The 72,089-nt window shown below is 38.3% G+C and overlaps 4 protein-coding genes, 1 long non-coding RNA gene and 1 pseudogene across 6 annotated transcripts in view; 4 read left to right on the plus strand and 2 right to left on the minus strand.

Annotated features, from left to right (window-relative positions):
• Window positions 1–1,033: 1,033 nt before the first annotated feature.
• nccrp1 (P1, F-box associated domain containing) lies at window positions 1,034–7,125 on the minus strand. Its single transcript, XM_007260975.4, has 6 exons — window positions 6,885–7,125; window positions 5,170–5,256; window positions 4,862–4,958; window positions 3,544–3,639; window positions 1,845–1,983; window positions 1,034–1,402 (listed from the first exon to the last, which is right to left on the minus strand). Exons 1-6 carry the CDS (start codon window positions 7,027–7,029, stop codon window positions 1,259–1,261), a joined length of 708 nt encoding a protein of 235 aa, XP_007261037.3. The 5' UTR covers window positions 7,030–7,125; the 3' UTR covers window positions 1,034–1,258.
• Window positions 7,126–10,625: 3,500 nt separating this feature from the next.
• LOC103046227 (tripartite motif-containing protein 16-like protein) lies at window positions 10,626–20,916 on the plus strand (annotated as a pseudogene).
• A 4,348-nt stretch (window positions 20,917–25,264) lies between these two features.
• LOC107197936 (E3 ubiquitin-protein ligase TRIM16-like) lies at window positions 25,265–33,314 on the plus strand. Of its 2 annotated transcripts, none has more exons than XM_049466599.1 (6): window positions 25,265–26,397; window positions 27,172–27,267; window positions 28,873–29,106; window positions 29,300–29,459; window positions 32,238–32,297; window positions 32,445–33,314. In XM_049466599.1, exons 1-6 carry the CDS (start codon window positions 25,813–25,815, stop codon window positions 32,963–32,965), a joined length of 1,656 nt encoding a protein of 551 aa, XP_049322556.1. In that variant the 5' UTR covers window positions 25,265–25,812; the 3' UTR covers window positions 32,966–33,314. The 2 variants fall into 2 exon arrangements, with proteins under 2 accessions (XP_049322556.1, XP_049322557.1); XM_049466600.1 differs by having other exon boundaries at window positions 28,885–29,106.
• Window positions 33,315–47,683: 14,369 nt separating this feature from the next.
• Window positions 47,684–48,764, minus strand: LOC125782490 (uncharacterized). The gene is made up of 2 exons (XR_007425170.1): window positions 48,412–48,764; window positions 47,684–47,895 (listed from the first exon to the last, which is right to left on the minus strand). It is a non-coding gene; the product is annotated as an uncharacterized LOC125782490 (long non-coding RNA).
• Window positions 48,765–64,141: 15,377 nt separating this feature from the next.
• Window positions 64,142–68,869, plus strand: LOC125782646 (uncharacterized). Its single transcript, XM_049467347.1, has 2 exons — window positions 64,142–64,178; window positions 64,343–68,869. Exon 2 carries the CDS (start codon window positions 65,270–65,272, stop codon window positions 68,867–68,869), a length of 3,600 nt encoding a protein of 1,199 aa, XP_049323304.1. The 5' UTR covers window positions 64,142–64,178; window positions 64,343–65,269.
• A 164-nt stretch (window positions 68,870–69,033) lies between these two features.
• The window catches only part of LOC125782458 (uncharacterized), a 3,414-nt gene continuing 358 nt past the window's right edge, over window positions 69,034–72,089 (plus strand). Inside the window, exons 1-2 of the mRNA XM_049466587.1 lie at window positions 69,034–71,814; window positions 71,979–72,089. The exon at window positions 71,979–72,089 is cut by the window's right edge and continues 358 nt beyond it. Of these exons, the coding sequence (XP_049322544.1) occupies window positions 69,386–71,350 (1,965 nt within the window). The 5' untranslated portion in view covers window positions 69,034–69,385 and the 3' untranslated portion in view covers window positions 71,351–71,814; window positions 71,979–72,089. The remainder of the gene's footprint in view (window positions 71,815–71,978) is intronic.

Raw genomic sequence — 72,089 nt, forward strand, 5'->3', positions numbered from 1 at the left:
TTTTCAATCAGTAGGATGACAAACAGGTGTAAGTGGGCACTCTGTTGTATTTAAAGAACAGGGATCTTTCAAAGTGTGCTCCTTACAACACGTTTATTGAAGTGTGTCATGGCACAAACGAAGGAGAGTTGATGTTCATCAGTCTAAAAAAGGTTCCAAAACCATCTCTAGAGTTGGGTTTGCTCTCAAAAAAGAACATAGCTCCCTGTCTGGAGATTTCTAAGGATAACATGGATAAGCCACAAGCCTACTGGAAAATGTTTTTGGATTAATAGATTTGGGTCACACCAGAGACTGACAGAAAAGGTTCACATACTTTTCCCCTCACTAATATATAATATTGGATTTTTTTTTCTTAATAAAGAAATAAGCAATTATAATACTTGTCTCATTTGTTTAATTGGATTTTCTTTATCTACTTACATGGACATGTTTGTAAATCTGATACAAATTTAGATCAAATGTATGCATATTTTATGCGAAATACAGAAACTTCAGAGGGTATCACAAACATTAATGCACCACTGTACATGCAATGCAAAACGCTGCAGAAAATTACTGTGATGTATTCATAGTAACATTTACTATACAGTAATTATACTGTTACACAACAGTTCTGACACAGTAATGATACTTTACAGTAATTGTGAATCCACCCTGTAGTTCATATGTTGTAGATGTCACATGCTATGCACATCTACTTTAATAAGTATATTTAATATTAATAATTATAAAGAGGTATGTTTTGTGTTTTTTTATTGCATACGTAATTATTTAAATAATGTGCACATTTGGGATCAGTTAAGACTTGTAACTGTGACTAGGTGAGGCACAGATCTTCATTCTTTATGTCTGGTGTCCTCTGCTGGCCAAAACATAACTTAACACCAGCATGCAGTGCATAACTGAAAACACAGACTAGATATATTCTTATTTTGTTTTATTTTGTTTAAGCAAATCAGTTAAAAAATAAACACTTCATTGCTTTATTTCTTTTCTTTTCAAGCGTAATCACACAAAAAACAACAAAAAAAACAAGCAAACAACTTTTATTAATTCTTTGGTTTACTAAAGTGTACAGTCCTTCTGATAATACTCAAGTATGTAAGTTTGTAAATGTTGTTCAAAAATATAAAAAATGTGTTTTTTGCTATGCAAATGTTCTTTATGGTGCAACATAACATCTCTGTAGAGTAGCTGGTAATTGTGAATGTTTATACTGCTATTGTTGGATATTTATTGTTGTGATGGATTTTTATTAGGTAGACTTTTTGGCCTTGATGGTGACAGAGCTGTCCGTGACCAAGGTGCCGAAGAATTCCACCATGAACTGGTTTTTCAGTTTATGAGTGAAGGAAATGTATCGCACACCGGGTCCATAGCCGGAGAACACATGGGAAACCTGCAGACATAAGCACATGTTATGGTTTAATATAGTTATGAAATGTTATTGGTTCCAGTGATAAATAATAAAAAATAAATTTCTTTCAGTTTAGTACTAAACTCTTTCTATACATGTTAGTAGCAGATTTAAAATATATTTATATATGAACACAGTTTTCATTTTTTTTTATAAAATGTGGAAAATACTTGAATTAATAGTCTTATCATCTGTTTTTGTGCGTGTTTGGAGTGTGTGATTTCACACACTACAAGCTAACAGACCGTTTGATGAATCCAACAGGCTTACAGTGTAAACATATGTCATTTTTCAGCATAAAACATTTACAGCACTTTGATTAGATGATTTTATTGCTTCATTGCTTGTCACCACGTTCTCTGCAGGTGTGCGGACACACACACACACACACACAACACAATTGTGCACATCTGTGTGTCTTTACCTGTTTCCAATTGTGTGAGTAGTTCTCCAGGTCCTCTGTGGGGCTGCAGGTGTGTTCTTTAATGACCGTCTGTCCATCAGCCCCCAGAAGCTTCACGCAAAGTTCATAGATAGAAGCATGAAGCTGACTCTCCTCATACCTACACACAAACATACACACACAAACAAGTACAATGCACAATTATAAGTTGCATGCAAAAATGTAAAAATAATATTCTTTAAGAATTTTATGTAAAAAAAGTAACATATGACACTGTGGACAGTCCCCTGAGGTAACAATTCATGATCAATTTACATGCTGCAATCCTATCCCATGACTTTTGCCATTATTATATATAAATCTACAAATATAAATACATAAATAAATCACTAAACTTTGTTGGTAATGATATGATGGTCACTGTGGACTTTACAGTACAGTAACACGAGTCATTGGCTAATAACTGTGTGACTTCACAGCAAACAGGAAATCTTGTTTAATCACACCAACCTTGTCTCAACTAACTTCCCCCACAATTGATTGCAAACTCTTTTTGAGCAATATTTTCACCATTTACAGCTTAAACTAACTGCAGTCAGGATCTGAAACCAGAGCTCAGGCAAGGCAATGAAAATGCCAAAGTGTCTCAACTAACTGACCAACTTACCCACGGCAGGATTACTGCATTTTTGTTTAGTCAATAACAACTGTGATAGCAGTTAAAGAGATGTTGGTAAAAATAAATGCAACCACTTCTTTAGGGAAAGATGGTAAATTCCTTTCTTGAGTTGTTTAAATAAAGGACAATGTAGCAGATGAATACAAACAGTAATATGGACACAGACAAATCACAGAAAAATATTATTAAGCTAACAACTATACCAAATCAACAGAGAGCAAAAAAAGATAGATTCACATAAAAATATGGTTGAACATTTGAACATTTTGAATAGGAAACCCAAAGTTGTAAAGTAGTTTTCTTGTTAGTTGTAAAATCTGCCATTAACATACTTTTTCTTATTTATGTCATAATTTACAAGACATAAATGTGGCATAAGTGGTATTCTTAGATTAAGTAGTTTGTGGAAGTCAGTGTTACTTTGAGACATTCTCAAAACATGTACATTAAATGTCCCAGGTGCTGAATATTACAGATGATACACATAATATCTCTTATCAGCGTCACAAAGGATATCTCTTATCAGCGTCACATAAGCCCTAATATCATTTTATGAAGAATCTGATGAGCCATGTTTTTAATAGTTTGCAAAAATTGAACCAAATGGGAGGAAAGCTCTCGTTCCTGGAGTTGATGAACTATCAATGGTTTAATACAGTAGTCTACCAAAGTATTGTATTTAAACAGTACTTTTCCCTCAATATTATCACAGGCCTTCAAAGGATGAATATTTGCTATCAGAAAAAAAACATTAAACAAGGAATAACCTCTAAGTCAATCTAAGTCTGTGTAAAAAAGATTTTATTTCAAGTCATTATGGAGAATTTCTTAAGTGAAAAACAGTGAAAGTGGTCATGTGCACATTTGCAAATAAATATTAATTATCAACTTTAAATGTATAATTATTTCTGTATTTCTACATTACACTCTGTTTAGTTTAAACCTAAACTTATAAACTAAACATTTTATGAACTAAAAGTTATGATTTAGATAATTAAACACCTGATTAAATTCTCATATCAACAAATATTTCTAACTTACCAGTCCTCAATGGCTATATCTGGTTGGTACTTGTCCAGTAGCTCATCCCACAGTCCCTCAGCCTTCAGGTCGATACGCTGCTTCATAGAAAACCATCTGTGGAAGAAGGAGAAGACCACATCAGGGTATAAAAAGACACAATAATGGAATTATCATATTGACTGGTTCTAATCTAATTTTTTTGACCAATATTTAAAACTGATATATGAGAATTTATCTAATGAACCACAGAGCAGCAGAATTTTTTAGATTTATTTTTAGATAAATCATTTTATCATTTAGATGATTCTGGCCTTTTTATTGTCTTGCATTTGTAATGCTGCAGAAATAAACGTTATAATGGACATTGACCCTAAATATTAAATAGTTATTTTCACATCAGTAATCAACAACAAAATTTTAGGACACCTGTTTTATTATACATTAAACATACTAGACAATAGTAATTTAAACAGTTGGCTAATAGAATAATACAAATAAACCAGTTAAAAATTACGTGATCCTTTTACTAATTAAACAAAGTGTTTTTATTTCAGTATTAATTATCATCTCATCTTATTTCATTGTGTGGCTGTTTAATCTATATTGTTATTGTTAGAATTTTCAGCATTTAGATTCTTGGAGCTAACTAGCAGACAGCCCTAGTTCTGCTATTCTACTAATCCAGAACATTCATCTGAAAACAAGAAAAGACAACATTCTTTTTAACCACTCCAACCACACACCCCACCAGTGTTTGGATTGTGTGTTAATGCCTTAACAGAGAAGCAGGCACATACAGGTCATGCAGCTTAAAGCATGGCAAATGGACTGGTAAGCTCACTTGAATTAACATATGTTTGTCTCAGTGATCAAATAAATATAAATAGAACATTTTTAAATGTAAAAATAAAAACAGACAAATATAAAAACACAAAAATATACTAAAACAAGGTGCTAAACACAATCTTTTCATATTACGTCTCTTTTGCTTGTGAATTTAAGCAAGCTTTTTTGTTACTATACCTTTACGACTGACATAAGCAAATCAATGGCCTGTGTTGGATATTTAGTTGTGTGTCATTCAAAAATAAGTCTAGGCTAAAGCACTCCTTATAACTTTAGCATGGATGGGCAGAGCTAAGCTAATGTAGGCTGAATGGGTAGAGATATGGATATGGTTTTGTAAAAAACACAAAAACAATCAATATGAAACAGGGTGCTTTTATCTGGTTAGTATTGTTTGGACTGGTGAGGAATAATTTAAAAAGACAACTATCATTACTGGTATTTGTTTGTTTGATTTTTAAATTGTTCCCAGCTCACTGCTGTGCATTACCTGAACTGTGGCATATGGCAGACCACCACACCTGGTGGAATACCACTGGTGTCATACGGCAAAACCTCTGAACTGGTGCTCCAACCTGTAAAATCACCTAAAACAGAAAGAGGCAATGCAGTCTTATAAAGGATATAAAAAAATATGTTAAATTAGATAAGCCTGAAGAATTAGATTGTATATACTGACAAACTAATGATGGCTTATTCATATTTTTGTAGTGCATAAATGTACATAGTATCTGTTATTGCCCTTTTTAAAAAATGTAATGCCATGTATAGAATATAGTCTTCAGTTGTTCTGTTTACCTGTGGGTTCAAACTGAGGTGGCTGGTTGGGATCTGGAGGAATTCCTGTGACCTCCCGCTCTGGTGGAGGTGTGCTGTGAGACACACCTAGAGTTAACCAAACAGATACACAAATACAGACTCAGTGAACAATTGTTGAGGTTTCGCTGACTAAGAGAAACACCCAGTTATAATAACCTTGTTGCATAATCACTACACTCTTTCTCCAGAGAACAGACAAAATGCTGATTGGTCAAGACATTTCTATAGCTTTGCCTTAATTTTGCCACAAAGCACACACATTTGCTTAATTTGGTGAACATGACTAAATGTATTAATGACATGAATTACATTGTTATAACCTTTAAATGTTAAATAAACATTTAAATAAAAACATATTTTAAGCTTATTTATTTGTAATTACTTTGATTAAAAGCTAAAATAAATTACTTAAGTAAATATTTTTTCACCTGACTAGCTACATATATTACTTTGCCCCATCAGTTGATGAATCAAAAATCAGAACACAGTGTTATAAACATGAATTACATTGTTATAAACTAAAATGCAAAATAAACTTTTAAACTAAAAAATAAGCTTATTTGTTTGTAATGACTGTGACTAAAGCTAAAATTAAAAATTAAACTTAAACACTAATATTTTAAACATGACATGATGAATATTGCTTAATATGTCAAGCGACTAACAGCTAACAAAGTAAAAAGAAAAAGGTATATTCTAATTTTAAATTAAGCTGAACTGAATTGTATTATAGATATCTAGCTAGTGTTAGCTATCATAAAATACGCAGAAGTAAACTAACTGGGCTTCTGTTTTTCATCATATTGGAACCAGAGCTGCCAGGTTTGCGGTTTTCCTGCCAAATTGAGCTTTGAAAATGTTAAAAAAAAAAGAGAAGAGAGAGGAGGGGCAAGAACAGAAAAGAGGAAAAAAAATGCATTTTTGCTTATTATGTTACTTTTAAATGTTCCTGACTGGAATATAAAACTGCTATAAAATAACTAATAAAACACTAATGTTACAATATTATTAATGACAATAATTCCCCCTAAAACCAAAATACTAAGTCGTGCACTCATAGTTGTTTTGCCATTTGCTTCAAACGTGTGACACGCATATATTTTGGGCTAGTTTAAGCTTCTGAAGGGCGGGTTTTAAACTGAGTTTAGGTTGGATATTTTTGTTGGACCTGGCAACCCTGTACGGAACTGCTCTGACAACTCAAGAGCTAACTGTTAGCTTGCTGTTTTACCTTTGCTATTGGCTGGACTGGTTATTTTAACCTAAAAAAACATCATGCTTTTCTTTAATTATTCTGAATCCGAATCTGAATATAAACTTAATTAGCTACTATAATTAGATACATTAACTACAGATAAATAGCTAGTGTGAGATTAATGCTATTAGCCTGCTTCGTTCCGTTCCATCTTAAATGGTGTATCAGTCTCTGGTTACATTGCGGGTGTTGAGACTGACTAGGCGTCGTAAGGCAACAGCTGCTCTGTTTTAAGGTGGAACGAAAAAATCTTTAGAGAAATGTAGGTAAAATGATTCAGCTGTATTAAAACTGAAGCTACGTATTCGACTCTCAGCTTAAAGACCCTACTATTTTTTATTGATTAAACTCAGAAGAGTAAAGGCAGTGTTTACTGTAGCGAGTTTAACAAACCTAAAGCCCGGTTTTTAACCTAACTAATAGTTAGACTGACACTGACCGTGCGGCGCTGGGTTCTTCAGTAAGTTCCTCTCCAGCGGTTTCTTCTCGTACACGGTTCTCCAGTCCACGCTGTCTGGCAGGGGGACCCCGTTCGCCCCCAGCTGCCAGAGCTGGTCACACTTCTGCTTCCATTCATCCGCCATCGGAGCTCCTTCCCTGCGCTCAGCTCAGCTCAGCCTGGCAGAAGCAGGAAGAGGGAAGACCGAGAGGACAGCTTTATTATTAAACCCTGCCCCACCTCTCTGGAGACACTCCGTGTTTCTCAACAGCTTCCTCACACTGAGATAAGCAGATCAAACAAACTGAACTTAAAGAATTCACCCAGTCAGAAAAAAACAGCTACACCTACTATAAAAGATAATTCAGGCCTATCTCTAAACTTTCATACTTCATACTGTCGTACTACCAAAATATTAGATTCAAGATTCAAGATTTTTATTGTTACATCATAGAGTACAGATGTACATGTGAGTGAAAAACTTGGGTGCAGATTCCCACCAATGTACAGAGAACAATATTTACAAGAAGAAAAAGAAAATATAATATAAAATAAGATATACAGATACCTTTACAGTATAAACAATATACACAGTACACTCAAAAACAATACACATAATAACTTACACTATAAACAAATAATGCACTGAGATATGTTATGTAAGTCTGAATAAGTAAATATATGATGCTATGTAGATATGCAGATATCTAGAGTGTGTGTGTGGAAGTGAGGAAATAGTCCAGTAGGTGACAGAATAACTATGAGTAAGTGCAGGTAAGGAATGAGTTGAGTGGGAAGTACAGGGGGCAGAATGCTGTATAATATGCATGGGAGAGTCTGATAGATGCGGTGTAAAGTGCACCACTGCACTGTAAACCCTGTAATAAGTTAGGTCTACTCAAATCATTTGAGGTAATTTGTTGCCTCAAATAAATTAGGTTTTCAAAACTCATTTTTTTAGTCATTTATATCACTGTGTGGAGTTGAACAAATGTTCATCTTTAAGTTCAACAGACAAACAACAAGTACTTTACACTCAAAATGTGGTGTACCTGAAACTTAACTTTTTTTAGTTAAAGTAACTATTTGCACAACCCTTACTTACCTTACTTACAACCCTTACTCTTACTTGTTTAAGAGTATAACAATGATTATATTAATTTCTTTTCACTCGACATATGCATTTTTTAGTTGTTTTTTATAGCCAAAAATTCTAAATGGGCACCACAAAAAAAATGTTGTGGCCACTACAAAAAAATTAACAGTGACATCAAAGTTAATTATTACTGTTTTCTCAAAAAGAGTGAACAATATTGAGAGCACAACCAGCACAGAGTTAGCAGTTTAGAAAATGATGCCTGTTTTTACAGCCAACAACACAGAGGCCAGGCAGTTTATCATAATAAATGATCTACAATTTTACCTAAGGTAGCCCAGGGGATGACTACACAATGGATGGTGAGAATTAGAAAATGGATGACACACCCAGGAATCAAATAGTTTGTACCAGAAGCCAATGGAAAAGAAGCTGCCAATGGCAACAGACTAAACTAAGTTATTTTAAGTTAGTTTAACTCAAAGATCTCCGTTTGAAGTTCAGCAATGTTTAGAAAAATTCCATTTTTATGTATAACAGATTTGATTCATTTGAGTTAAAACACCTTTTGGGTTTACAGTGTGAATAAACATTTAATTAAAAATAATTACGAAAACCCTACTGCAACAAAGTGAACATTACATTTTATCATTGCATACAATATGATATGGTAAACAACTAATTGAGATTTTCTGTAAGCAGAAAATCTGCTCGCTCGTAAACCCATACAACACCCATTGCCCCTCCAAACCTACTCTACCTTTACCTCATTTTTTTTTTTTTTTGGCTTTTTCAAATTTGAGCTCAGGGTGGAGTCAGCTAAAATTAGGAGGTTTATTTACCCTTTGATGGAAAATGTGATTCACTGTGAATTTTCCTTTTGCTACAAACAGCAAAGAAGTTACCTGAGTTAGGTACCTGATGACCTAAAATAATATAACAAAATTTCAGGGTATATATTGCATACAATATGTCACACCCATTATTCTGACTAAACTTACATAATTCAAACAGTCAGGAAACAAGCTCAGGGGAGGCATGAAAAAAAACAACATGGTCAGCTCAAGCTGGTCAAGATGATAATGACTTCTTTAGACTTTGACCAGCACAGCTTATGTTTGAGTTTGAGTTTGACAACTTAGCTTGTCCACAAGCAGGATCAACTTAAACAAGTAAGACTAGGCTTGACCATGTTGGTCAATTTGTTCTGGGTGGCCAGCATTACCATCAAGAACAAGCTGAGCAACAAGCATAACCATGACCAAAATCAATGCCTTGTCTTTACTATAGTAATTATTTCACTGCAGTTACAATGCTATTACTCTATTAATAATATAGACTATTGTATAAACAGTACCCCACTGAATAAGAACTACTTAAAAGGTAGATAGTTTTCAATGTGGATTGGGACCCCTGTGCCAATTCAAGCCTTCACAAAATCTTAAGTAGAGTGACAACTACATTAGGTACATGAACAGTAGACATAATCTGCCGCAGGGTTTTAGACAATAAGGCCATGTATGTATTACAAAGTACAATGAACTTCTCACTAGAAAACAGCTTCTATTTTCAAAGGAAATAAAAAAAAGGAAAAGAATCATATAGTAATAATGATGTTCATGTAGACTGAAAATTAAGGTTATTGATTAACATGTCAGTGGTTCATTAAGGTTGTGTTCTATTAATATAACCATTGTCTTTTATTTAGAAAAAGTACAGAACAAACTAAAGTGGTTTGTTTTATGTGCTTTTTGTAGCTTATGTAAATTGACTTAGACAGTAACGCCAACAGTGCCCACACCTTTACAACTATAAAGATAACCTGTGTACGAAGTTCAGTCTCTATAGGGCAGACCTATAGACTATAGAGTGTTGCCCAATCAACTGCAGTTTTACTATCACACACAATCTTGATAAGATACATACAGTAAAATAGGCAGTATACTAAGTAATTACACATCTCATATACATTTCATTTAACCATCATAAAGTGGAAAAGTCACAAATAAGTCTGGATGAGGACGCAAGTTTATTTTGCCAGCACAAACAGTGAGGAAGATGGTAAGAGAATCAAAAAAACATGTCTCTGTTAGAGAATTGTATCAAAGAGTAGGATCTTGCAATTACAAAGTCTCCAAGCAGTTTACCCACCAGTACTGGAACATCAACTTTGGTCAGATGAGACCAAAGTAGGGCTTTTTGGCATCACTCACATTAAGTGGGTTTGGTGTAACTCAAAATATATGTACAACAAAAGCAGAAAAGCCAAGAGTTCAAGAGTTGAATAAGAAAATGAACCTAAACATGTGGCCAAATCTAAACAAAACTGGTTCACAAGACACTAAATCAAACTCCACCAATGTTCATCTCAGTCCCCAAATCACTAGTTTTAAACCTGTGGGGTGAGCTGAAGAAGAGCGTGCAGAGCAGAGGAACCAAGACTCTTTTAGAAAGTCAAAGACAATTTAGAGAGATTGTGCAAAGAGCATCACAGAGACTGCAGCTCTCTAACAAGCTGGAGTTGATTTCATCCATTATTTTAAACTACCAAACTGAAATTACATTTCAGTTCCCTCTTTCTTCCTCTCTCTCCCCTCCTCCTCCTCTCTTTCTCCTCCTCCTATCTGTGACACTCTGAACAGCAGTAAAGCAGGAAGTCCCTCCTGCTCAGTTCAGAGTAAATGAAAGTGATCTCAGAGTGCTGCTCTCTCTTAGTCTAGAAGTGCAGGAAAATGGCAGAGGCCAGTATTTCAGTAGATCACGATCAGTTCAGCTGTCCAGTCTGTCTGGATCTGCTGAAGGATCCAGTGACTGTTCCCTGTGGACACAGTTTCTGTATGGTGTGTATTAATGGCTGCTGGGATCAGGAGGATCAAAGGGGGATCTACAGCTGCCCCCAGTGCAGAGAGACCTTCACTCCAAGGCCTGTTCTACGCAGAAACAACATGCTGGCTGAAGTGGTGGAGAAACTGAAGAAGAACACAGAACTCCAAGCTGCTTCTCCTGCTCCCCGTTACGCTGGAGCTGGAGATGTGGAGTGTGATTTCTGCACCGGGAGAAAACTCAGAGCCATCAAGTCCTGTCTGATGTGTCTGGCCTCCTTTTGTGAAGCTCATCTTAAACCTCACTATGAAGTTCCTGCTTGGAAGAAGCACAAGCTGGTTAAAGCGTCCACCCAGCTCCAAGAGAAGATCTGCTCTCAGCATGATGAAGTGATGAAGATCGTACTGATCAGAGATCTATCTGTTATTTATGTACAATGGATAAACACAAGGGTCATGATACAGTTCCTGCTACAACAGAAAGAACTGAGAAACAGGTGAGAAATGTACATTTTTAAATAGTTAATACTAACTGTATTTATAATTTTTAAAGAGCTATTTTTACTATTAAAACTTGCATTTCTGTCGATGAATAGAAGGAAGTGTTTTTAATAGTGTTATGGGTGAGGCAGTGCTCAGTAATCAGGTCAGACCAGTCAGTGAACATGTGACCAGACCACACCCACCTTCCAGTCTCATAGTGCTTTAATAACATGTAACAGCTCTGTAGAACAAGAGTGAATTAGACCTATTTTACTGTCTCTAATATAAAAACTGAAGATCATAATTCACAATTATAATAATATTTACTTGTTGATAGAATCAGCTGAAAGAGATGCAGAAGAAACTCCAGCAGAGAATCCAGGAGAAGCAGAAGAAGCTGCAGGAGCTGAAACAGACTGTAAACACTCTTAAGGTGAGAACTGAGCAGAGATTTGATATTTCAGAACCCAGTCAGGATCTCCTCCAGTCAGACAGTGAGGAGATCAGTGCTGAGACACTGATTCACAGTGTGGACTATCAGTCATCTAAAGTCACAGCAAGAGAGTGAATGATAGTTCGGCTTTAAATGAATTGTTCAGTAAAAATCAGATTTGCACAGATTTCTCCTTTACTTCAAATGTAGCAGATAATCCAAGATATGCTAAGCTCATGTAGCTAACAAGTACATCAAGCTGGTTTACATCCTGTCAGTTAACACTGCATTAACTGCATGACTGAGGACTCCAAACTGAGGTCAGTTGGCTCAAAGTTGGCTGAAAAATATATTGGAATTTGCCCACCAGGAATCCCCTCTCACCCAATGAGAAAACACACATATTCTATAATACATATAAACTATTACTTATGAAGTATTTAGTGTAATGTTCCAAAGCCTGCATGTTTATGCATCCCTGACATTGCTAAATTAACACACACTTCTCAAGAGTTGTTCAGTAATCTGTAATAGACGTGATTATATGGTATCTGATACTGTAATCATACACAATGTTATCATAAATATGAATTAAAGTGGTGCAGCTTAAAACAGGATACAGGTTCATAGATACAGGATCACAAACAGGATCAGAACCACATAATCCATAAGTCTAATAGAAATTAGTAAATAAATCAGTGTGGTTTGTTCACTGTGTGATGACTGGAGCTCTCAGTGTGTGTGTGTAATTGTGTGTGTAATTGTGTGTGTGTATGTGTGTGTGTAACAGCGCTCTGCACAGGCAGCAGTGGAGGACAGTGAGAGGATCTTTACTGAGCTGATCCGCTCCATTGAGAAAAAGCGCTCTGAGGTAACAGAGCTGATCAGAGATCAGGAGAAGGCTGAACTGAGTGGAGCTGAAGAACTCCTGGAGAAACTGCAGCAGGAGATGGCTGATCTAAAGAGGAGACACACTGAGCTGGAGCAGCTTTCACACACAGAGGATCACATCCATTTCCTCCAGGTAACTCTCACTGATCTCCAGAGGAAGCTGCTCCTCATCAAGCTTCTAAAACTCCTCTCAGCAAAAGTTCATGAAGCTCCAATAAATAAAGCTGTCTGGAATCCCAAGTTTCTCTTTAGTCTAATTTGCTCTGAGCTCCTTCATTTCTCTTCTCCACCTTTATCTTCCTCCACTGTGTTTCTTCTCTCTGTAGAGTTTCCAGTCTCTCTGTGTCTCTTCTGGATCTGAGGACTCTCCCAGCATCACTGTCCATCAACATCCCTCATTTGATGGAGTGAGGAAATCTCTCTCTGAGCTGAAAGAGCGACTAGAGGAATTCTGCAGAGAGGAATTCAGGAAAATCCCTCCACATGGTGAGAGCTGCTGTCCTGCTGTCAGACAGAAGAATACAAGTTATTTTATTCAGATCACTGTAGAGAAACAAACCCACTCACATTTCTTTACAGAGCTGCTGATGAGATTCAGGATTCTCTGTGACTAAGGCACACTTTTAGACATTCTGTTTACTATCTAAAAGTATGGAAATTGAACTTAATGTAATAATAAAAAAATAGCATGTTTCCAAGACTTGTGCAAACAGTCTTGTTATATTTTCTAAAACATAAAATTAAGAATATAAAAAACAATGCAGCTGTGAGAATGTTTGTGTGAGAGCACACCTTACACATCCCAGAAACATACATCCTCTTTGGGCAGATTTATTGAGAAGTGAAATGTCCAGCCCCCTGTGCTTTTCCTCCTGCAACCCACTTTAATGCCCACCCAAGAGTCCTCAATTTCACTGCTACATCAACACACAGGTGATGTTCATGCTGTTTATGAGTGGAATATACAAAATGCCTTGTGAGATCATTGACAGAACTCATGTAATAGATACATGTAAATTCTCTGATGACTGGCTCATAAATCCCACATATGAAGACTGGTTGGCTGAGAATCCCCAATAGATAAATACAATGAAATGTGTGAAATCGTCTGAGATCTTCATAAAGGGGGAGGTGGCAGATGTAGATGTAGATGTCGTATGCAGGGATAAAGCACTGTTTGTCACCGCATCCTTTGAAGATTTTGATGACATAATGACATATAAATTCAGAATAATTTAAATTGCATATTTATTGCATAATTTAATTACATAATAAACATCTAAAATGTAAAAAAAATATTATAATTTTTTTGTAGTCTGGAAATTAAGGTCTGAAAAATGTTGAGATTTCAAATGTGTATGAATTCTACATGTCTTGGTGGAATATTTTACCTCAGAACTGCATATATCACTGCATTATAAATAAATGTTGAAAAATATCTTACAGTCAGACATCAGACAGTTTGTAGATTTTCTCTTTAAATCATGATCATTTTAGTTACAGTAAACACTGACTGAGTTAAGAGCGAGAAACAAAAAAGATCAGTAGAAGAAATAATTCTATTCTTTTCTGTTGTGGGTGTGTGTGTGTGTGGGTGGGTGTGTGTGTGTGGGTGTGTGTGTGTGTCTCCACAGCTGCAGCAGTCCAGAATTTACCCTCAGAACCAAAAACCAGAGAAGACTTTCTGCAGTGTAAATATAACACACAAACACACTCACACACACACACACACACGCACACACAAATACACAGGTAAATAAAACACGTTGGTTTGTTTTTTTCTGTTGTCTTTAGATTTCTGTCGGCTGACTCTGGATCCAAACACAGCAAATCGTTCTCTCATTCTGTCTGAGGAGAACAGAATGGTGAGGAGGAGTAATAAAGTCCAGCCATACTCTGATCATCCAGGGAGATTTAATTACATTTTACAGGTATTGTGTAAGGAGAGTGTGTGTGGACGCTGTTACTGGGAGGTTGAGTGGAGTGGAGTGTGTGTGTACATCTCAGTCTCATATAAAGGGATCAGTAGGAAAGGACGGGGTGCTGATAGTTGGTTTGGATTCAACAGTCAGTCCTGGAGTCTGGAGTGTTCTCACTCTCTCACTTTTTACCACAACAACATTCAGACTGTTCTCTCAGCTCCTCCATCCTCCAGAATAGGAGTGTATGTGGATCACAGTGCAGGAACTCTGTCCTTCTACAGCGTCTCTGATACAATGACCCTCCTACACACACTCCACACCACATTCACTCAGCCCCTCTACGCTGGATTCTTTGTTGATTATGGATCATCTGTGAGGTTATGTGATAAAAACTGATCATCTATTAAACTGCAACCACCTAGCAACCACCACAGACACCATAGCAACACATTAGCAACCACCTAGCAACTGCTTAGCAACACCATAGCAACCACCATGGATACCATAGCAACACCTTAGCAACCACCTAGCAACACCTTAGCAATCAACTAGCAACTGCTTACCAACACCAGAACAACCACTATGGATACCATGGCAACACCTTAGTAACCACCTAGCAACTGCTTAGCAACACAAGAGCAACCACCATGGATACCATAGCAACACCTTAGAAAGCACATAGCAACTGCTTAGCAACACCAAAGCAACCACCATGGATGCCATAGCAACATGTTAGTAACCACCTAGCAGCACCGTAGCAACCATATAGCAACTGCTTAGTAACATCGTAGCAACCACCACGGATGCCATAGCAACACCTTAGCAACCACCTAGCAACTGCTTAGTGACATCATAGCAACCATCACAGACACCATAGCAACACATTAGCAACCACCAAGCAACTCTTTACCAACCACCTAGCAATTGCTTGGCAACACCATAGCAACCTCCACGGATACCATACCAACACCTTAGCAACCACTTTGCAACACTTTAGTAACCACCTAGCAACTGCTTAGCAACACCTTAGCAACCACCTAGCAACTGCTTAGCAGCACCATAACAACATGGATACCATAGCAACCACCTAGCAACATCTTAGCAACCACCTAGCAACACCATAGCAACCACCATGGATACCATAACAACATCTTAGCAACCACCTAGCAGCACCTTAGCAACCACTTAGCAACTGCTTGGTAACATCATAGCAACCACCTCGGACACCATGGCAACACCATAGCCACCACCTAGCAACTGCTTAGCAACACCATAGCAACCACCTAGCAACTGCTTAGCAACACCATAGCAACCACCATGGATACCTTAGCAACCAGCTAGCAACATCATTGCAACCACCACAGATACCATAGCAACACCTTAGCAACAACCTAGCAACACCATAGCAACCACCACAGACACCATAGCAAGCACCTAGCAACATCATAGCAATGACCATAGTGAACGGTGGGAGCTATTTTAGCTACGCAACCATCCTGCGTTTCCTTCAGGAAATGCACTTTTCTAGTTAATGATTTTTATAAAGATCATTTCCAGACTGTTTGAAAGTGAACACTGGTGATGGTGGGAGGAGTTAAAGGTGAGAGTAGAGTTAGAGAGTAGAGAGTAGAGGGAGATCTTTTTACTACAGGCTTTGATTTTGTGACATCATCAAAATATTGTAATAAAATATTTACAGAAGCATGCAGATTAATAAAGCATTAGATGAGAATATAGTTATTCTTCTTTTGTGTATATATGTCAGGTTGAGCAGCAGCAGGGAGGACGTGAGGCGGACGTAAACGCAGGTAATAAATTTATTTACAAGTAAACAAACAAACAAAAACTAAACTTAAAACAAGATACATTAAGAGACAGGACTTCTGGAATTGACACGAATAGACTACAAAACAGAAAACAAAGAAACAGCAACCTGACGGCGTGAAACACACACAAGACCAGACAACCACATGCTCAAACCATGGATACCATAGCAACACCTTAGCAACCACCTAGCAATACCATGGCAACACCTTAGTAACCACCTAGCAACTGCTTAGCAACACAAGAGCAACCACCATGGATACCATAGCAACACCTTAGAAAGCACATAGCAACTGCTTAGCAACACCAAAGCAACCACCATGGATGCCATAGCAACATGTTAGTAACCACCTAGCAGCACCTTAGCAACCATATAGCAACTGCTTAGTAACATCGTAGCAACCACCACGGATGCCATAGCAACACCTTAGCAACCACCTAGCAACTGCTTAGTGACATCATAGCAACCATCACAGACACCATAGCAACACATTAGCAACCACCAAGCAACTCTTTACCAACCACCTAGCAATTGCTTGGCAACACCATAGCAACCTCCACGGATACCATACCAACACCTTAGCAACCACTTTGCAACACTTTAGTAACCACCTAGCAACTGCTTAGCAACACCTTAGCAACCACCTAGCAACTGCTTAGCAGCACCATAACAACATGGGTACCATAGCAACCACCTAGCAACATCTTAGCAACCACCTAGCAACACCTTTGCAACACCATAGCAACCACCATGGATACCATAACAACATCTTAGCAACCACCTAGCAGCACCTTAGCAACCACTTAGCAACTGCTTGGTAACATCATAGCAACCACCTTGGACACCATGGCAACACCATAGCCACCACCTAGCAACTGCTTAGCAACCACCATGGATACCTTAGCAACCAGCTAGCAACATCATTGCAACCACCACAGATACCATAGCAACACCTTAGCAACCACCTAGCAACACCATAGCAACCACCACAGACACCATAGCAAGCACCTAGCAACATCATAGCAATGACCATAGTGAACGATGGGAGCTATTTTAGCTACGCAACCATCCTGCGTTTCCTTCAGGAAATGCACTTTTCTAGTTAATGATTTTTATAAAGATCATTTCCAGACTGTTTGAAAGTGAACACTGGTGATGGTGGGAGGAGTTAAAGGTGAGAGTAGAGTTAGAGAGTAGAGAGTAGAGGGAGATCTTTTTACTACAGGCTTTGATTTTGTGACATCATCAAAATATTGTAATAAAATATTTACAGAAGCATGCAGATTAATAAAGCATTAGATGAGAATATAGTTATTCTTCTTTTGTGTATATATGTCAGGTTGAGCAGCAGCAGGGAGGACGTGAGGCGGACGTAAACGCAGGTAATACATTTATTTACAAGTAAACAAACAAACAAAAACTAAACTTAAAACAAGATACATTAAGAGACAGGACTTCTGGAATTGACACGAATAGACTACAAAACAGAAAACAAAGAAACAACAACCTGGCGGCGTGAAACACACACAAGACCAGACAACCACATGCTCAAACACACAGGCTTAAATACACACAAGGGGAATGGGAAACACCTGTGAACACTGATGAAGGGGCGGAGCTACAAATAGAAACAGGTGGGAGCACTAAAGACATGGGCGGAGACAAGGGGAGTGCCATGTGCTCTGAGCATGGCTTTGAATACAAACAAAATGGAAGAACATGGAGGCTGACAGGGACAGGACAAGGACATGACAATATAATAATAACAAAAATAATATAATATAACAAAAGGTAGACCACAACAAACAAACAATAATACAAAAATACCCTTAAATCTTAAAAAAAAAAAAAAGTCACAGATACAAAATAGAATGATTTAAAGAAAACAAAAACACTGTTATCATATTATATTTTTTTACTGGTTAAAAAATGTTTTTTAGCTAACTAAAATAGAATACATCAACAAATAATTAGCTAAAATTAATTACTTGTAACTGTTCTAATGTTATATTAAAGACACTTCATTCAAACGCCTTCTGATTATGGTGTCTGCTTTTGGATCCACCTGCTTTACCACCTTTAAAAATAAAAAAAAAGATTAAAAACGAATAATTATAATATTAAATTACTTTATTTTATATCACACATGAATGAATGGGTCATTTTTGACCAATGTGTTTAAATCTAACTGATATAAAGACTATTTTAGTTCAATGTTACAGTAAAAATAATGATCAATGATAATCAAAAACAAGACATTTAAAAAACACTTGGAATATTCAATCCTAAAATAAATTGATTTTAAAAGACAGAACAAAGGAAAATCCTGAGAAATGAACGCGGGTCATTTTTATCCATGTTGTGCATTATAGGGGCGTTCATATTTTGAGCTTTAAAGGGTTAAAGATCCTCTCCCAGGTCATGGTGTCACAGTCAGTCTCTATATGTTAGTCAGTCTTTAACTCAAACAGTCAATTTAAACAACTTAACTTATAGTAAACAATTATTTTCAGACCAGCACCAGCACTTCAAACCTAAAGATTGATTTACTTATCATAAAATCTCTAAATTTAGAAGCAGTTAAAGTGAATTGAACATTGAATTGAACATTCTATTACACACTGTGTTATAGAGGTAATTACTACCTCACTACCTCACTGGTCTTTTTTTTTTTTGCACACTGCATAAGTTGCACACTGTCTTGTTATTTATTATTCTTTGTCTGTATTGTGTTGTATTGTCTGTCTGCACATTTGTACTGTTGCACTTTTTGTTCTGTCTACACTGTGTTTATGTGCACCATGGTCCCTGGAGGAACGTTGTTTCGTTTCACTGTGTACTCTGTATATAGCTGAAATGACAAAAAAATACTTTCACTGAAAGGTACTTCAATATTGTACGTCAATATAAGGTACAGCCCCAGCGACAAGCTTTGTACTCTTTTTAGTATAAATCTGAACTTATTTTTCTTAGTTTGTAAATAAATTACTACGTAAACTCACTCGAAAAATTACAACCCGAGCCTATTGTTATTCTAAAAAAATATTTCAAAGGAATTCTGCTTGCAGTTCAGCACTTTAAACACCAGGGAGCGCCAATTTAGAAGGAGAAAAAGTATTATTTCCGTGGTTGAATGCCTATTATATTATATTATATTATATTATATACCATTATATCGTATCATATTATAAAGCTAAATTTGTCTGTAGCTTGTAGTCTAACTGGGCATATTTGAACTGACCAAACAAACTCAAGAATAAATCTTAAAAATCTAGATTAACGATGGTAGAGTTATTGACATTAATGCTGTATGAATGTAATTAATGAATTCCTGCAGAATAATGTTCACGGTTAAAAGCAATCTGCTGTCTTCACATCTGTGCATTCTGTATCCAGGCTGTTACTATGTCATACACACACTTACACACAATTTCCTCCAGGCCAGGAATTACAGCACAACACGATATATTTTTCCATGCTATTGATAAAATCCCTGGTACTGTAGATCCGGTGCACGGGATGCTTGTGGTGTCTTTAATCACACCTACACGTATTGTAAAAGGTACTCTGTGGTAAATGTGCTGGTATTTAATATGTAAGGTAATGAAGAGTAACCGTTTATTATACCTTGGGTGTATTGACAAATATCTTTCAATTATGATTACTTAACTTTAGCATCTATAATTACATAATCATTGTGTGAAACCTTGTATTTTATATGCATTTATATAGAAGATTAACCAATACTCACATTGTATTTTATACGCATTTATATTACTCACATTGTATTTTATACGCATTTATATAGAAGATTAACCAATACTCACAATATATATTATTTACACATATAGTTAAACATTGCTTGATCAGGCATGTAACTAACACAGACTCTATTATATGACAAACTAACCCACATGATACATAAGGCATGTAACTAACACGTAGGATCTATTGTATGGCGTACTAACCACGTGTTGTTGACATATTAGCATATAACATATGAAATCTATTGTGTGACTCGTTTAGCTCACGCTTAAGGCATTTTGGTCGCTGCATGACCCTAACTAACGGCCTTCAATCATCGACTGGTGCACTCTGTACGAACTAAATTGATACAAAGGAGACTTCGGGATGAACAGGGCGGCCTTTCTCTCTGTGCGTGTAAAGTCCTTCACCTACCAAAGCGGGAGGAGGACACGCGCACATGGGGAGGGCGGCACTGTCCAATTCCTGAAACAATGTCACACTGTCTGGCTGGACACAGTCAATTCCTGAAACAATGCCACACTGTCCGGCTGGACACAGTCAAGGCCAAACACTAGTGGTCCGGTCAGACATGTGAAACTTGAGCACTAACACGTGAAATTATGCATATTAACATGAGCTAATCATTAGCAACGCCTCATCAGCAGGTTTCACGTCATTTGGGGTATAAACACGGAGTCAGATCAGAGGGGGGTCAGAACTTTTACTATTTGATGGCTGTTAACTGTCTTGTATGTATTGGTTCTCCTGAATTCAGTATTTTGTAATAAAATGCTTGGTTTGCTTTCAACTCCACTCCACCTGTCTGCGACTCTCTCCATCAAAACGAACACGCAGGGGAGTTGTACCCCGGATGGTGGATGGGAGTAACCCATCTTCCATTTTCTTTTTACAATAGTAACCAACATGTGGCCGTTCATCTGGGCAAACTCTGGGGTGTGTCGACTTGCAAATATACATAGAATAACAGTCAAAAGTTTGGACATGTCTCAATTAATGTTTTTCTTTCTTTATTTGTTTGTTAAATTTAATTTATTTTCTACATTGTAGATTAATATTAAAAACATGAAAACTAATGATGCTTCATTGTTTATTCATTAAGTCATATGTATCTTTAGGAGTATTTTATCAAAGCCAAAGTACATCCTTTTGTAATTTAAATTTCAGAATATATATAATATTATTTATTACAGCACATTTCACTGTGTTTTTGGGCATAATAGTGAATAAATACTGCATTTAGCAGTGTTAAATAGATGTTTGTGCTTTGATTGAGAGCACTTCCAGTTTCCGGTCTCTCTGGGTCTCTTCTGGATTTGAGGACTCTTCCAGCGTCAGCAAATTCCTCCTGTGTGCTCGCGAATCGGTCCCTGCTCGAGCTCGGAGCTTTTCACTATAACAAAGCTGCCAAAAGTCTCCAGCCAATCAGACGTGGCAACAGGATTTGACCAATTAAATTCCTAATGCCGCTTGCTCTACATTCTCATTGGTTGAAAAAACTGCAACGAAATCCCCCGCCATCCTGCCCCCTGTAACTTCTACTGTAACGTTGATTTTTAAATAATTTTAAGCAAGGATATTATAATGTATTATTTCAGAGCAACATATTTCATCTATTAATGTAAAATGCTTTGTAGTTTATATTTAAGACATATATGTGCAGTCTCTCTATATGAGCAAGATCTCCTAAAAATAATAACAAACTATTATTAAAATCCTTGCTTAAAATGATTAAAAAATCAACGTTTACTTAATAAATTCCAAATTAAATAAAACAAATATTTTTGTATTGTTTGTACTATTACATTATCAGCTCAGAGCTAGATAACAGATTGGCAGTCTCAATAGAGCTGGAATGAATTTCGGAATACCATAATATATATAGCAACATATACTAATATATATAATTATATATTATTTGATTTTTTTTATAATTTTAAGCAAGGATATTAATAATAGTTTTGTATTATTATTATTATTATTATTATTATTATTATTATTATTATTATTATTATTATTTTAGGAGATCTTAGACTGCACATACATGTCTTAAATATAAACTACAAGGCATTTTACATTAATAGCTGAAATATGTTGCTCTAGAATAATACATTATAATATTCTTGCTTAAAATTATTTAAAAATCAACGTTACAGTAGAAGTTACAGGGGGCAGGATGGCGGGGGATTTCGTTGCAGTTTTTTCAACCAATGAGAATGCAGAGCAAGCAGCATTTGGAATTTAATTGGTCAAATCCTGTTGTCACGTCTGATTGGCTGGAGACTTTTGGCAGCTTTGTTGCAGTGAAAAGCTCCGAGCTCCAGCAGGGACCGATCCTCGAGCACACAGGAGGAATTTGAGCGCGAGTAACAGCCAAATAGCACACGAGGGTGATATATCCGAGAGCGCGCGCGCAGATTCGTACAAGAGGAGAGTTAATCTGAGAGAGAGCATGGTAAATCTGTGTGAGCACACCTATATTTTACACGTGAGCAAATAAAATCCGTGTGAGCACACCTATAATTTACACGCGAGCAAATAAAATCCGTGAACGCTGCATGAAATAGACTCTTGCATTCAAAAACTTTGCTCTCGACTTTTGGCATCTATGTAATGCTGCAGGCCGGAGCCCAAGTGGGCGTGGCTAAAGGGCGGAGCATGTGTCAATCATTGTCGACTGCAGCCAATCAGATACTACACTTTCGTTGTCAATCACTTTTTATTAAGCCAATCCTCAGACAGACCAAGCTGTCCATCATTTTTTACTGCAGCCAATCACCTTAACAGACCTGTTAAAAGAAGGCGGAAACTGCATTGCTACTGGTTAAACGTAGCGCGATTTAAACTTCTGAACAGCGGTGAAGCTGAATGTGTTTTACAAAATACTATATTAACAGTTTAAACACATTTATGTGCTACTGTAGTTAGTCCTGCCTATATGCCGCTCTTAAACAGAAGTAACTGAATGAAAACGTTAGAAAAGCCCTGACTTTAGATATTTTTAAATCAAAGATTAAAATACTCGTTTTTCTGGAATGGCACTTTCGTGATTTTTTTCCTTTATTGCAGTAATTCCAAAATTTCTCCTCGGGGATCAATAAAGTGTCTGTCTGTCTTGCATTAAATCGTGTATACTTATGTGTACGTATATATATATATATATATATATATATATACACACACACACACACACACATACAGTTGTGGTCAAAAGTTTACATACACTTGTAAAAAAACATAATGTTATGGCTGTCTTGAGTTTTCAATAAGTTCTACAACTCTTATTTTTCTGTGATAGAGTGATCGGAACACATACATGTTTGTCACAAAAAACAGTCATAAAATTTGGTTATTTCATAAATTTATTATGGGTCTGCTGAAAATGTCACCAAATCTGCTGGGTCAAAAATATACATACAGCAACATTAGTATTTGGTTACATGTCCCTTGGCCATTTTCACGGCAACTAGGCGCTTTTGGTAGCCATCCACAAGCTCCTGGCAAGCTTCAGGTCGAATGTTTGACCACTCTTCTTGACAGAATTGGTGCAGTTCAGCTAAATGTGATGGTTTTCTTGCATGAACCCGTTTCTTTAGCACTGTCCACATGTTCTCAATGGGGTTTAAGTCAGGACTTTGGGAAGGCCATTCTAAAACCTTAATTCTAGCCTGGTTTAGCCATTCCTTTACCACTTTTGATGTGTGTTTTGGGTCATTGTCTTGTTGGAACACCCAACTGCGCCCAAGACCCAACCTTCGGGCTGATGGTTTTAAGTTTTCCTGCAGAATTTGGAGGTAATCCTCCTTCTTCATTATCCCATTTACTTTCTGCAAAGAACCAGTTCCACTGGCAGCAAAACATCCCCAGAGCATAATACTACCACCACCATGCTTGACAGTAGGCATGGTGTTCCTGGGATTAAAGGCCTCACCTTTTCTCCTCCAAACATATTGCTGGGTGTTGTGGCCAAACAGCTCAATTTTTGTTTCGTCTGACCAGAGAACTTTCCTCCAGAAGGTTTTATCTTTGTCCATGTGATCAGCACCAAACTTCAGCCGAGTCTTAAGGTGCCTTTTCTGGAGCAAGGGCTTCTTTCTTGCACGGCAGCCTCTCAGTCCATGGCGATGTAAAACACGCTTGACTGTGGAGACTGACACCTGTGTTCCATCAGCTTCCAAATCCTTGCAGACCTGCTTCTTGGTGATTCTTGGTTGACTCTTGACCATCCTGACCAATCTCCTCTCGGCAGCATGTGATAGCTTGCGTTTTCTTCCTGATCGTGGCAGTGACACAACTGTTCCATGCACTTTATACTTGCGTATAATTGTCTGCACAGTTGCTCTTGGGACCTGTAGCTGCTTTGAAATGGCTCCAAGTGACTTCCCTGACTTGTTCAAGTCAATAATTCGCTTTTTCAGATCCACACTGAGTTCCTTTGACTTTCCCATTGTAGCTTTTGTAGCTGAGTCTAATCACTGGGTCAAATGAGCCCTATTTAAATGGGCTCATGAGAAGTCAACAGCTGTAGTCAATCAGAATCACTTACAAGAAGTGAAGAGGCCATGACATGAAGCTAATTTGATTGACACAACTCGCTACATCACCAAAATTGACTAATTTTGTTGCTGTATGTATATTTTTGACCCAGCAGATTTGGTGACATTTTCAGCAGACCCATAATAAATTTATGAAAGAACCAAATTTTATGACTGTTTTTTGTGACAAACATGTATGTGTTCCGATCACTCTATCACAGAAAAATAAGAGTTGTAGAACTTATTGAAAACTCAAGACAGCCATAACATTATGTTTTTTTACAAGTGTATGTAAACTTTTGACCATAACTGTACGTATACACGATTTAATGCAATTACTGCAATAAAGGAAAAAAAATCACGAAAGTGCCATTCCAGAAAAACAAGTATTTTAATCTTTAAAAAGTCAGGGCTTTTCTAACGTTTTCATTCAGTTACTTCTGTTTAAGAGCGGCATATAGGCAGGTCTAACTACAGTAGCACATAAATGTGTTTAAACTGTTAATGTAGTATTGTGTAAAATACTTATTCACATTCAGCTTCACCGCTGTTCAGAAGTTTAAATCGCGCTACGTTTAACCAGTAGCAATGCAGTTTCCGCCTTCTTTTACCAGATCTGTTAAGGTGATTGGCTGCAGTAAAAAATGATGGACAGCTTGGTCTGTCTGAGGATTGGCTTAATAAAAAGTGATTGACAACGAAAGTGTAGTATCTGATTGGCTGCAGTCGAAAATGATTGACACATGCTCCGCCCTTTAGCCACGCCCACTGGTGCTCCGGCCTGCAGCATTACCCTTCTCACTTTTGGCAGTAAAATGACGCCATACTGGGGGTGTTTGAAACACGTGAGTTTACGCTGGGAGCTCACACGTTGGAATACCCTTTGTTTTATGAATTAACCATAGACTTAAAAAAAAAAAAAACCTTAGCTAATAATAAAAATGTGTTTTTCAATTAGAATATACACATATGGTGTGCCTTCATTGATAACTAATAGAAAAAAATCGCATTTTTGCTCTTTGTTTAAATCGCCCGCAAAGAACATGCTGGAAAGGGCTATGTGAATAACGTGACAATCAGACCGTTTTCGGTGACGCAGCACGAAAGCAGAAAGCCCCTCCTGCTCAAGAGTGCTGCTCTCTCTCAGTCTAGAAGAATGGCAGAGTCCAGTATTTCAGTAAATCACGATCAGTTCAGCTGTCCAGTCTGTCTGGATCTGCTGAAGGATCCAGTGACTGTTCCCTGTGGACACAGTTTCTGTATGGTGTGTATTAATGGCTGCTGTGATCAGGAGGATCAGAGGGGGATCTACAGCTGCCCCCAGTGCAGAGAGACCTTCACTCCAAGGCCTGTTCTACGCAGAAACAACATGCTGGCTGAAGTGGTGGAGAAACTGAAGAAGAACACAGAACTCCAAGCTGCTTCTCCTGCTCCCCATTACGCTGGAGCTGGAGATGTGGAGTGTGATTTCTGCACCGGGAGAAAACTCAGAGCCATCAAGACCTGTCTGATGTGTCTGGCCTCCTTTTGTGAAGCTCACCTTAAACCTCACTATGAAGTTCCTGCTCTGAAGAAACACAAGCTGGTCACCCAGCTCCACGGGAAGATCTGCTCTCAGCATGACAGACTGATCGAGATCTACTGTCGTACTGATCAGAGTTATATTTGTCAATTATGTGCAATGGAGGAACACAAAGACCACAATACAATCTCAGCTAAACTAGAAAGAACCATAAAACAGGTGAGAAATATACACCTTTTATATGAATAAATTTTAACTTGATTTATAGTCTATACTGTGATGTTTTTCACACTTAAAACTCTTGTTTCAGTTGTTGATTTTAAATATTTGTATTTTTGCAGACAATTGTTTAAAAAACAGGGACAGTTAGTAATTTAAGTAGCCTCAGAGAGCGCCAATAACCATATAACAGCTCTTTAGATAAAAAACAAAGCACTAACTGTACTGCCCTGTCTTTATTATAGAAACTGAAGAGCATAATTCCAAGTTTTTACAACGTAATGGCCAGTGGATGGGGTACCTACCAATTACTTTTAACTGCAGCCTATCAGATGCAATATTTTTGTTGTCAATCAATTTTTATTCAGCTAATGTGTTACATGATATATTTAAAAAAGAAAACGTTAAATACCTTAATAGCACTCGTTTACAACAAATAATATAGGGGATTGACCACACTATGTTTGAATAATGTAGCTAACAAGTAATGTAATTCCCTACGACTACATTTGGCAATACATGATATATTTAAAGACAATCTGTTTTTAAAAAGATTCCAAGTGTAAGTATACCAGTGTTTTGACATTGCTACCGATTGAGTGCTCTCAGCACTGTCGCAAAACAGGAAAGAAATGTGAAATCCATTGAAGAAAATAAAACAATGAGCGCTGGGTTAGCGTAAAAAGTGATTGACACATCCTTGTCCCTTTGCTTATGTTAACTGGTTCTTTAGGCTGCATCACACCCACAATAATAACATTTACTTGTTATTAGAATCATCTGAAAGAGATACATGAGAAACTTCAGCATAAAATCCAGGAGAAGCAGAAGAAGCTGCAGGAGCTGAAACAGACTGTTAACACTCTTAAGGTGAGAACTGATCAGACATTTGATGTATCAGAGGTTTGTCTGGATTTTCTCCAAACAGTGAGAGCTGTGCTGAGACACAATATTTAAGTAAGTGAATAAAAAATAAAACGTTAAATAAATACCTCAGATTAATAGCTCTCCTTTATGATAAATAATATAGGGGATAAACCACAATATGTTTGAATAATGTAGCTAACAAGTAATGCAATTCCCTACAATACACCCAGAAACCCCCGTTTTCTGGAGCTGTCCCCAGAAATATCCCTGTTTTAAACTGTAAAATATGGCTTTCCTCTAGCAGAGGAACCTACTAACATTAAAACCTTACTAATAAAAGCTGCTGGTAAGGTTGAAAGGAGCTTCTTGCTATTCTTAAAAAGATAGCTAAATTAAACTTTTGTTTTTTATTGTGCTTGCACAGTTTTGACTAATCTGAACTAAAATGTTAAACAATAGTTACCATATAGTTAGTACATACATGTTGTTAGCATATGTGGTAGCTCTAAATTATACTGTTTGTTTCCCAATTAAAAAAATAGTATTTGAGCATCAAGCATGTATTTGTAGCAGGCATGAAGAGCTAATGGGGGTCAACCTGCAGATATATGTGAAAAATTAATTGAATAAAAAAATGTACAGGAAGAAGAAGTAGTATAATTGATTGAAGTGAGAAGAGTAAAGGAAATTTACAATTTTCTGTTTGTGGTTCATAGTTTACCATGGTTTCACTCACTCATCATGGTGGGCTACTGTATGATATTCTGCCACATATGATCTTTCATCAGTTGTGTCCTAGGTGTGTAATTTTTGTAGCATTGTGGATGTCACAAAACACATTGAATCTGAAATTTTCAATTTCGCTTTGGCCCACTTGAATGAGTAGCAGGATGTGGTTGAAATCTGACACATATCCAGTTCTAATTAATGTGACTCATGCTGGATAGCCAGATTGGAATTCATGCAATTATCACATTGACATTAATAGATAGGAAGTGGACAACATTTATAAATGAGGTTTTCATCGACAGGATAGTGGGATAACAGCTCCTAAATATTTTGACGGATGTCTTTGGTCCAGTCAGTTTAGAATGCTTGTGTCCGTATAGAACTGCTCAGTGTGATGCAACTGTAGCATTAATGAAACATAAAAAGCCTAAAATTTTAATTTAAAAATGGACACAAATCATAGAGGACCGAATAACATGCCCTTTTTACAGCGAGCTCTTGTGATTCCGGTAACCATGAAAGCAATACTTTACACTGTTTTGTAAATTCTTCAGACAAACCAATGCGTCACATTAAATAGAACGTGAACAGCCAAAAAAACATCAGATTCCGTCCACCCTCACCTGCCGTATGATTGTAGAGTTAGTAATTACTTTTATCAGGTGAGCTTCATCATTTGTTTTTTACAATACAGCAGTTGCCTTGGTCACTGTCCTATCTTTCTTTAATGTCAAAGATGAAACAATAATAAAATAAAATGCAATTTGGGGTGATTCGTAGAACCTTTTAAAACCATCGGCAGATCCAGGTTAATTCTCACAACTACGTAAAAAAAAATCCATGTGTGCACATGTGTGTCAAATTGTGCGTGTGTAACAGCTCTCTGCACAGGCAGCAGTGGAGGACAGTGAGAGGATCTTTACTGAGCTGATCCGCTCCATTGAGAAAAAGCGCTCTGAGGTAACAGAGCTGATCAGAGATCAGGAGAAGGCTGAACTGAGTGGAGCTGAAGAACTCCTGGAGAAACTGCAGCAGGAGATGGCTGATCTAAAGAGGAGACACACTGAGCTGGAGCAGCTCTCACACACAGAGGATCACATCCATTTCCTCCAGGTAACTCTCACTGATCTCCAGAGGAAGCTGCTCCTCATCAAGCTTCTAAAACTCCTCTCAGCAAAAGTTCATGAAGCTCCAATAAATAAAGCTGTCTGGAATCCCAAGTTTCTCTTTAGTCTAATTTGCTCTGAGCTCCTTCATTTCTCTTCTCCACCTTTATCTTCCTCCACTGTGTTTCTTCTCTCTGTAGAGTTTCCAGTCTCTCTGTGTCTCTTCTGGATCTGAGGACTCTCCCAGCATCACTGTCCATCAACATTCCTCATTTGATGGAGTGAGGAAATCTCTCTCTGAGCTGAAAGAGCGACTAGAGGAATTCTGCAGAGAGGAATTCAGGAAAATCCCTCCACATGGTGAGAGCTGCTGTCCTGCTGTCAGACAGAAGAATACAAGTCATTTTATTCAGATCACTGTAGAGAAACAAACCCACTCACATTTCTTTACAGAGCTGCTGATGAGATCCAGGGTTCTCTGTGATTACAGTATTAATATAGACATTCAGTGTGTACCTTTTTAAAATTTACCAACTGGCACGTGAACGTCTTTTCATACATACAGTTGTGGTCAAAAGTTTACATACACTTGTAAAAAAACATAATGTTATGGCTGTCTTGAGTTTTCAATAAGTTCTACAACTCTTATTTTTCTGTGATAGAGTGATCGGAACACATACATGTTTGTCACAAAAAACAGTCATAAAATTTGGTTCTTTCATAAATTTATTATGGGTCTGCTGAAAATGTCACCAAATCTGCTGGGTCAAAAATATACATACAGCAACATTAGTATTTGGTTACATGTCCCTTGGCCATTTTCACGGCAACTAGGCGCTTTTGGTAGCCATCCACAAGCTCCTGGCAAGCTTCAGGTCGAATGTTTGACCACTCTTCTTGACCGAATTGGTGCAGTTCAGCTAAATGTGATGGTTTTCTTGCATGAACCCGTTTCTTTAGCACTGTCCACATGTTCTCAATGGGGTTTAAGTCAGGACTTTGGGAAGGCCATTCTAAAACCTTAATTCTAGCCTGGTTTAGCCATTCCTTTACCACTTTTGATGTGTGTTTTGGGTCATTGTCTTGTTGGAACACCCAACTGCGCCCAAGACCCAACCTTCGGGCTGATGGTTTTAAGTTTTCCTGCAGAATTTGGAGGTAATCCTCCTTCTTCATTATCCCATTTACTTTCTGCAAAGAACCAGTTCCACTGGCAGCAAAACATCCCCAGAGCATAATACTACCACCACCATGCTTGACAGTAGGCATGGTGTTCCTGGGATTAAAGGCCTCACCTTTTCTCCTCCAAACATATTGCTGGGTGTTGTGGCCAAACAGCTCAATTTTTGTTTCGTCTGACCAGAGAACTTTCCTCCAGAAGGTTTTATCTTTGTCCATGTGATCAGCAGCAAACTTCAGCCGAGTCTTAAGGTGCCTTTTCTGGAGCAAGGGCTTCTTTCTTGCACGGCAGCCTCTCAGTCCATGGCGATGTAAAACACGCTTGACTGTGGAGACTGACACCTGTGTTCCATCAGCTTCCAAATCCTTGCAGACCTGCTTCTTGGTGATTCTTGGTTGACTCTTGACCATCCTGACCAATCTCCTCTCGGCAGCATGTGATAGCTTGCGTTTTCTTCCTGATCGTGGCAGTGACACAACTGTTCCATGCACTTTATACTTGCGTATAATTGTCTGCACAGTTGCTCTTGGGACCTGTAGCTGCTTTGAAATGGCTCCAAGTGACTTCCCTGACTTGTTCAAGTCAATAATTCGCTTTTTCAGATCCACACTGAGTTCCTTTGACTTTCCCATTGTAGCTTTTGTAGCTGAGTCTAATCACTGGGTCAAATGAGCCCTATTTAAATGGGCTCATGAGAAGTCAACAGCTGTAGTCAATCAGAATCACTTACAAGAAGTGAAGAGGCCATGACATGAAGCTAATTTGATTGACACAACTCGCTACATCACCAAAATTGACAAATTTTGTTGCTGTATGTATATTTTTGACCCAGCAGATTTGGTGACATTTTCAGCAGACCCATAATAAATTTATGAAAGAACCAAATTTTATGACTGTTTTTTGTGACAAACATGTATGTGTTCCGATCACTCTATCACAGAAAAATAAGAGTTGTAGAACTTATTGAAAACTCAAGACAGCCATAACATTATGTTTTTTTACAAGTGTATGTAAACTTTTGACCACAACTGTACTTACAACCAATGATAAAATGAAAATCGCATTAGGAGTTAAATATATTGCATAAACTATTGAATAGGGACATAGCATAACGTAGTTAACAAAATACTACAAAATAGAACACTGTTCCCGTATGAAAACAGAAAATACCTTTCTGAGTGACTTCTGGATTTAAAATTGGGATAATAGTTCACAGAAACAATAACATGTAAAATTATCTGCTGCAGGTCTGCCACTTTCTTTTTTGCTTTAGTTGTGAATACCTATGGCTGCTTGTCAGGGCATGTGTTCATCTGAGTTAGCTGTATTCTCAATATTGTCAATAACAAGTTTTTTTTTATGCTTTGCTGATCACTTATCTCATCAAACAATGACAAACTTGAATTGATTAGCCAAATACAACTTAGAAGACCGATATCTCTGGTGGAAAATAAACCACATGTCCAGTACTCCCAGGCTCACCAGGTACTGTGAAAAAGGGTTTCCCAAAGCAAAGGGTGTACTTGCACGCGCGCACACACTTACACAAACACCCTGTGTACATGCAAGGCACACATATTCCCCTAAATCATCGGCAAGCGTCCACTGAAGAACCAAATGCCAGAACAGTAATTCAGCACACATCAGTCTGTGAGACGGAGCACAAAGCGCAAAATATAAACATAATATAAGACCTTCAACTTGTAAAGTTTGTAGTGGCATTCGTGTGCACTAATCAAAATGTGATCGTTCTGATATGGGTTGTAAGCAGTGTGAGTATGAGAGTGATGTTAACAGTTTCTGATCTTCTTTAAAAGTTTATAAATGAAACAAACAAAAATATACTTTTAACATTAGTTTCATCTTTTTGTCTGCATAATGATATTAAATAAATAAATAAATATAAATACTGTCTATTGCACTCATTCTGTTGAATTGTTGTTTGTGCGTTTCTACAGATGAAGCAGTTCAGATTTTACCCGTAGGACCTAAAAGCAACCGAGAAGACTTCATGCAATGTATGTGAATCATACACACACATTCACTCACACACAAACACACACATATATACAGACACTATTTTGCATATTATATATTGCAATAATTTACACACACAAACCTTCTGTCACATCCAGGCAAATAAAATGCTGTTTTTCTGTTTTTAGATTTCTTCCGGTTGACTCTGGATCCCAACACAGCGCATCGTTCCCTCATTCTGTCTGAGAATGACAGAATGGTAGAGCGGAGTAAGGAAGACCAGCCATACTCTGATCATCCAGAGAGATTTAAAATTCACTATCAGGTGTTGAGTAAGGAGAGTGTGTGTGGACGCTGCTACTGGGAAGCTGAGTGGAGCGGTGCACGTTATGTGTACATATCAGTCTCGTATAAAGAGATCAGTAGGAAAGGGGGTGGTAATAAGTGTTGGTTTGGAGGAAACAGTGAATCCTGGAGTCTACAGTGTTACCCCTCTCTCTCTTTTTACCACAACAACATTAAGACTTATCTCTCAGCTCCTCCATCCTCCAGAATAGGAGTGTATTTGGATCACAGTGCAGGACTTCTGTCCTTCTACAGCGTCTCTGATACAATGACCCTCCTCTATGCACTTAACACCACATTTACTCAGCCCCTCTACGCTGGATTCAGGGTTGGTGGAACTGTAAGATTATGTGATAAAGTTTAAAACCAAATAATCAATTAATGAATGCATGTTCGTATAGTAAATGTATTAGTAAGTACTGTAAGTGATTCTATAAAATGCTGTCTTTTGAGAAATACAGTACAGTTTATAGTACAATTTACCTTTGCTTTTTTAATGTGTGTTTAAACAACAGTGTATATTAACATTTTTCTAAATTTTGGTACATCTGCAACTTACAGCAGTGATGTTAGATTTAAGAATTTATAAATTAGTGGATCTGCTGTTTGAAGCTGTTTTACAGTGAGAAATAAAACATTTTAACAAATTTCAAAAGGCAGTTTTTGATTTTATTTGAACTACCAGCCTTTCAATAAAAGTTAAGTTTTTTCTACCTGCTGGAAACACCATGTTATTATATGCAAGTGCTACTTTTAAAATATTAAAGAAAACTTCTGGTTTTTTGGTAAAGTGCTCAGTCTACTGTATATAAGTGTGAACCTGAGAACAGTATTTGAAAAATTAAGCATCATCATCTTTTGGACTTTTGGAAACTGGCGGCATTATAACTTTAATTCTACTCAATCCCATATAAGTACACTGTGCAGAAATGTAATTCAGTGTAAAATAATGCATTCAGTATATTAAAAACCAATTGCTTTGCTAATACTGCCATTCAAGGTTTTCTTTATAGAGTAATTTACTTAAAAACTGCCAAGACAAACACGCCTCTAGACTTCATAGATTTAACTTTTATCTTTGCCAACCTAAGAATGCATTTTATCTTATTATTTGGCAGACCAATTCCTACAAGTTTCAGATTTTTGTTGGTTAAATTAAAGTGTCAGTCAAACTTTTTAAAACCATGTGTATAAATATGGTTATGAAATAAGTAGCGAAATAAATACGTTTTAACAAAAAGCTGCAAAAGTTCAGCTTAGAGTAAAATATGTGTATCAATGAGATTATTTATTCAAATAAGGTTTCCTAAAGAATTAATCGTTTAATTGATCATTTAAAGTAGAATACATATACTACGTGTCATTAAATTATAGTAATTGCCATGGTGAACTTTTGGTATTCATAAAATATGTCTGTTATTATGTACATCAGTTTTACAACAAATTTTACTACCAATTTTAGTTTGAGTCTCACAGTATTATAAAACAGCAAGTGTTTGTATTCTCTTATCGTAGGCTATGGAGAGACTCCATGCATAGTTGAATCTAAATAGGATTAAGAATTCAATACAGAAATTTATAAATATTATAAATAATTATAAATTATATAAATAATTTGGATACCTTGTATTTTTCATGAAGCTATGATATGAAATACACTACATTTTAAGATTAGCTGTATTTGCACAAAGTATCGGTAACGGATCAGTATAGCTGATACCAGCCCGAATTTTACTCAGTATCGGATCGGAAAGGAAATTGGTGGCATCGAACATCACTATTGTGTATTGGAGTTTGTGGTGCAGAGAGCGTGGATGTATTTAAAAAAATTAAGGTTAAGAGGTTAAACACTATTTTTTAGTTAACAAATTGAAAGGTTGTGGGTGGGTGGTGTTTGGAGGGGATTGTTTAAACTGAAAATGTTACTGTATACAGAAGTTTGGTTTAATGTCAATTTAACCAAAGCATAATGAGTGTCTATATTAATATTAGTAATATTTAAGAATTCAGTACTACTAAAATGTCTGAAACTAATAGAATGACTGATGAAAACAAATTCAGTTTCTATTATGTCTACTATCTTCCTCCAGAGGACGCTCTCACCTAGTGCTTCTACCTAGTGCTGACTGTTCTGCTGTAGAAACTTTATTCAGGTTACACTTACTTCATCACTAAATCTGATCCTAAAATCTAGTAGCTTACATGGATTTTAGTTCATTAACTGATTTAATGCAGACAGTAAAAAATAAACTGTATTGTGGTGTTTACAGTTTGTCACATTTGAGCTGGGGAGCACCATCATTTACTTGTAATTACAGAGTTAAAGATCAGGCTTGAAAATGTACTAATTCTGTACTTATTTGGGTCCAGTGTTCTAAAAGCAGTTTAATTTGCTTAGATCCTTTTGACAAACCCAGCTCTGATGTTCTGTGTTCAGGCACACAGTACTGCACTACTGATCGTGAATCACTTTGTGATCGTGAACCACTTACAGTAGTGGAAAAGTACAGGAATCCAGCGTATGTGAAACGTCATATCAGCTTATATCAAAACATGGTTGACTGGCAGCTACTTGCCTGACAGGATTGCATTTTTGTGGTCTAGAAAAGAGGTGGTGGCTGATGTCACATGTATCAGAGGAGCAGGCATATGCCAGCTTTTACCTTTGTAGTGTTGGTGGGCATTGCTGGCAATAGGTGGATTTCATATGACTGGAGATTGGCATTCCAAATTGGGGAGAAAGTGGGATAACATTAGAAACTGAATGAAGTAAAATCTATCCTTGTTAAATTTTCTTAAATAATGCTTGTAATGATGTTTAGTTTCATAGAATTTTTCACCTCTTGTCATGAAGACCATGGCCCTCCACAGACAAACAATGCAACAATGTCTTCTTCTTTATCATTACATAATGGTTTGCATTGTTCTTTCAAATGTTTTGTCACCTGCCACGTCCAGGTTTCTTTGTATTGTCTTGTCACAAGATTTTCCTGTAAGTCCTTATGATTTCACTGGAACTGAAATTAATGCTGAGTCATTTGTTCTTGTCATGTAAAATATTTTTGGTTTGTTTCTTTTGAATGGAAAATATAGCCATGATTGACCTAAACTAGTCCAACAGTGTTATTATTTAAACTGTATAGCACATTTCTACACAAAAAATATATTTTACAGACCACATAATGTTTGTTGTCAGCTGGACTGGAAGAATAGCAGTTTTTTTCAGTGCGAACCAAGAGCCGTAGTGCAACTCCCCCCATTAATGGCATATTCTGTGATGTATCCTCATTTCCATTAAAGCTGGTAACTTCTGGCAAATACATGCTGGTTCACTAATAAGCTCCAAGGTTCTTATAACCCTGAAAGGAACTAGTTTAAGAAGCAGAGTTATTTTGGTTGAAAAGTGTTAACTGCGGTCTTAATGTTATTTCATATTATTGTGAAATATAAATGCAAAATAGCTATTCTTAATCTCCTGCCAAACTATCCAAAGAAGTAAAATCATATACATTTGTTACAATATGTCTGAAGGTTATTAGTCCTGATTTTCACAGATGTTTTTTGGTTATAATCATGTAGAGTTTATAATTAAAGTTTGATAAAAACTATAATGAAGAAATCACATATTAGGTCTAAGTTGATGTGAACACAGTTTATGTGCAAGGTGTTTTTGAGCAACTGTGACAGTGTCTTAGGCCAACATTTTGTGCCCATGTCTTAGGCCCAAAATGGTGTAAGAGAACCTCGGACCAAAGTTGTTTGGACATTATTTTAGGCCCAAGTTGTTGTGGCCGCATTTTAGGCTTAATTTGTTGTGGCAATGTTAGCAAGACAAATTTGTTGCTACATATCAGGCACAAGTGGCTGCAACAACAATGTTGGGCTGAATTGGCCTTAAATTGTTGTGAAAACGGTGACGGCAAATTTAATTATTAATGTAAATAGACAAGTTCCATCTCCAGATGTATAATGGAAACCTCACTTCAGATTGCACAGCTCTGAAATGTTTGTCTTAAAAAGAAGGTGTGGTTTAGAGTCGTCCAGGAATATAAATTAGCTTGCAGCGTACTGGATTTCTCATTTGGAGGAGGAAACCCACATCTGCTGGTTGCTGATCACGCCTCTGATCACAATGTCACTCGCTCAGACTTCTGACCAAGTGATAATCACACTGGCTGAGGATCATTCTGATTCCAACATGGGGGAAAGATCTCCTGCTTCATCTCAGCAGAGGCTTAGAGGAATCATAAACCAGCTGATGGCAATATGGCCAACAATTAAAGCTGCCTGTGAGCTCCTTATTGCTTTACACAAATTTCTGGATGCCTCTGGAATCTTGTCTTACTTCAGTTCATGGTTCCAGGACTTGCCTGGTCAGTAAATTGCACTGACTAATGAACACAGCTAAACACACCACAAGACAACAATAGCTACACTTTTTTATTTTGTATCTCTTGTCTCTTAATAAAACTTGTGGTTTGGTTTGTGTAGTTAATATTAATTTTATAAATACATTAGTAAATGTGTTTTAGTTAGTGGCCAAAATGCTGAGGCAAACAATGGTGACCTTCCTGTGCTGGAACAACTGGATCTGTTGTGCTCGGCTGTGACAAGTGAGTCTCCTAAAGGAACGCACATCTGTCCCATCTTGAAGCTGCTGTTCGTCAAAAACCTGAGCCCAAAATGCACATGGAGCTTTCACTGGGCATCTTCAGTGCTGTGCTGAAATTGTACAGTAATGCAACAATTTCACAGGCCTGAATTCAACAACTTCAACTCCAATCTTTATCTTGTGGTTTACGCATACTCTTTTTGGGTGGGGCAGAGTTACATTGTTCTGAGAAGATGAGTCACATCAAGTGACAGAAACTGCATCTGACACTCTTCAGTGCCATCATACTACATGATATGTGGGCCACAAGTGCAAATTTGTTTTCTGGGAGTAAATCAGTGTTCAGTTTTTCCATTAAAAAAATCATAACATAAACATAATCTTCTGCAATTTGCTTTCTTACCATCCTTGGACAACTGTTCCACATTTTGTCCATGTCAATTGTGCTACACAACCTCTTTATTTAAACTAGGTGAAGGTATGATTTCTATATTGCCAGACAAAAGTAGACTAAGGATTTTGAAACAGAATTGTTATATTTTTACAAAAAACAACAAGAACAATTGCCTATTTCTGGAATTAGGTCAGTGTTTTATTTTCTCAACTTTTTGGTGTTTCAGTTTAAATAAAGAAAAAAACAAAAGCATTTTAACTTATGAACATTTTAAAGAACAACTTTAGGGGAGAAGTGGTGCTTGTGTTGAAGATATGGTCACAATGATTTGGATGTGCACTGTAGAGAATGTCCCTAAAAGATGTCCATCAAGACAAGTCCATGTCCATGTTTTTATCAGTAGATGGATCATAGGTATGTTGTTATGTGACATGTTTTGTCATTTGTGTCTGCACATCTCCAGTCAAAGTCCAGTGCTGTTTGTTTTCCAAACTATTCAAAGCACAGTAGAAAAAAAATAAAAATGATATATAGCAATGGCAAGTTGCACAACAATGCTGAGCCAGTGACGTGTCGGTTGTGGTGCCATGAGCCTCTTGAAGATGTCCCTCAGCTTGTCCATCAAAAAATCTCAAAGATTTTGTGAGGCTCACTTGTCACAGACCAGCACAACAGCTCCAGTTGACCCAACACAGTTAAGTAACCATAATTTATCTCAGCATTTTGGCTGCTCAATAAAACAATTTATTTAAAATGAAGTAACACACATATAAACTACAGAAACCAAAACACGGGTACTATTAAGAGACAGATAAAAAAAAAGTGTTGCTATTGTTGTACACACAGTGTGTTTGGACATGTTCATCAGTCAGTGCAATTTACTGACCAAGCAAATTGCAAGTTTATTTTCTCAACTTTTTCGTGTTTCAGTTTAAATAAAGAAAAAAACAAAAGCATTTTAACTTATGAACATTTTAAAGAACAAATTTAGGGGAGAAGTGGTGCTTGTGTTGAAGATATGGTCACAATGATTTGGATGTGCACTGTAGAGAATGTCCCTAAAAGATGTCCCTCAAGACAAGTCCATGTCCATGTCCATGTTTTTATCAGTAGATGGATCAAAGGTATGTTGGTATGTGACATGTTTTGTCATTTGTGTCTGCGCATCTCCAGTCAAAGGCCAGTGCTGTTTGTTGTCCAAACTATTCAAATCACAGTAGAAAAAAAATGATATATAGCAATGGCAAGTTGCACAACAATGCTGAGCCAGTGACGTGTCGGTTGTGGTGCCATGAGCCTGTTGAAGATGTCCCTCAGCTTGTCCATCAAAAAATCTCAACAATTTTGTGAGGCTCACTTGTCACAGACCAGCACAACAGCTCCAGTTGACCCAACACAGTTAAGTAACCATAATTTATCTCAGCATTTTGGCTGCTCAATAAAACAATTTATTTAAAATGAAGTAACAAACATATAAACTACAGAAACCAAAACACGGGTACTATTAAGACACTATTGTTGTACACACAGTGTGTTTGGACATGTTCATCAGTCAGTGCAATTTACTGACCAAGCAAGTCGTGGAACCATGAACTGAAGTAAGACAAGATTCCAGAGGCGTCCAGAAATTTGTGTAAAGCAATAAGGAGCTTACAGGCAGCTTTAATTGTTGCCCATGTGTGCGCCAGGACACACTAAAGCACAGCGGCTCACGGGCCGGGACACACTACAGCACAGCGGCTCGTAAAGGTAAAAAAAAAGCTCTATGTCACAGTATCACATGACACTGTGTGGGTCAGTGTTTGTTTTTTATTTTATATATTAAAAGGTACACAGTAAATACAAAGCCAGTGTCACAAAAGAACTAAATTAACTCACTAAAGATCTCATGACAAAGATGTGATGGAAAAAGGACGGATATTGTAACATAAGTAAACTTTTGTAAAAGATAGTAAAAAGTGATCAGGAAAAAAAAAAGAAATTCTGCTTATTTCCCTTGATTCCCAATTTTTCCCTTGTATTTTTGACATCACATACTTTAGACAAACACCAGTTTCCCAATGTTCAGTAATGACTACAGAGTCAATACATCAGTGCCTGGGAGACGGAGGCCTTTTAAAGCACGGTCCCAGCACGCTTTACTTCTTCATGGTGACTGCTCAGAATTACCAAAAAACACAGAAAAACGCAAAACAACAACCCTAAAACATCTATTTCACCGCAAACTAACACCACAATACCTTAGAAAAAATCCTCCTTGTACAATTCCTTAATAATTAATACATTTAAAAAATCAAGTGCACCCCAAAGCATCATGGGAAAGCTCTATGTCACAGTATCACATGACACTGTGTAGGTCAGTGTTTGTTTTTTATTTTATATATTAAAAGGTACACAGTAAATACAAAGCCAGTGCTACAAAACAACTAAATTAACTCACTAAAGATCTCATGACAAAGATGTGATGGAAAAAAAGGACGGATATTGTAACACAAGTAAACTTTTGTAAAAGATAGTAAATACTGATCAGAAAAAAAAATTCAGCTTATTTCCCTAAACTGCCAATTTTTCGCATTTGATTTTCCTTGTATTTTTGACATCACAAACTTTAGACATGCACCAAACAACAACCCTAAAACATCTATTTCACCACAAACTAACACCACAATACCTTAAAAAAAATCATCCATACACTATTCCTTAATAATTAATCAAATTTACTGTAACACAGTACAAAACAGTGGCTCGTGCACCAAAAAACACTACAGTTTAGCGGCTGAAAAGAAAAGTTCTCAAACACATCAAATTAACACAAACAATGTCTTCTAAGCTCATCAAAACTTCAGTGTTACAGAAAAACTCTGTTTTTTTTTTTTATATCCCGTCCCGTGTACTGTGTTTTTATCTGTCCCCCAAAAAAATATATATATATATATATATTTTTGGAAATGTAGACATTTCATTTTTAAACACAATTACAAAGTGAGAAAATAGAGTATAAATGCCCAAAATATGTATTTTGATGTCCACAGAGAGTTGGAATGAAAGTTTTGAACATTTTTTAACCTTTTCATCTTTTACTGACTTCCGAATTATGTCAACAATAGAAGTTTGTTGACATAATCATAGTATCAGAACTCGAAAGTGGACGTTCTGACTAAATGATGAAGTTAAAAATTATGATAAGTCACTGTACATTTAGTAGACCATCGGCTAAATGACATAAATGCACTACAGGTCCTTTTCAACACATCTTTACCTTCTTCTGCCTCACTGCTTGCAGAAATAGCATTGTTCTGGACACTGTTAGTCTCTGTGTTTGGCTCCACCTTGTGGTCGTATGAGTTTAGAAGGTCTCCTCTAGTTTAACTTCATTTAAAAACAAGAAAAGCTGGGGAACTGTCGTGGCTCCACTGCAATCTTTCTCCGGCCTACTTTGTGTGACTTGTTAGACATAAAATGTCTGAGTAACAGTGTTCCTAAGTGTGTTATTAATATATTAAACACATTATTATTACTTAATAAATGATGAATGTTGGTAATTTATTACAGGCTAGCTGTTCCAAAACTTGTTAACAGCTAACTGTTAGCATGTTTGTGTGTTATTGTGCTAGCATTGACTAGACAGATTACTCTCTAGATTGTGTATGTTTATACAGGTCCACACTCTGATTTATCAGTGCTAGCCTGACTGCTATAGATTGTATGGTTGCTGAGAGGTGCAAAACAAATGTCAGAAATGTCAAAAATTTGAACAAATGTACATATGAAAAATAATAACATTTAAGAAAACAAAACTACCAAAGAAGTATATGAACCTGTACACAATTGGAGGAATTCAAGATGTTACCACATCTTACCACATGTTACATGTTACATCTGTCCCTGCTCTTCTCTACAATTTACTGTCCAAATAATGAAGTTTATAAATTGTTCCCCTAAAACTTTATTTCAGTGTTTTACAGTGATTTAGCTACGTTAGAGGAGTACAAATCTGCCCATATTAGTACACCATTATTAGAGAAAGCAAACTAAAATAAGGTCAAGTAAGGCTAACTTCAATACAGTCTGACTACAGAATACCTTCAGCATGACGATAAACACAGAGAGAATCTTGCAGTGACGTCACCAGTCAACGACCAATACAGACAGAAATAGTGAGAAATTTAAGAACATTTTTATCCTGCCACTCAGGTCTTCCACACTCATACAGTGGATTGAATTTGAAGTATATATTTGTATACACTCACATTTACAATCATACAGTGACATCATGCCTATTGTTCATGCATTTTATTTTTTTTGTTGCCAGACCATCTGTGCAGCTTATGACTGATGAAGGTTGCTTCAAACGCATGTACAAGAACTGGATCTTGCCACAAAGCTGCATAATTAGGTATGATTATGTATGTTATGTGTTATGTATGATATAGTAATAAGTGTGTTGCAGTGGAACAGCATAAAAATATGTTCTAAAAAGTTATAACAGTGTGTTAAGACTGTTTAGTGTTTATGCTCATTAATGTGACATCAGTTGCAGTGTATAATATACAGATGCTTGACAATAGTGTACAATTCCAGTAATTTATTAACATTAAATTCATTTTACACCATTAAGCTTCATATTATCATGTCTAGTAATAGGTTTTAATATTATAAAAGTGTAATATGTACTTTACACCTCATATCTCCTTTTACTTCATATAGTAAAAATATTCTAGTTTCTATTTATATTCAACTAATTCTGTGAGACCCTCTATTCAATGAAAGTACAGGTACTCTCTGTGACTCAAAATTTAGATTAATACAATGAATAGAGAATGACTGATGAAAACAAATTCAGCAGAAGTGTTCATTTCTACTATCTTCCTGCAGAGGACGCTCTCACCTAGTGCTTCTACCTAGTGCTGACTTTTCTGCTGTAGAAACTTGATTCAGTTAAAACACACCTAAGCACTTAATCTCATCCTAAAATCTAGTAGTTTACATTTCAGTTCATTAAACTGATTCAAAGCAGACATTAGAAACTAAAGTTTGTCACATCACATTGTAAAAGTTGGTGTTACAACTGTTAAAAATCTGTCTGAGCTGAGTTGAGTTGAGAAGCACCACCATTTAACGTTACTTGTAACTATAGACTTAAAGATCAGGTCAATAGAATTGTGAAGTACAAGCACATAATAGCTATTTGTGATCTCCTGCCAGTCTTTTCAAAGAATTAAAATCATACAACAATATGTTCTTATTGTTCACCTACAAAACACAACTCATTCACAATCTAATTATCCACTTACAGATGGAAGATAAGTGATTAAACGTTTTCTAAAACTGAAATTTGAAGATAATAAAAAAAAACATAGTTTGACGGAAATTTAAACATTCAGTCTTTTAATCCTGTTTTTTTTTTAAGATTAATTCAACATATAGGATATGTGTATGTCTGTATCTAAGTATAGCAGATAAATGAAAAAACTAATGTAGGTCTGCCTGGCAACAAATAAAGATTTTTAGATACGTTCTCCTATCAAGTTTCAGTTGCTGTTTTGAGGTAAAGGAAAGTTACAATAGTCAAGCAGGTCTTTGAACTGTGTAAACCCTAGATAAGATTAAATAATTCCTCATCTTTTAGGTTTATGTGTTGTATGATTTAGCAGAATTGGTTGGATGGTAACAACATGCACAGATGATTCTAGAATATTGTGTGTGTGTCACACGTCAGATTTTTACAGGCTGTTACCTACCTCACCAGGTGGCACATACTTGCATGTTACCTGTTAACTGTTTGTGGTCTACTCTGGCTGGGCAAGTAAAAAAAATACAGTGAAAGAGCATTTAACCCTTCTGAACTTCACTTAAACACTAATATAACTCAGGACATTTTTGTCATAAACACCTTAAACATTTTTTTAAATACATATAGTCACTGTGAGAGAGGCATAAGTAATAAGAGGCATGTTTCTGTCTGGGAGTAAATTATTAGTTTAGATTCAGTGATCAAAAGTCTTATTTAGTCAAAATCTAGCTCAAAAGTCTTATCTTTCTAAGTAGGACAACTTGCAAAATCTAGTGGCTGACTAAATACTTTTTTGCCCCACTGTGTTTGGGTGCTGAATTCAGTGCTGGGAGAGACTCCAATAAATGTATTCTCTTACATAAAATATGCCTGAAGGATTTAAGTCATGCTTAGTTGTATAAATAACCCTGAATATAGACTTAGAAATGGTTGAAAATGGTCAGAGGTTCAACTTAAAATATATAAAAAGAACTGTTACCTATTTCAGACACTGAACATTGAATCATTAGATTTTAATTAATAAATGAGATTTTCATTTCCATAACATAACCATGTTCTGAGAAACCTGGTTATGTGGTATGGGAACGGAAAAAATACAAGAACTCACTACGTCATATCGGCTCATCCTAAAACATGTTCCTGATTGGCTGGTATTTTAATGTTTGGGAGGATCTTTGCACAAATGGGAAAACCCCAAAAACTCCTATTACGTGAAGTACGTTCTGATTGGCTATTTCAGTGGGCAGTCCTGTTTCTGTGTCCTATAAATTGCCTTGTATTGCGCTTTGGAGTGCAGTTGGTGCTGCCTCGTCTATACGAACCGTTGGAGGAGACAGATGAGGATGAAGATAGAAATGCCTGAAGACCTTGGTGAGTCCAGGGTTTGTTTGAGGCAGAGGCTGAGGCATGTCATTCTGATTCTGCTGGCACAACGACCGACACTTCACCGGCTCAAAATTGTCTGGCAGCTTATTGTTGCTCTATATCACTTTGACAGTGAGTTTAGAATTTTGAGTCGGTTTAAGGCTGGCTTATACTTCTACACTGAGTCAACACATTGTGTACGGGGTGGCCTGTACAAGTGCTCTATGCAATGGAGTGCGTTTACACGGGGATTCAACTGGATGCGTGCACGTTGTGGAACAGCTGCACAGCGTTTTGCACACTGGTTGCACACCGGTTGCACGTGTGGTGCTTCTCCGCTGAACAGCGGAACCCACGAAAACAGAAAGGTTTGAGTGACCTTCACAGGAAATCTTCAGTGCTTTGCTGAATTGGCACAGTGATGCCCATCTATAATTGTCTCAGAGAGCTGGCTCTTGATCACAGAGCCAATGGGGTCAGCGCAACACTGTAGCCACAGTGTCTCAGACGTTGTCATCCCTGAATCCAGCAACTTCAACTCCAGATGTTGCCATCAATAGCAGCATCACGTGTGTCTCTGAGGACTTGTCTGGGTCCCAGCCGAGCCGAGCTTTGGCCAAGCCATTCCTCATGGGATTTTCCTTCTTTTTTCCATCAATAAACTTACCTATTTACCTGTGTATAATAGTCTGATAGTGTCCTTAACTTAGTATAAACATCTGGCTGGTTTACACCATCCTTCTAATCAGTACAACAGCCTGGTATTTAATTTAATTTACGCACAGACAGGACCAAGTTTGATTCCCAGCAATGTGATGCAACTCTCAGGTTGCACAACTCAGTAATCCGGTCCCAGACTTGTGGTTTACACATGCTCTCTTTAGGTGGGGCAGATTTACATTGTTTTGAGAAGATAAGTCACATCTTCAGCCTGGCCGCTTCATATGGCCTCGCAATAGAGATGCTTTACACAGCAGGTAACAAAAGACTCATCATATGTCAGGTTTGCGTGACTTCTCCTTCAGGTTCACTTCTCCAGCATCTACTCTCCTTCCCACCATACCACTCAGTATGCCTTTTGAAAACAGTGTTCACACCATTTTATATTAGTAATTATTGATTTTAAGAAATATACATTGTCTATGCTCTATATTGTTTATTATAAATTATTACAAATGTGGGTTGTACTACACAAGTATTAACATTATTATTATTTTTTAATTTTTCAACAGGTGGAGAAAAAGTACTCGTGCCAAAGCCTTCCGTATGTTTTCTTCAGTCTTTCTTCTGTCTTCAGTTCTTCAGCTCATCAGCATGCCAGCTGTCCTAAAGCACAAGCACTGTTCCTCTAGCAGTCCCTCACTCACTCACACAACTACCGTTCAATCTATCCAGTAGAACAGGATCAGGACACATCCTGCTGGGAATTCATATTTCCAAAAAACAGATGATACATGATTCCCAACAACAATAATACTGTTAACCTGTGAAACACATGCTAATGTCTCTAAGCACAGCTCATACATTCAAACAATGAAATTTTAATTTGATCAACATCAAGCTTTTTACAGTCATTGAACATCATTTAGGACTGCACTGAGATCCACTGCCACATACATATCATGTTCAGGCAATGCCTCACTCTCCAACCCAACTACCCAGTAGAACAAGTTCAGGACACACCCTGCCAGACTCAAGCACACTCTGTACAATGATTTGCACCTGAGGGATTTCATATGTAAAAAAAAGAAGTGGACAGTAATATGTGGCTCCTGTGCCGTGACGCACTACAGCACATTGGCTCCCGTGCTGTGACTCACTACAGCACAGTGGGTTCTGTGCCGTGACACACTACAGCACAGTGGCTTGTGCGCCGGGACACACTACAGCACAGTGGCCTTTTAAATGAGCACAATGTTGACAGTGGCAAGTAAAAACTCCAGGCAAAACTAGAAAAAGAAACCCATCGTCCTCCGGTTAACACTGGATGGCATTATAAATACAGAAGATCAAACAACAAAAACATAGCAACAAGAATAACTACATTTTAATCTCCAGCTCAAACACATCATCAAATAAACAAACACAGTGTCTTCTGAGTCTTCGGAAAAAACATTCAAAATCTTTAGGAAATGTAGAGATTTCCTTTTTAAACACAGTTACAAAGTGAGAGGAAAAATTACCCACTGGGCAAAGACATTCCCAAATATGTCATTTTGACGTCCACAAAAAGCTGGAATGAAAGTTTTGAACATATTTTAACCTTTTCATATTTTACTGACTTCCAAATTAGGTCAACAATGGGTGTTTACAGGATGTTTTTTGAGAGCATTTTAATTGTACATTCTGAATTTTCTGGAATTCAAAAAAACCTTTTTTAAACATTTTTCTGCTTGGTGTCAGCCACTGTCTTTAGGTTAAACTCTGTCCTCACTCTCAGGTGGTGGAACAACCAGCTAAATTACTTTCTGTCTTCACGTGAAGAACCACCTCTTTTGAGAATTCCTAATAAAGCTCTCATACATATTAAAACTTTTATTGCACTGACCAGGTGCCTCTGTGTTTGACACACTACAGCACACAACTCATTTACAATTCAATTATTCCACAGATGGAAGACAAGTAAATACACAGTTTCTGAAACTGAAATTAAGATGATTTAGAAATACATAATTTGAAGGCAATTTTAACATTATTTATTATAAACTATAAAATATGTGGGTTGTACTACACAAGTATTAACGTTATTATTATTATTATTATTTTTTTTTTCCAACAGGTGGTGAAAAAGTACTCCTTCTCGTGCCAAAGCCTTCCATATGTTATTTTCAGCCTTTCTTCTGTCTTCAGTTCTTCAGATCATCAGCATGCCAGCTGTCCTAAAGCACAAGCACTGTTACTCTATTAATGTTTAAGCAGTCCCTCACCCACTCACACAACTACCGTTCAATCTATCCAGTAGAACAGGATCAGGACGCATCCTGCTGGGAATTCATATTTCCAAAAAACAGATTATACATGATTCCCCAACAACAATAATAATGTTAACCTGTGAAACACGTGCTAATGTCTCTAAGCACAGCTCATACATTCAAACAATGAAATTTTCATTTTATCAAGATCAAGCTTTTTACAGTCATTGAACATCATTTAGGACTGCACTGAGATCCACTGCCACATACATATCATCAGGGCTGCAGCTATCGATTCTTTTTGTAATCGGGTACTCTACTGAAAAATCGATTTGATTAATCGAGTAATCGGATAAAACATTTTTTTTGTTAAAGAGCAATTAAAAAGGAATTTTACTCAATAATGAATGACCAATTGGTTTCCTTTTTTAGATAAGTTATATTTATAAATTCACAACATTTCCAAATTGCAAATACAAATAAATAAAACACAATAAACGAATAAATACCACAATAAAAAAAATAAATTTAATTACATTACTTTCACATTTGGATTTCTTGTAAATAACAAATATAGGGTATAAATCAATAAAAAAGGCATAAACATCGTCTTTGTGTTGTGCATCTTAGCTTCTGAGACGTTGTCAGTTCTGCCAGTGTTGGATCAGTGTGCTGCATTCTTTTACCACCAAGCCGCTTCTCCAAAATATATCAGGACCTGTGCAATAATTGTGACACACAAGTATTACAAATGTTGCTTTTTTCTTTATTTATATGTTGGACTATTTGGGTCTAATTACATCACTAAGACTAATAACTCTAATAATAAGTTCATGGCCGTGCATTTATTAAGATTGACACCTGGGGCACATTAGACACTAGTGGTAATCAATATTTTACCCAATAAATAAGAGACACGCTTCCTTATATGAACAACAGTGTTCATACTTTTTTGTCTCACTGGCCAAATGTACTCTTAGATGAAGAAATCATGCATTTAGTTTCCAGCCAAAGTAACTTCAGTTTAGCTAACTTTTAACATTTTTATTGTTTATATTCTGAACTCCACAGCGCTGTGTTTACTGTTTACATAAAGCCTGTATGAACTCTGTTCTAATAAACTAACCACACATTATAGACAGTGCTTCTATTAATTCACACTCCAAAGCGCTGTCGTTTTGTTATTAATTCACATTAATGTTAATCTCATTGATTTATTATAAGTTATATTTACCTGCTCTCTCGGCGTCCTCGCGTCTCGGGTGTCCTCGGCTCAGATGGTGCAGCATTAAAACGCGCTGTTTTGGCACTGCACCGAGTACAGGTCACAGTTCGAACATAAAATGCTTTTATTCCTTTAAAATCGCTGTTTTCTCTCGCCACTTCCATTTTTGCCGCTGCTCGAACCTCCGTCTCCTTGTTCCCGGGCAGGGTGACGTAACGCTGAGCGCGTTGTCAAAATAAAAGTCGCGAAAATACCGCGCGCTGAGTTTATTAATTAAATAAACGATTACTCGAGGCACAGAAAATTAATCGATCAATTTTGTGAATCGAGTTACTCGATTTACTCGAGTAATAGTTTCACCCCTACATATCATGTTCAGGCAATGCCTCACTCTCCAACCCAACTACCCAGTAGAACAAGTTCAGGACACACCCTGCCAGACTCAAGCACACTCTGTACAATGATTTGCACCTGAGGGATTTCATATGTACAAAAAAGAAGTGGACAGTAATATGTCCTCATTTCAGATTCCCCCAACTGTAATAGTGTTTAATATATAACAGATATAACTCAACAGAAAACAAAGCCTTTGTAGCTGCAAAATAAAGTTTTTTTTATTTTATGTAATGTAATAAGTTACAATGAGCAACAAAACAGTAAGGGCGTTTTCACACCAGCACTATTTGTTCCGGTTAAAACGAACTCTGGTCCGTTTTTAACTTGAGTGCGGTTCGATTGAGCAGGTGTGAAAACAGTAATCGCACTCGGGTGTGGATCAAAAGAAGCTAGAGGAGGTGTTCTCGGTCCGGTACCAAACAAACTCTGGAGCGGTTCGCTTGTGGTGAGAACGTGATCCAGTCTCGATCGGATCCAGCTATTAAATATAAGCCATTTATTTGAGCTAAACTGCTGATAAAGAATGCACAGTTTAAACTGATATATTAGCCAGATAACGCTAATCTGCGCTGCATTCACTGCTCACAGCCGCGTGACTCTGTTTATTATGTATAAATCTGTGCTGCACGTAGAAACACTGTGTTTGAAAGTGCAGCGTTTCAGTGTTAAAGCACAGATATTTGCTCTGGAACACAAAATCTTCTCGCTGTATTTACTTTTTTCGTATATTTATATTTAATGTACTCCCGTGTCAGACAGCTCTGTCCAATCAGAGGACACAGGCTGCTTGTGTGGTTTATTGATGCGCATTTTGGTGCATTTACATTTATGCCTATGTGAAACCAGACCGAACAGAGCGAGAAAACCCTCCAAGTAAACAAACTCATTAACTTATTCGGACCAGAGAAACAAACTAAACAGAGGTGGACTCTCTGCTGGACCTGGACTGCTGGACTCCTGCTCCGTGACACACTACAGCACAGTGGCTCCTGTGCTGTGATGCACTACAGCACAGTGGCTCCCATGCCGTGACACACTACAGCACAGTTGCTCCCGTGCTGTGAAGCACTACAGCACAGTGGCTCCTGCTCCATGACACACTACAGCACAGTGGCTCCTGTGCCGTGACGCACTACAGCACAGTGGCTCCCATGCCGTGACACACTACAGCACGGTGGCTCCTGTGCCGTGACGCACTACAGCACAGTGGCTCCTGCTCCATGACACACTACAGCACAGTGGCTCCTATGCCGTGAAACACTACAGCACAGTGGCTCCTATGCCGTGACGCACTACAGCACAGTGGCTTGTGCGCCGGGACACACTACAGCACGGTGGCCTTTTGAGTGAGCACAATGTTGACAGTGGCAAGTAAAATCTCCAGGCAAAACTAGAAAAAGAAACACATCGTGATGCGGTGAGTGACGCAGTGACGCAGCTTCCGGCTTACGTACCTGCTTGTTGTTTGTTTAGCTCGTCTCTGTTGCTAGTCTCTGTTTTAGCTATTTCTTTACGTTTTATACTTTTAACCGTCCTTTTAACCTTCCTAAACCTCTAGAATTCCTTAGGTAGTTATTATTTTCGTGTTATTACTCGATCTTTGCCATTGTTTTTTGTGTGTTTCTCAGCGAGGAGCTCGCCCGTCTGGAGATCCAGCGCCTGCTGGAGAGGCAGTTGGAGCTCCACCGGCAGAAGCCGAGGCTGGAGGAGTTCCGCGACGCCTCCTTCGCGGCCGTCTCCACTCCGAATCTGCCTGCGCGGCGGACCCCGGCGGTCGTCAACTTCACCCCCGCTCCGGGAAGGGGCCTGGGAGCGGCAGCGCGGCCGAGGAAAGCGGGTTTCCCCCCTACCTTCTCAGCCGGATTTTGCGTCCGGTTTGAGGTCCTCAGCTCGTCGCCTCCTTCACCTCCCCCAGCCCCGAGGAAAACAGATAAGGACAGTACCCTCATTGTCGAACATTCCATTGTCAGGCATTTAAAGGTGTCTAACGCTAAGGGTAATGCTGCAGTGTCGTGTTTTCCAGGAGCTCGGGTCCTGGACGTCGCCCGGCGGCTTCCTACAGTGCTTCGGCATCGCGGGGACCCCGGCACCGTCATCCTGCATGTAGGTACCAACGACACGTCCGCCCGGCGCAATGAGGTCCTGAAGAAGCACTTCCGCACTCTTCTGGACACCGCTCGCAGACTGACCCGCGCCTGCCTCTGGTCCTATGCCCATCTACCGCCGCGGGAGCCAGCCGTTCAGTCATACCGGCCAGGTTAGTGGTCTAAGTAATGGGCAGTTTATTAATATACATTGTTCTAATGATTTATCTTGCCACTTGCCTGTTTATAAGGCCGTGAGTTTAATTATGTGCCTTTTTCTGATAAAAGTACGTTTATACCGTTTAAACGTATTGTGGTGTTGCCACAATTTATGACTCAATGTTAGGTATAACTCAAAACTCACAAGTGGATACTATGTCGTTTGAAGTTCTTAGTCTTAAAGTAGCAGGCCCGTCTCCTGCGTCCAAAGCGCAGGATAAACAACCTCAATTGCTAATGAATTTGTAAATAATCTCCCCAACTTAACTATCTCCTTTCCGTCTTATGAACATGATCTGAAGCACAAAACAGAAAATCTACAAACTGTGCTCCGCTCTAACCTTGACCGCGTTGCTCCGACAAAAATAAAACAAATCAGGGTTAAAAAGCTAGCACCGTGGTATAATGACCACACACGTACATTAAAACAAACCGCTCATAACTTTGAACGTAAATGGCGACACACAAAACTAGAAGTAAAATATGGTGTCCCTCAAGGATCAATACTGGGTCCATTACTCTTCACTCTTTATATGCTACCGCTGGGTAAAATCATCCGTAGGCATGGTATTAACTTTCACTGCTATGCTGATGACATGCAACTTTACATATCTGCTAAACCCAACGAGGACCTATGTCTAAATCAAATAACAGACTGTATTAAAGAGATCAAAAACTGGATGACACACAACTTTCTCTTACTTAATTCTGATAAGACTGAAGTCCTTCTATTAGGACCTAATATTTATAAAAAAATTAATGTTAATACTGTAGACATAGACGGTCACTTAATTATATCTGGTAAAACTGTGAGAAACCTTGGGGTCATCTTTGACCCAATTCTCTCGTTTGATGCACAGATATGTAGCATAGTCAAAACTGCATTCTTCCATTTAAGAAATATAGCTAAAGTCTGCATTATACTCTCTCTGGAAGATGAGTACATGCATTCATAACCTCGAGGCTGGACTACTGCAACGCGTTGTTGGCTGGAAGTCCACATAGATTACTCCATAAACTCCAGCTAGTTCAGAATGCAGCAGCAAGAGTGCTTACCAGAGCTAGAAAGTTCGATCACATTACACCTATTCTTTCATCCCTATACTGGCTACCTGTTAAATTTCGTATAGATTATAAAATACTTCTCCTGACGTATAAATCCCTCAATGGTCTGGCCCCGCATTATCTACAGGAACTCCTTACTCCTTGCAATCCACCACGTTCACTCCGCTCCCAAGACGCTGGCCTGTTTTCTAGTCCTGCGTATTAGAAAAAACTATGCAGGAGGAAGAGCGTTCTTTTATAAAGCTCCCCAACTTTGGAATAACCTCCCTATTAATATACGGGACTCAGACACACTCTCAATCTTTAAATCTAGACTCAAAACATTTCTATTTGCTCAAGCTTTTGAGTAATGTCTCATTACAATTTTCTTCCTCTTACAGCTTATCCAGCAAATATAAACCCTGTCCTAATCATCTGCTTTCTCTTTCTCTCCACATGTTCTGAGCTGCTGCTGCCAAGTGCCCATCCCACTCCAGCATAGTTTCATAAAACCATTCTTACCCCTTTTTTTCCTTCCCCTCTCTGTTCTCTCTCTCTATCTTTCTCACATGTGCTGAGATGCCCGGCTGGCTGGCCGGTCGGCCTGGATGTGTCCGTCTGTGGTTCCAGCTTTCAGGAATCAGCCCTGTCCTTCTGCTCATCTGCATTATTACACATCCCTTCTAATTTCTGCTTTTTGTTTCTCTTCCTTTCCTTTCTGTTTTCTCAATCTATCTCTTTTACATGTATGGAGATGCCCTGTTCCCGATGTTCTCAGCCTGGCTCTCCACTGCCCGCTGTGTTGTTCTCCGGCTCTGCAACCCTGCACTGATTAACATTAACACACTCAGTATCTGTTTCTGTATTAGCCAAAGCTCTATAGTTTGTGCCCATCACATTCTTATATTCATAAATTAGTACCTGTTATATTAGCCATAGTTCACATTAATCCTCTGTACTGTTTTGTTCTGTTATTTGTTTGTTGTTTGTTATTTGTTTGTACTGAGCGGGTCAACCCGAGTAAGATGGGTTCCTCGTACTGAGTCTTGGTTCCTTCCAAGGTTTCTTCCTCTTAAAGGGAGTTTTTGTCACTGTGTCACCATAAAATTGGCATCTCTGTGGTGCTGCTCATAAGAGGCGTGGACCTGTTTTTCCTGTAAAGCGGCTTTGTGACAACCTTTGTTGTAAAAAGCGCTATATAAATAAAATTGAATTGAATTGAATCATCCTTCGGTTAACACTGGATGGCATTATAAATACAGAAGATCAAACAACAAAAACATAGCAACAAGAATAACTACATTTTAATCTCCAGCTCAAACACATCATCAAATAAACAAACACAGTGTCTTCTGAGTCTTCGGAAAAAACATTCAAAATCTTTAGGAAATGTAGAGATTTCCTTTTTAAACACAGTTACACAGTTAAACACAGTTTTTAAACACAGTTAAACACAGTGAGAGGAAAAATTACCCACTGGGCAAAGACATTCCCAAATATGTCATTTTGACGTCCACATAAAGCTGGAATGAAAGTTTTGAACATATTTTAACCTTTTCATATTTTACTGACTTCCAAATTAGGTCAACAATGGGTGTTTACAGGATGTTTTTTGAGAGCATTTTAATTGTACATTCTGAATTTTCTGGAATTCAAAAAAAACTTTTTTAAACATTTTTCTGCTTGGTGTCAGCCACTGTCTTTAGGTTAAACTCTGTCCTCACTCTCAGGTGGTGGAACAACCAGCTAAATTACTTTCTGTCTTCACGTGAAGAACCACCTCTTTTGAGAATTCCTAATAAAGCTCTCATACATATTAAAACTTTTATTGCACTGACCAGGTGCCTCTGTGTTTGACACACTACAGCACACAACTCATTTACAATTCAATTATTCCACAGATGGAAGACAAGTAAATACACAGTTTCTGAAACTGAAATTTTAAGATGATTTAGAAATACATAATTTGAAGGCAATTTTAACATTCATTAATCCTGTTTTTTTTTTATAGATTAATCCAACATATAGATATGTGTATGTCTGTGTCTAAGTATAGCTAATAAATGACAAAACCAATGTAGGTCTGCCTGGCAACAAATAAAGGTTTTTAGATACGTCCTCCTACCAAGACCACTGCCTGTGGTCTAATCTGGCTGGGCAAGTAAAAAAAATACAGTGAAAGAGCATTTAACCCTTCTAAACTTCACTTAAACACTAATATAACTCAGGACATTTTTGTCATAAACACCTTAAACATTTTTTTAAATACATATAGTCACTGTGAGAGAGGCATAAGTAATAAGAGGCATGTTTCTCTCTGGGAGTAAATTATTAGTTTAGATTCAGTGATCAAAAGTCTTATTTAGTCAAAATCTAGCTCAAAAGTCTTATCTTTCTAAGTAGGACAACTTGCTAAATCTAGTGGCTGACTAAATACTTTTTTGCCCCACTGTGTTTTTGTGCCGAAGTCTGTTCTGGGATAGACTCCAAAAAATGTATTCTCTTAAACATGATTGAAAGTGGTCAGAGGTTCAATTTGAAATATATATAAAAAACTGTTGCCTATTTCAGACACTGAACATTGAATCATTAGATTTTATTTAATAAATGAGATTTCTTTTCCATAACATAACCATGTTCTGAGAAACCTGGTTCTGTGGTATGGGAACGGAAAAATACAAGAACTCACTGCGTCATATCGGCTCATCCTAAAACATGTTCCTGATTGGCTGGTATTTTAATGTTCGGGAGGATCTTTGCACAAATGGGAAAACCCCAAAAACTCCTATTTCGTGAAGTACGTTCTGATTGGCTATTTCAGTGGGCAGTCCTGTTTCTGTGTCCTATAAATTGCCTTGTATTGCGCTTTGGAGTGCAGTTGGTGCTGCCTCGTCTATACGAACCGTTGGAGGAGACAGATGAGGATGAAGATAGAAATGCCTGAAGACCAGGGTGAGTCCAGGGTTTGTTTGAGGCAGAGGCTGAGGCATGTCATTCTGATTCTGCTGGCACAACGACCGACACTTCACCGGCTCAAAATTGTCTGGCAGCTTATTGTTGCTCTATATCACTTTGACAGTGAGTTTAGAATTTTGAGTCGGTTTAAGGCTGGCTTATACTTCTACACTGAGTCAACACATTGTGTACGGGGTGGCCTGTACAAGTGCTCTATGCAATGGAGTGCGTTTACACGGGGATTCAACTGGATGCGTGCACGTTGTGGAACAGCTGCACAGCGTTTTGCACACTGGTTGCACACCGGTTGCACGTGTGGTGCTTCTCCGCTGAACAGCGGAACCCACGAAAACAGAAAGGTTTGAGTGACCTTCACAGGAAATCTTCAGTGCTTTGCTGAATTGGCACAGTGATGCCCATCTATAATTGTCTCAGAGAGCTGGCTCTTGATCACAGAGCCAATGGGGTCAGCGCAACACTGTAGCCACAGTGTCTCAGACGTTGTCATCCCTGTAACCAGCAACTTCAACTCCAGATGTTGCCATCAATAGCAGCATCACGTGTGTCTCTGAGGACTTGTCTGAGTCCCAGCCGAGCCGAGCTTTGGCCAAGCCATTCCTCATGGGATTTTCCTTCTTTTTTCCATCAATAAACTTACCTATTTACCTGTGTATAATAGTCTGATAGTGTCCTTAACTTAGTATAAACATCTGGCTGGTTTACACCATCCTTCTAATCAGTACATCAGCCTGGTATTTTAACAATTTAATTCACGCTCAGACAGGACCAAGTTCGATTCCCAGCAATGTGATGCAACTCTCAGGTTGCACAACTCAGTAATCCGATCCCAGACTTGTGGTTTACACATGCTCTCTTTAGGTGGGGCAGATTTACATTGTTTTGAGAAGATGAGTCACATCTTCAGCCTGGCCGCTTCATATGGCCTCGCAATAGAGATGCTTTACACAGCAGGTAACAAAAGACTCATCATATGTCAGGTTTGCGTGACTTCTCCTTCAGGTTCACTTCTCCAGCATCTACTCTCCTTCCCACCATACCACTCAGTATGCCTTTTGAAAACAATGGTGTTCACGCCATTTTATATTAGTAATTAAAAAACTATATACATTGTCTATGCTCTATATTGTTTATTATAAAATATATATATTTTTTTTTCAACAGGTGGAGAAAAAGTACTCCTTCTCGTGCCAAAGCCTTCCGTATGTTTTCTTCAGTCTTCAGTTCTTCAGATCATAAGCATGCCAGCTGTCCTAAAGCACAAGCACTGTTACTCTATTAATGTTTAAGCAGTCCCTCACCCACTCACACAGCTACCGTTCAATCTATCCAGTAGAACAGAATCAGGACACATCCTGCTGGGAATTCATATTCCCAAAAAACTGATTATACACGATTCCCAAATACAATAATACTGTTAACCTATGAAACATGTGCTAATGTGTCTAAGCCCCGCTCATAGATTTAAACAATTAAATGTTAATTTTTAGCAACATGGAGCTTTACAGTCATTGCACTGAGATCCATTGGCACATACATACCATGTTCAGGCAATGCCTCACTCTCTTACCCAACTACCCAGTAGAACAAGTTCAGGACACACCCTGCGAGACCCAAGCACACTCTGTACAATGATTTGCATATGTACAAAATTATGGACAAGTCTATCTTTACTAATGTTGATGTTTATTTGCCCATTGTGTGCAACCTCACCAAGATGTTTACAGCCAATGGCACTGCAGATAACCTTCTGGGACAGAAAAAAAATGCTAGCTGATTTATCTCCCCAGATAACAAATTTTCACTTACTGACATAGACAAAGGACAGATTCAGATGCAGTTTAAAACACCACTGCCAAAATTTATCACAAGTAAGCTACATGTCATACAACTGGACCACATACAGCATAGAATAACCTCTGAGAGTGGTGTTTTTAAGATAAGCTGATACCAGGTACTTCAGCTGTAAACTGTCTGAATGACAGCAGATTCATCTGAAATTGAAAGCAAATTCGAACTTTTTTATCCACCGTGCATATTTTTATTAAGACATTACACACAATGGCACTGAACGGCTTGATTGTATGTCATGGCTTTATAAAATCTGAAGACTACCAAACCTTTTTTAAGCACAATTTAAGGCCCATTGTCAAAACGCTGGGTCTGTCAGATATCATGGGTCTTTACACTGTGTAACAGACATGACTTTTTCCCTCAGTGTTTCTGTGTACCAGTGCAAATAAAATAAATAAACATTTGAATACCAAAACCTTTGTAGCTGCAACAGTTTATAGGCCATAATTGTTACTTGCGCTGTACTTTGTTTGGTACTTTATTTTATGTAATATAATAAGTTACAATGAGTAACAAAACACTAAAACAGACGTGGGCGACCTGTTGGACCTGTTATACTAGACTGTGGTAAATAAATGAGCCTCGCAAATACTGAGACAAACATCCGTCACATGGTCTGATGAGCCGAACACATTTTGGCAAAACAGACTGCAATCATGTTAAGAGCTGGTGGAAAACATTGTAACAGACAGTATCGAAATATTGTGTCTTTTAACGTTCTAAACTGACTTGACTATCATATTTATATAAGACTTCAGACAACACAGAAATCATATTTTCCCAGTTTGATCTCTTTCTATTTCTTTCTTAAAAGGTTTCTTTCTTAAAGGGGTATTCATCCCAAGATGACAGCATGGACAGAGAACTTTTGGAAATGTTTAAAAAGCTTGATTTTTAAATGAAAACAGCTAAATAAATAACTGAAGTGCCTAATTATTTTAATGATTTAAGAAAAAAAAACATGACATCCTAAAAACCTCCACCACATCGAATAAAACTATAAAAGAATTTAAATCCTTTTAAAAGTACTTTAAAGTAAAAGTTGATAATCCCCTATATTTATAGTAAATGTGTTCGTTCAAAGTAAATCTTGAAAAATGTATGAGCAATTGGTTTTGTTGTGCAACATCTCCCTCTAGTGGTGTAAGTACCTAATTATTTTAATGATTTTAGAAAAATAACAAATGACATCCTAAAAACTTCCACCACATCGAATAAAAATATAAAATAATTTAAATCCTTTTAAAACTACTTTAAAGTAAAAGTTGATAATCCTCTATATTTATTATAAATACATTTAAATATATTTATAATAAATTCAGAGTAAATCTTGAAAAATGCATGAGCAATTGGTTTTGTTGTGCAACATCTCCCTCTAGTGATGTAAAATGAACTTTTTCTTTATAAATTAAAAATAAATATTTTTTAAAATTAAGATATGTATATGAAAATACAATTTAATTCAATTAGAATGTATGTATATAGCGCTTTTACATTGAATGTTGTCGCAATACAGCTTTACAGACGTCTGGGTTGTCTTTGGTTGAGCACAGTGTCGACAGTGGCAAGTAAAAACTCCTGGGGAAACTTTAGAGGAACCAAAACTAGAAAAAGAAACCACCGTCCTCACCAGTGTCAACACTGGATGGCACAACAAATACAGCAGATCGTACAACACAAACAGAGCAACAAAAATACCTAGACAGAGAGTGACATTAATAGTTTATTAATGTGAGAGCAGGTTATCAGTATGAGAATGTGAGAGTTTACAACACATGTTTAGTGTTCTAAACTCACATTTAGCAGTGTGAAAGATCTATATGCTCGAACATATCATCAAATAAACACATACAATGTCTACTGAGCTTATCAAAACATCAATTTTACAGAAAAACTACAGTTCTTACATCCTTTCCTGTGTACTATGTTTTTATCTGTTCCAAAAGAGAAAATGTTTAGGAAATATAGAGATTTCTGTTTTAAGCACAATTACAAAGTGAGAAATAAGAGGGAAAAAATATCCAGTGGGCAAAGACATGCCCAAAGGATGTCAAGATGTCAACAAAGCTGAAAGTCTGACGTTAAGCAAAGTTTAAGGGTAATATTTACCTAGCACTCAGTGCTATATCTTTACAACTAAGGCTGTATCTCTGAAAACATTTTGTCCTTTGAGTTTTAGAGGCGAAGGCAAGTTGAATTCTCTGCTGCAATGCTGTTTGCATGTATGAATATTCATGAGCAAAAGCTTCTTCAAAGACCACTAATCCAGTGAAATAAAGCAGGATGATACAGAAACACCGGAGCATTTTTTTTTCTCACAAAAAACGTCTTACATCACATTCATTCATAATATAGACCACAACTAGGCATTTTAAAACGAATTAAAAAAAAAGATGGAATTAGACCTTTAATAAAGCTCTCATATCTATTAAAGCTTCTATACGGACCATGTCTTGTTTATCTGCAAAGGTTTTTGAATAGACTAGTATCTCTACATTCATTGTGTATTGCTGCATTACTAGCAGCAGGGTTATTGTGTGGCTCATTTCCTGCAGGATCAGAGCTCAAAAGTGGACGTTCTGGCTAAATGATGAAGCTCTTTTATAAGTCACACTAGGTAAGTGTCCACCACATCTTCTGCCTCATTACTTGCAGATATAGCACTGTACTGGACGCTGTTAGTCTCTGTGTTTGGCTCCACCTTGTGGTCGTAGGAGTTTAGAAGGTTTCCTTAAACAATGAATTTACAGACTAGCAGCAGAAAAGCTGGGGAACTGTCGTGGCTCCACTGCAATCTTTCTCAGGCCTACTTTGTTTGGCTTGTTAGACACAAAGTATCTGAATAAAAATGTTCCTAAGTGTATTATCAATATATTAAACACATTATAATTACTTCAGAAAGGAGAAATGTGGGTATTGTCTTACAGGCTAGCTGTTTCAAAAAAGCTAACTGTTAGCATGTTTGTGTGTTATTGTGCTAACACTGACTAGACAAATTACTCTCTACATTGTGTATGTGTATGTTTTGTACAGTACAATTCATCAGTGCTTCCTGTTATTTGGAGTTATCTGAGAAAGTTCCTGACCAGCAAATATACCCTATGATGGTCAAGAGCAAGGAGTTATCACCAGTCTTCATTTCACCTCATGTGAACTAGCCTGACTGCTAATTTGACACACGCTTCTTATTCTGTTTTTAGCTTCCAAAACAGTGCTTCTAAAAACACTTGTTTGGATTCAAAGACATTTGATCTCAGGACAGTATCCAGCCAATACATCGGATAGAAAAGTAAAATTTTTACCTAAAAGAAATCACTTTTGATAACTTTCACTAGGAGTTTCAAATATTGCCCCTGTTTTGTAGTATAGAAGACATTCTAACTGAGCATGTGCACAGTGAGTGTCATCTCTTTAGCTTGTTTCTAATAGGAGGAAATCAAGGTGTTACCACCATCCCATGTTACAACTTTCCCTACTCTTCCCTACAATTTACTGGCAAAATAATTGCTTTCATAAATTTTACCCCTAAAAAACTTTATTCAAGTAGTTTGGCAAATTCCTTTACAAATTATGACAGTTTTATTTTATAAAACAATTATTTACATCTTAATACAAATAAAAAATTAACAGTACATTGAAAATAGAGGGGCCATTATACCGAATGGGTGCCATTTTCTTGTTGTAACTCTTCCAAAATAACCTTATTTTTAAAACTTTTTTATGTACAAAAAAAAAAACTCTGAATCTAATAACACATGTATTTAACTATTCAGTAACATTTAAAATGCATGTTTAAAAGCAAGTCAACTAATTCCTTTGATTTTCTGCTTGTTTAAACAATTGATATTTATGACAAAAAATATCACTCCTGTTAACGGCACTCATTCCTGTTACTGGCACTCATTTCTGTTACTGAAACTCACTCGTTACTGGCACTCGTTCCAGTTACTTTTATGTTTTGAGTAACAGGAATGAAAGTAACAGGAATGAGTTTTTGGCATAAAATTAGTAAAAACATGAAAAATAGCTAAATGGCGGCTATGCTAAGGACACTGAGCACATTCTTGTGTTTCTCCCATAATGTGTATTTTTAAAACAAACAAATGACATCTTAATTTAGGTAACAGGAATGATTGTTAAGATTGACCTCCACTGTCATAGTTACAATAAAATCTAATATATATGAGGGAACTTAATATATATGAGGGAACTTAATTGATCTTCAGAAGAAACAGCTGATAGAGCTTCCTGTTGTAGATGTGACCTGTAGAATGTTCCAGATGTTTGAGATGGGATAATGGTTTACGGTAACAGGAATCTGAAGGATTTTAATAACTATATATTATGGCAAGGTTTATAGTTAGAGAGTGGGAGCAGGTAGCGAATGCTTTTTTTCAGTGTTCTAACGTTTTTAATGAAATATTTTACTTTTGCAATTATGTAAATGTACAAGACACTCTTCTTTATCATAAAATGTATTTTAAAGTTATTTTGTGTGCAGATTGATACATTTAATTTCCTGAGGCCTGAAATGGCACCCATTCGGTGGAATGGCCCAGAGAGTACAAATGGTGCATTAGTGAAAGGTACCTCTAGTTAAGCTTTTGTTTTGTTAAAAAAAAAAAACATAAATTCAAATAAAAAGTTTGTGATTGATGTGTGTGTGAGTGAATGCATTAGTTTAACTATTCTAAAGCTATCCTGGAAGAAGACCAGCATTTCTAATTAACATCCTTCACCTTCTTCACACACATATGCTCGCACACACGCATGCACACACACACGCACACACACACACAGACAAATAGTGAACACAGATGCCTGGAGTGTCGGGCAGCCATAAGGGTTAAGGGCCTGAACAGTGGTAGCTTGTTGAACCCAGGCATTAAACCCAAAAACATGTGCTCTAGCCACTGAGCCACCACTGCTTACTTCCCCCTAAAAACCTACTGTAAGAGTACCAAATTTCTCATATACATTCTTGAAAGCAAGTGATTAACACATTTCTTTAATTCAAAAGTCTCATCCACAAATTATGTATAGCTAAAAACATAATAACATTTTGTTCTTTATTTCAGTGTTGCCTGTAGACGTCTATGAGATTCATTCAGTAATGCAGAAGTCTAGAAAGACTCTTATCCCTTTATAGAAGGTGGGCTGGTGGGTTTGGACATGGTCCATACCCAGTGACACACAGGTCATTAATAAAATGAACAGATTGTACTGACTCCAATTACATAAGTGCACACACACACACATACCTACACATCAGTTTGAGAATGAGAAGCACTAAAGTGTACAGTGCTGGTGTTCTCCAGGGCACAAAATAGTGATGTGGGATTCCCATTTCATTCGGTTTATAATGAGTATGTCTACATTCCTAATTCAGTCGTCTTCAGCGAGCTAGTCCCAGTACTTATGTTCACAGTCTGGGGTCAAGCAGAAGGACATGCTCGGAGTAGCCCTAACTGCTGAGGGATTACAGCTGACTTAACGCAATACGAACCCATGGGACGGTGGTAGCGGTGTGGTGGGGGTGGGGGTCAGATGGGGAAGCTGTTCCTTTTAATCACTGTACTCAAGGGTTTTCCTTGCACATTCGAATGAGAGAACCCCTACTAACACACACAGTGTGTATTTGGTGGAATAACCTTGGTTTTTAATCACAGTTTTCATGCATCTTGGCATGTTCTTCTCCACCAGTCTTATACACTGCTTTTGGATAATTTTATGCCACTCCTGGTGCAAGAATTCAAGCAGTTCAGCTTGGTTTGATGCCTTGTGATCATCTATCTTCCTCTTGATTATATTCCAGAGGTGTTCAATATGGTAAAATCAAAGGAAATCAAATAAACTACAAAGAATGGTTATCATTTTATTGCATGAAATAAATATTTGATCATGCAAGATCTCACCTTGTGGTGTAAAGAATCAACCCAAAACTGCACGAGAAGACCTAGTCAATGACCTGAAAGGTTCAGACCACAGTCTCATAGATTAACCTTAGTAACACACTACTCTGTCATGGATTAAAATCCTGCAGGGCACGCAAAGTCCCCCTGCTCATGTCAGCATGCATGGCTGATGCAGAGGAGGCATGGGAGAGGGTCATTTGGTCAGATTAAACCAAAATCAACTCTACTCGCCATGTTTGAAAAAAGAAGAAGGACGAGTACAACTCCAAGAACACCTTCCCAGCTGTGAAGCATGGGGGTGGAAACATCGAACATTGGGGGTGCTTTTCTGCAAAGGGGACAGGAAGATTTTGGGTCTTCCAGCATGACAATGACTTGAAACACGCAGCCAGGGCAACTACGCAGTGGCTTAGTGAGAAGCATTTCAAGGTCCTGGAGTGGCCTAGCCAGTCTCCAGACCTGAACCCCCCCAAAAAAATCTTTGGATGGAGCTGTATAGAGGAATGGGGAAAAATCTCTGCTGTAATGTGTAAAACTACTGGAAGAGTCTGACTTATGTAATTGCAAACAAATGTTTCTGTACCTAATATTAACTTCTATTGTATCAAATACTTATTTCATGCAATGAATGCAAATGAATAATTTTAAAGCTTTTAGTTGTAGATATTTGAATAAATAAAATAATATTAGACTGGCAAATGAGAATGATATTTTTATTTTTCCTACTTCCAGGTATTTTGAAAGAGAGACAAAAATAATTATGTAGTGTGGTATGCCTATGTCTTTATTGTCCTTTAGTACCTCAGGGTAATTTCAATGCTTTGTTAATTTGAATTGTTTAATGTGCTAAGTAAATGTTTAAAGGTCACCTTCCGCGAAAATCCGATTTTTCTTGTTTTTTGTGGAATACAGTAGGTGTAATTGCCATCGAAGTAAATAAATAACAGATTAATAAATATTAGGTTAAAAATATAGAGTTCATAAATATATACATTTATAGTCACAATAGTTTAATAGTAAAGCATAATTTCATATATTTCATGTATATTGTTTGTTTTGATATGGGGGAATAAGTCTTCATTAAGGGAGGAACCAAAGTTTGCTGCTGCAGGTTGCTGGGGTGTTACTTTTGAGAGTTGCTACGTGACACTCAGGACCAAGCTAGCAGGCAGACACCTCGCTGAATTCTCTGTCTGAGATCAGCAATGATAAAAGGAGTCTGGATAAAGTGCATAGTGCATTGAAGGACTTAAGATTTCTAATTTTCTCTCAAGGGAAAGCGGCCAATGAGGTACATCTGTGTTCTTGTTACTGTTATGTTTGTAAGACTGTAAAGATGTAATGTGACAAATTCTGCTGAGTCATGTAAAAGTATGGTCGCGTTGTTCCTTTGATGTCTTTACGTGGAAATAATTTGCATTTATTTCTTTCTTTTTTTTGTCTGTATGTCAACAGTTCTCACGGCATGTTATCATGCTCTTTGTGTGATTAAAGCCCGTAACGTAAAGAACCATTTGATTCGTGATTTCGACTTGAGAGGAAGTTACAGTGAGAACTCAGCCACTGCGACATGAGGGGAGAGCGTGACCAGCAGCCAGAAAGGAGCCAGCGCACGCAACCGTCTCTCGTCGTCGGAGCTGTGAAGATGATCGGGGTTTTGGCGGAGCCACTTGTCAAAGGACAGTATGCAACCTGCCGGTAACCTAAGAAAGGTGTGATTATGCCAACGAGAAGCACGTTTGTGCCAAGTTAATGGTGAACATTGGAGTAGCCTCTACACCTGCCTCAACTACTCTTTGAGTTTGAGGATTCAGTCAGACTGATCGCATTCGTCACAAGATAAGGATTTGCATATTTAATTAAGGATTGCTTGCTTGTTTTAAGTGTAACTAAGGGTTACTGTGATAACATTTCTAATTTTCTACATATCTGTTGCTGTGATATTTGAATGTTTATAGGTTCAGCGTTAAGCACCATTAAGTTGTTCTGAGAAATATTAGTTTGAAGGAGTACTGTGGTATTTGCTTATTTGCAGTGATTTTAAGTTTTTAAAGGGTGCTCTCATTTAATATTCATCTAGCATAGTGTAGCGTATCTTGTCATATAGGGGATTTAAGCTGTCACTTGACATTCAAGTTGGTGTGATCTGATGTAAATATAATTATTTCATTTATTGGTTTTATATTTTACATTTGGATTGCACAGAACAGCCTTTAAACATAGGCTAAAGGATAACGAGTGTAACTGATTTAATGTACAAGCTAAGCTAATTACTGCTATTTAAGGCTACTTAAGGGTACTTATTAAACTCGGTTTCTTAAGTTACTAAAATACTAAAATTCTTAATATACTAAAATAGTTGATAAAGACATTGCAATCAAAATGCAATACCCGGAAGTCACTCATGAAGAGGAGGAGTCTGTTAGTGATGAACCTTTAGAAGAAAGTCCTGCAAAGGAAACTGGAGTGAATACAGAACCTGGTGTTACTGAAGACAAGAGAAAAAGGAAACTTACTGAAAAGGGTCAGGAGCTGCACAATGAAAAATTAAAAAAACTACAACGCAATTTTGACAAAACATACGAGAAATGGAAAGCTCTCGCCAAAGAGGCTAAAAGGGCACTCACCTTACCCAACTCAAACGACGTTCTACGTGAACACCAAATTCAAATTCACGTTGCTGATATAGACGTAAAGGAACGCTATGAGGATGTTCGCAAACACAGTGTCCCGGACACAGACACCCAACGTCGGGTAGACACCTGTGATGCTGTATCAAAACAACTCATTGAACGACTACAGGTTCTTCAGGCTGAAGATGCAGATAAGCATTTATCCACTGTACAAGCACCATGGGGTAACACTGGCTCAGTTTTTTCATGTAAAAAAGACGAAGTGTCCATGTTGAGCCACCCTATCTCTGGACGTGTTTCAAAACGCTCAAGTGTGTCCTCCACAAAGATGCAGGAGGCAGAAGCGGAGTTTGCTGCAACTAAAGCTACCTTAAAGGTTCTAGCAGAAATGGAACAGGAAGAAAAGGAGCTTGAAAGGCTTGAGGCTGAGAACAGGAGGCAGTTAGCGCAGCAAGAAGCAGAAAATGCTCAAAGACAGAAGTTACTAGAAGAGAAGCGCAGACAGTTAAAGCGTTTGGAAGCAACTAAAAGAATGAATGCTGCAAAGGCAAGACTGCGAGTCTACGAACGAGACGTAGGCTCAGATGAAGAAATATCAGATCTTCTTCATAACCATAACATGTCAGATCTTCCGCTTAAAGCTAATGCCCTTCCAAGGTACAGTATGCCTTCACAGCCTGCCAGTAGACTCCCCACCATGAATTATGAAGCTCCAAGGCCTACTTCTCAAGTTGCTCGTCCCACTTCTCACGAGAATAACACAACAATGCTTGCTGAAGCGATAGCAGAGTCCATAAACACAAGCCGCCTTCCAGTGCCAGAGCCGCCGATCTTTAGCGGAGACCCAATAAGATACAAGGACTGGAAAATGTCTTTCCTAACCCTTATAGGCCGAAAGAACATTCCCATAAATGAAAAAATTTACTACCTCCGCAAGTATGTCACTGGAGCTGCAAAGAAGGCGATTGAGGGTTATTTCCTGGTGGGCACTGAGAAAGCCTATGATTCAGCATGGGACATATTAGAAGAGCGATACGGCAACTCCTTTGTGGTCGCTAAAGCTTTCCGCGACAAGCTGAATTCATGGACAAAGATTGGACCCAAAGACAGCATCGAGCTGAGGGAATTTGCAGACTTCCTGCAAGGCTGTCAAGCTGCCATGGGTCATATTAAAGGTCTTGAGATCCTAAACGACTGCAGTGAAAATCAAAGAATTCTCAGCAAGCTCCCTGACTGGCTCACGGCCAGGTGGAACAGAAAGGTAATGGACTTCGTAGAAGAAACACAAGACTTTCCTAGTTTCCACACCTTTGTTGAGTTTGTATCTAGAGAAGCCAAGATAGTTTGCAATCCGATGACTTCACTTCATGCTCTGAAGAGCCGTGATGCTGAAAGGGCAAAGCCATCTAAAATCCGCAATGTTGGTGCAAGGGTGCTAGCAAGTTCATCTGAAGAGAAGACAGACGTTGAAGGACAAAGAGGCGATGCTAAGGGATGCATGTTTTGTGAGAAGACAAACCATGGCATTCAGACATGTCGGAAGTTCAAGGAGAGGCCTGTCAAGGAGCGAGTTAAGTATGTGCAGACAAAGAAATTGTGTTTTGCATGTCTAAGGCCAGGACACCACTCAAAGAGCTGCGAAAGGAGAAGTGTTTGCAACACGTGCAATGGAAGGCATCCCACATGCTTGCATGAAGACCGTGCTAAGGCGGATGAAGGGGTCCAAGCTGATAGACAAAGGGAGAGTGGAAAACCGTCAAAGGGAAAGGAAATGTCTAAAGAGCCGAAACATAGTGACACAGAATCTACAACTATTGAAGTAACAAGCATAGCTATGTCTAACCAAGTTATGCACAATGGGAATAGCACATATGCATCCACAATAGTGCCAGTTTGGTTGTCAACGACAAGAAACCCAGATGTCGAAGTTCTGATATACGCTCTGCTGGACAGTCAGAGCGATAGCACCTTCATCTTACATGAAAGGGCAGAGGCTCTTGATACACAGATGGATCCAGTGCAATTAAGGCTTTCCACTTTAGCATCTAAACAGACTGTAATACCAAGTCACAAGTTAGCTGGGTTGCAGGTCAGAGGGTTTTACTCCTCCAAGAAAATCCCTCTTCCTGTGACTTATTCGCGAGACTTCATCCCTGCTAGTCTGAGTCACATTCCCACACCCAAGACAGCAAGAGCATGGTCTCACCTAGAGCACCTCGCTGAAGAGATCGCTCCTCTGATAGACTGTGAGATCGGTCTGCTCATAGGGTACAATTGTTCTCAAGCCCTGTTGCCAAGGGAAATTGTATCAGGCAAAGATGATGAACCCTTCGCAGTAAGGACCGATCTTGGCTGGAGCATAGTTGGATGTGTTAATCCCTGTGTCGACTATGGAGACGCTATTGGAAGCAGCCACAGAATCATTGTGAAACAAGTCACACCAGAGGTACAGTCAGATAGTGACCTAACAAGTCAAGTTCAGTACATATGCAGAACTCAAGTCAAGGAGGTCATTGTTCCGACAGATGTGCTGAAAGTGCTTGAATTGGATTTCAGCGAGAGGAATGTAGAAGACGCTCATTTCTCTCAAGATGACCTTCTCTTCATCACGAAAATGGAGGAGGGCATAAAGACACAAAGAAATGGAGCGCGCGAAATGCCATTGCCATTTAAGGAAGATAGGCCGCATCTGCCTAACAACCTCAAGTGTGCAAATCATCGCCTCCGGTGTCTGAAAAGGAGATTTGAGAAAGACAAGAAATATCACGAGGACTATGTTGCATTCATGAAGGACATCATATCCTGTGGAGATGCCGAGAAGGTTCCAGAAAGTGAACTCCAACGGGACCCTTGCTGGTACATTCCACACCACGGAGTCTACCACCATCAGAAACCAGAGAAGATCCGCGTGGTGTTTGACTGTTCAGCAAAGTTCGAAGGAGTGTCACTCAATGACTATCTACTCACTGGACCGGAGTTGACAAATTCTTTAGTAGGAGTCCTCTGTCGATTCAGGAAGGGCCCAGTAGCCGTGATGTGCGACATTGAGCGCATGTTTCACCAGTTTCGGGTCAGAGCAGAAGATCAGGACTACCTCAGGTTCCTTTGGTGGGACAACGGTGACATCGAGTCAGAACCATCAGTTTACCGAATGAAGGTGCACCTATTCGGTGCAGCCTCGTCACCCGGCTGTGCCAACTACGGCCTTAAACACGTCGCCGCACAAGGACGAGGTCGATTTAGTGAAGCAACAATCCACTTCATCGAAAGAAACTTTTACGTTGACGATGGCCTGATAAGTGTCTTAACGTCGGAAGAAGCCATAAGGTTGGTTTCTGAAGCCAGATAGCTCTGCAGCTCTGGAAGGTTGCACATCCACAAGTTCGTTTCTAATTGCCAAGAGGTGCTTGCATCCCTCCCAAAAGAAGAGTGTGCAGATGCGTCAAGAAGTCAAGACCTGGCTCTGGGTGAACCCCAGATGGAGAGAGCCCTAGGCGTGGTGGTGGACAAATGCCCACTCTCTAGAAGAGGAGTGTTGTCGACTGTAGCCTCCATCTTCGACCCCTTAGGCTTTGTCGCTCCCTTTATTCTGATCGGGAAGCAAATACTGCAGCAAATGTGCCGTGACAAGGTCGGATGGGATGATCCGCTGCCAGACGATCTGAGACCACGGTGGGAGTCCTGGCTCCTGGACTTGTAGAACCTGGCAGACATCAAGTTTCAGCGATGTTATCTCCCATCAGAGTTCAAGCAAGTCCAAAGGTACGAACTACATTACTTCTCCGATGCCAGTGTCCTTGGCTATGGAGAATGTACTTACCTGCGGGTCATTAACGAAACAGGACAAATCCACTGCTCCTTAGTGATGGGCAAAGCTCGTGTGGCCCCCACTAAGGTCACAACTGTGCCAAGACTCGAGCTGTCGGCAGCCGTCGTAGCTGTACGCATGAGTGACATGCTCAGAAAGGAGCTAGAAATAGATGCTAAAGAAGTCTTTTGGACGGACTCAAAGGTCGTCCTTGGATACGTGAACAATGATGCAAGAAGATTCCACGTGTTTGTGGCAAATCGCATCCAGCGGATTAAAGACAGCACCAGACCAGATCAGTGGAGACATGTGAGCTCAGGAGACAATCCTGCCGATCATGCATCGAGAGGCCTGCGGGCAAAGGAGCTCATTGCCTCCAACTGGTTCTCTGGTCCTGATTTTCTCTGGTGTGAAGAACTTCCCAGTGGAAACGTTGAGGTGGAAGATGTAGCCGCTGAAGACCCTGAAGTACGCAACGTCTTCGTACACAAGGCTTTAGCTACAGAAGACTCAGTGCTGAATCGCTTCCTTAAGTTCTCCAGCTGGACAAGATTGGTCAAGGCCATCGCTCGTCTCATACGACTCGCTAAGGAGCTAAAGGGTTCAATCCCAAGAACCAATGAAGCCACCAGTCTACAGGAGAGAAGCAATGCTGAAACTACAATCATTAGTCTTTTTCAGGGAGAAGCTTTCACGGAAGAAATCCAAACTCTCCAAAATGGGAAGATGCTCGTTAAAACCAGTAAGCTACACAGACTGAACCCTTTCCTTGACGAACAGGGAATCCTCAGGGTGGGAGGTCGACTGACGCATACTGATTTGCACTATCACATCAAACATCCAGCCGTTTTACCTGCTAAGAGTCACATAACAAGATTGCTCATTCAGCATCATCATCAACAAGTGCAACATCAAGGACGTGGCATAACAGTGAACAGGCTACGAGCCAATGGATTTTGGATACTTGGATGCAGTCATGCTGTGTCGTCCTGCATTAACAAGTGTGTCAAGTGCAGAAGGTTCAGAAGGTCTACAGAGAATCAGAAAATGGCGGACTTGCCGCGTGACCGCATGGAAGAAACACCTCCATTTGCGTATTGTGGAATAGACTGCTTCGGACCGTTCCATGTTAAGGATGGAAGGAAGGAGTCGAAGCGCTATGGCCTGCTGTTTACATGCTTATGCTCTCGTGCAGTTCACATAGAGCTTCTTGAAGAGATGACCACAGACTTTTTCATCATCGCTCTGCGTGCCTTCATAGCCATACGTGGCAATGTTCGACAACTCCGCTGTGATCAAGGCACCAATTTCGTCGGTGCCAGGCGCGAGTTTGCAGAAGCCTTGAAGGAGATGGATCAAGAACGCCTTAAGATACTGGGCTGTGAGTTTGTCATGAATCCACCATCAGCAAGCCACATGGGCGGTGCCTGGGAAAGGCAAATTCGGACAATAAGAAGTGTGCTTACGTCTATCTTGGATCAGTCCTCCAATCGTCTCGATACTGCATCATTGAGGACATACTTCTATGAAGTAATGGCAATCATTAACAGTCGACCATTAACAGCTCACTTACTGAATGATCCTACGGGACCGCAGCCTCTTTCACCTAATCATATACTGACAATGAAGTCCTCCGTTATTCTTCCACCACCTGGAAAGTTTGAAAGAGAAGACCTCTATCTTCGGAAGAGGTGGCGCAAGGTCCAATACTTAGCCAACGAGTTTTGGTCCAGATGGTGCAAGGAATATCTGCTGAACTTACAACCACGTCAGAAATGGCAACGAAAGCGAAGGAACGCCAAGGTCAATGATATAGTGATCGTGCAAGATGACGCTGCCCCAAGAACTGAGTGGAAATTGGCAAGGGTCACAATGGTCTATCCTGCAGAAGATGGTTGCGTAAGGAAATTGCAACTGCTGATCAGTGATTCAACTTTGGATAAAGAAGGGAAACGCATTGGGAAGCCAGTGTACTTGGAGAGACCCATCCATAAGACGGTCACTCTGATTGAAGCAGAGTGATGCTGCCACATTTTCAGACGATGTGCCTTATCATCTAGTGCTAGCATAGTATGTAGGTTTGAGTAAAATCACAAGTGATTTGGTGGGAGTGTAATTGCCATCGAAGTAAATAAATAACAGATTAATAAATATTAGGTTAAAAATATAGAGTTCATAAATATATACATTTATAGTCACAATAGTTTAATAGTAAAGCATAATTTCATATATTTCATGTATATTGTTTGTTTTGATATGGGGGAATAAGTCTTCATTAAGGGAGGAACCAAAGTTTGCTGCTGCAGGTTGCTGGGGTGTTACTTTTGAGAGTTGCTACGTGACACTCAGGACCAAGCTAGCAGGCAGACACCTCGCTGAATTCTCTGTCTGAGATCAGCAATGATAAAAGGAGTCTGGATAAAGTGCATAGTGCATTGAAGGACTGAAGATTTCTAATTTTCTCTCAAGGGAAAGCGGCCAATGAGGTACATCTGTGTTCTTGTTACTGTTATGTTTGTAAGACTGTAAAGATGTAATGTGACAAATTCTGCTGAGTCATGTAAAAGTATGGTCGCGTTGTTCCTTTGATGTCTTTACGTGGAAATAATTTGCATTTATTTCTTTCTTTTTTTTGTCTGTATGTCAACAGTTCTCACGGCATGTTATCATGCTCTTTGTGTGATTAAAGCCCGTAACGTAAAGAACCATTTGATTCGTGATTTCGACTTGAGAGGAAGTTACAGTAGGTCTCTCCGAGTTG

Source organism: Astyanax mexicanus, chromosome 1, assembly GCF_023375975.1.
Source record: "Astyanax mexicanus isolate ESR-SI-001 chromosome 1, AstMex3_surface, whole genome shotgun sequence".
Lineage (NCBI taxonomy): Eukaryota > Metazoa > Chordata > Actinopteri > Characiformes > Acestrorhamphidae > Astyanax > Astyanax mexicanus.

What these genes read in the sequence shown, in the direction of transcription:
- nccrp1 (XM_007260975.4), bottom strand. Translation starts at nt 7,029, where the DNA reads ATGGCGGATGAATGGAAGCAGAAGTGTGACCAGCTCTGGCAGCTGGGG. An exon ending in TGCCATATGCCACAGTTCAG is followed by an intron (nt 3,640 to 4,861) that starts GTAATGCACAGC and finishes CTTCTTCCACAG; the next exon opens with ATGGTTTTCTATGAAGCAGC. An exon ending in GATATAGCCATTGAGGACTG is followed by an intron (nt 1,984 to 3,543) that starts GTAAGTTAGAAA and finishes GTTTGTGTGTAG; the next exon opens with GTATGAGGAGAGTCAGCTTC.
- LOC107197936 (XM_049466599.1), top strand. Translation starts at nt 25,813, where the DNA reads ATGGCAGAGTCCAGTATTTCAGTAAATCACGATCAGTTCAGCTGTCCA. An exon ending in ATCACATCCATTTCCTCCAG is followed by an intron (nt 29,107 to 29,299) that starts GTAACTCTCACT and finishes TTCTCTCTGTAG; the next exon opens with AGTTTCCAGTCTCTCTGTGT. An exon ending in CCGAGAAGACTTCATGCAAT is followed by an intron (nt 32,298 to 32,444) that starts GTATGTGAATCA and finishes TTCTGTTTTTAG; the next exon opens with ATTTCTTCCGGTTGACTCTG.
- LOC125782646 (XM_049467347.1), top strand. Translation starts at nt 65,270, where the DNA reads ATGCAATACCCGGAAGTCACTCATGAAGAGGAGGAGTCTGTTAGTGAT.